The sequence below is a fragment of the Haliotis cracherodii genome, unplaced genomic scaffold (assembly GCF_022045235.1).
Source record: "Haliotis cracherodii isolate W230 unplaced genomic scaffold, xgHalCrac1.p SCAF_11, whole genome shotgun sequence".
Taxonomy (NCBI): Eukaryota; Metazoa; Mollusca; class Gastropoda; order Lepetellida; family Haliotidae; genus Haliotis; species Haliotis cracherodii.
In genome coordinates this window covers 36,303,874-36,375,962 of record NW_027266266.1, presented here as the reverse complement: position 1 = coordinate 36,375,962, position 72,089 = coordinate 36,303,874, and the positions used below count along the sequence as shown (strand labels likewise).

Here is a 72,089-nt window from a genome sequence, read left to right as displayed (position 1 = left end):
CGTCCACTGAATAAACCAGCATAAACGCATCACAGTTATTTATGGAGCCTTTCAGCATGGGAAAGGCTCTGTAAATGCCCGAGGCATCAACTATGTCTAAGTGGAGTAGTGCGTTATGGGTTTTGAAGACCTCTCTTTGAATGTCGTAGATGGACACATCATCCTTAAAACCTTTCTGTCGGAACTGAGAGATGATGGCAGTTTTACCAACGTGTCTTGTGCCAAGTACTGCCACTCTATAGCTCATGGGGGACCTGGTAGGGCTGCGCCTGGTGGTAAGACGTCGGAATGCGGATCTCAGAGAAGCCATTCTGTGTCTTTGACAGTCTGTGGAAAGTTCGAGCTCTACTCCCACTATTATACCCTTTACGAGTGAGTCATAGAACTGACAGATGCTGTAATTAGAAATAATGTGTTGAGAACGATGACGTAGGCATTTTCACAAATAAACTTGTTATGGCAACTGTTGCCAGGACGAGACCTGGCTCGTTGCACAAAGCTGTCTCAGATGAACATTTTTCCTCACAGGGCATTGACATATTTAGTGGGATATTCTGTAATATCTTAATATTCTCGTATGCAAATTGCATCTGAAATGTGATGTTCTTATCAAACTTTGGCGTGACAATCAAAGCCAATAAATTTGAATAAAATCATCCCATATTAACTGTCTGGGGTGATATCAAAGAATAACTGTTTAAAGAGGGCTTTAGCATACCTCCCTAATTCTTCATCGGAACTGCAATTGAATCCCTATTGGAAAACCCTTTCTTCACTCTTTTCAATATATTCCAAGCTTGATAAAACACACATTTAAAAGTTAGATCTCCCATACATATCACACTGAGAGCCAAAATAACTAAACGTTTTGGAAAATACAGTATCTAAGAGTCTAGAGTAATGGTCAAGTTTAGCAGGGCTTTAACATGTTAAATACCCACTAAAGGACAAACTGACCAATTACATGCAGGTTTTTAACTGTTTTATAGAGCTAATCCTAAAAACAGAGACAGCGACCAAAGCTTACTTAAATGGTTTTGTCTTTCCTTTAGAGATTCTTTGTCTAGTATTTAGCGTGTGTTTGCTCTCCATCATACGCTCACATGCACAACTCTGTAGGTGAGAGTCTTAAAAGTTTAGACTATGCAACCAGTGACGCCTATCAGTACTTGTGAAACACCAAGTGCTCCAAGATGACCCAAAAATGGCATCCATTAGCCGTGCAAGGATCCCATGCTCATTGGTTCCTCCCGGTTACGATTTTGTTCTAATTCTATGACCGTGTTCGAGGGTTTCACGAAAGTGATAAACGTCTGAGACCTGCATCCCTTCGGGCGTTCATTCCACATTAAGCTCACTGAATTACTTTTTCAAAGTGGCATGAAACCCAAATCACTCACTTCAGTATAATGGTGCGTATAATATTTGTGTGAATGATCATTCAAAAACAACTGGCGATGCATCGTACGTGTCTCGACTAATTTATAATACTAACACTTACATAATTTAGAGGAACTTTGAGGTCACCTTGTGTTTACATCGTTCGCTTCGTTCGCCGAGGAACCGGATTTGAAATCGCTGCCTCGATGTGACTGGGATATTGCGTCCTACTTATGGAAGAGTCGTACACTTTTAATTCACAAGAGTTTGTATTCAGAGTGTCCAGCGGGTATTCTTTTGTCCGAAACATCCCACAGAATACCGCAAGAATATGAAATGGACGTTGGCTTTGAGAATCACTGACTATAACTAAATAAAATACACCTTAGTTTTGTGTTCTAGTTGTCTAAATACCAGTTAACCTTTTCTCACAACCTTGTTGCTAAACTCGCTCCCTAGTAAAACCATTATTATGATATCATTCAGCTTACGGAAAAGGGTTGAATGGGCTTCAGATAAAATAGCAGTACTTCACGAAGATATTTGAAAAAATGGAATATTAGTGAGCTGTGGAGTGCAGGTGCAAGGAGTGGCAATACGAGTATAAATGAAAATTCTTTTTGAGAGGAATTCCTTAATCACAAACTATTATATCGGATCAATGTAAGATGATTATGAGCTATCGGGCTCTTGGGAAGGCCCTTCAAAAACAGATTAGTTTCGAACTGGCAACATTCTTCTTACGTTTAGTATCTTTTGTTACTAAATTACACATATTATGTAATATTACCCTTCAGATTACTGTAGGTACAAAGATAAGTTAAAAACTTATATTTTTGTCAATTTGGAAAAGGCGAAATATAAGTATAACAATCGATACTGCGATAGATTTTATTACTTTCTACGTCACATCTATTAAATCCTTCTATCTCTCTCTATTTCAATATATATATTGCTGAAAAAAATAAATCAACTAAAATACTGATGCCTAAAATATGACATTGTCCACAGATATTCCCATAGCGTCAATACCATCAATACATCAAAAGACCGTCTAAGCTACACGTGGGAGGATATGTCGCCAGTCGTGTTTTAGGCGTGGTATGTGGACAGGTGCTGTGCCAGCTGAGGAGGCTGCATAGGCTGTGTTGTTAGCACCAGAAGCAGTCGACGATGTGTTTGTCGTCACCTGGCGGATATATACTCGGCGGGGGTCTGACGGTCTATGTCTTCAAAACATGAAGCATTGATGAAATTATTTTTCTCATATTAAGCCAAGTTGATAGTTTAGAATATTCGTCTAGGGGCAATGATGTATATTTTGATAAGACCCATTTGAAGTAAAGAAAGCCACACTGTGAAGCATGCCAAATCACTGATGATATGTTATTCTTATGAGACCTATTTGAAGTAAAGGGAGCTACCCTTTGAAGCGTGCCAAATTACAGATGATGTGTATTTCTCATTAGACCTATTTTAAGTAAGGGAAGTTACACTGTGAAGCGTGCCCAATCACAGATGATGTATATTCTCATTAGATCTATTTTAAGTAAGGGAAGTTGCACCGTGAATCGTATCAAATCACAGATGGTGTATGTTCTCGTTAGACCTATTTGAAATAAAGGGAGCTACCCTTTGAAGCGTGCCAAATAACAGATGATGTGTATTTCTCATTAGACCTATTTGAAGTAAGGGAAGTTACACCGTGAAGCGTATCAAATCACAGATCATGTATATTCTTATTAGACCTATTTGAAATAAAGGGATATCTTTGTGAAGCGTGCCAAATCACTGATCATGTGTAATTCTCAATAGACTAATTTGAAGTAAAGGACGTTACACCGTGAAGCGTATCAAATCACAGATGTTGTATATTCTCATTAGATCTATTTGAAATAAAGGGAACTACCCTTTGAAGCGTGCCAAATTACAGATGATGTGTATTTCTCATTAGACCTATTTGAAGTAAGGGAAGTTACACCGTGAAGCGTATCAAATCACAGATCATGTATATTCTTATTAGACCTATTTGAAATAAAGGGATATCCCTGTGAAGCGTGCCAAATCACAGATCATGTGTACTTCTCAATAGACCTATTTGAAGTATAGGACGTTACACTGTGAAGCGTGCCAAATTACAGATAATGTGTATTTCTCATTAGCCCTATTTGAAGTAAGGGAAGTTACACTGTGAAGCGTATCAAATCACAGATAGTGTGTTATTCTGTTTAGACCTATTTGAAACCATGCTGTGAAGCGTGCCAAAACGTGACATAACATGTGCACGAGTCGTACTGATAGATACATACTTCATGAACATTTGTGTCGAAACTGTTACTGTTAAAATAAGGGAGGGTGGGGAATGTGCGCACCCATGCTCCTTTCATTTGCAGACGCGTATGCCGTAGGTACCTCACACCTACCCTATCACTCCATATGCTTGCTGTGCAGATGATATGTAGAAGGCGTACCACCAGGTATCGAGCTAGCATGCACTCTGTATGTGAGCATAGCGTCTCCCCGTCTTCCCAAGTGATGTACAGAGAGCGTCAGAAGACATACCTTCAGGTATGGAGCTGGCATACACCCTGTATGTGAAACTTGCGTCTCACTGTCTGAACCTGTCTTTACAACTGATCTACATAGTATCTGCAGAAGTCTGGAAGTCAACATATTTGCCTCCGGCACAGCTGAGGTGTTCTTTGACCTGAACAGTTACACAAGAGAGTGACATTGGTGGTTCCATTTTGCAGAAATCAAAGTTTGACTTAACGCGGGCATGTAACAATTCACATCGTCTAGGTTATTCAAAGCATTTAGTTCTTTAAAAGTAAGACATAGTTGATACTGGTATTGATATTATGTATGTATGTATGTGCGTGTGCTAGTGCGTGTGCTAGTGCGTGTGCCTGTACATGTGTGTGTTGCTTACCGCTGCAGCAATATGATGGCAGACTGTATATATTCGAATATAAACCAGGCGATTTATAGTATAAGCCGCGATTTGTTGCAAGAGTACAATGACATATTAACTCAAGTTTAAAAAGAAGGGCCATTTAACCATTTCACACAAATGAACTGACCCGTGAAGATCCAGGGGTAGAAAAGATCTTCAGCAACCCATTCTTGCCGTAAAAGGCGACTATGCTTGTCGTAAAAGGCGACTAACGGGATCGGGTGGTCAGGCTCGCTGACGTGTTTGGTGCATGTCATCTTATCTCAATTGCGTGGATCGATGGTCATGGTATCAATAACTGGATTGTCTGGTCCAGACTCGATTATTTACAGACCGCCGTCACACAGCCTGAACATTGCTGAGTGCGGTGCAAAACAACAAACCAACAACACAAATGAACTTAATAGAGTACACACGTAACTTGTTTGGTTTAGAAGCACTATTCATATTGTGTGTGTATGTCACTGGGTTTCAAGTTAAGTTGTATTATTTGCTCAAACTGGGACGTACGAAACTACGAATTCAATGAAAATGAATCTGACTCAGTCTTACCCTTACAATGGTTACTCCAAAGACCTGCAATTACTGGAGATCATATCCTCAGTTTGTTATGGCTACAACAGTGTATATCCGACCACAACATGCGATTACTAAATCCACAACAATTATAACGTGTATTTTAAAATTGCCAGATTTGTATACAAGGCCACCTTCTTTTCAAACAATGTTCTCAGCCGACCATTGCTTATCAAAACAAGAATATCTGAATTACTTGGATCACATATAGGTGAACAAGTGAAATAATTTTACATCTTTCATCATACTTTCAGTTACGTTAAGAGATTTTGAAAGAGAAACATATAATTGATGTATAAAATGAAAGTATCAAACACCTAGGGCCACCAAATTTGGCCAGGAACATTTATCAACACGAGCATGCAAACTTTAAAAAAATGGTTTGCCATTCTCCTTGGAAATGTAACTAGACAATTACACACAAGTAATGAACATTTCAACTGTAGGAAGATATGTTTCATACTTCATTTGTTTTACAAAGTATGTGATTTAAGCCTCATATAACTTCCTTCAAGTGTACTTATTTTTGATTAGATGATCAAACATTATCATTGTTTTCAGATCCTATTCCCAAATAGCTCCTCAGTAATTTCAATGTCAGAAGAAATCAGTTTGAATTTTACATGCGTAAACATTCAGTTGTCCAGGTAAAGTTGAATTCAGGTGGACTAGTTTAATGACTTCCATTCATAAAATGTTTGTGTTAAGACGTTAGTATTAACATTATCAACGTAACAATAGTTTTGTCTTTATGTCAGAAGTTTGGCAGAAAACATCTACATTGTCCAAACCTCACTAAATTTTGAAAATGTTTCCTTTTATGAAATGTACGTTACATGCGGTAACGTAAGTTTCCTTATCTTTGTTCAGCAAAATGTAACAGTGTTTCAACTTGACATATAAATGCAGTCATTTCTCATTTTGTTTGAGACACGTCCACTGGTTGTTACTCAAGATCACACGCAAATATAAAATAAACAAGAAACGCGCTATCTGCTATATCTGCGATACAGGTCGAAACACGATGTTGTCTATGGAGCACTGAAGGAAGCACATGGTAGCCTTAAAACAAAGCTACTTTCACGAACATGGGTCGTTTCGTATAAGTTGGTAACGAACATTTCAGTAACGTACTCTACAAAACTATTGATAAGGTTTGACATTCATCTTTTTAAACAAGACCGACTGTAGTTTGTATAGATCCTGTCAGTGACTGTGGATGATGTACTTATGTTGTTTTCATGTTTAAGCCTGTGATTGTGTTTCTTTTACGGTAACGTACATTTCACTTTGAAAATTAGTATCCCATTTGTCCTAGTGATCATGACTATGAACCGTGTATTAATGAAGCTTAATTTTGAAGGTTATCTTGGTACATTTGTCATATTACATGACAACATTTGCTTCAAATGATATATATCCCCACTGGTTATAATTCAGGTTAGGGACATTGCGTTAACTTGTGGGACACATTAACACACATTTTGAAACAGTCAGATCACAACTGAATTTGCGTCACAGTATAGCTGTTTAGGTGGTGTAACATTGGAAATTAGCAATGTTGCATTATTATGGCCAAGTGTTCCACTAAATCTTTTGGTGTTGAACTCTTTAATGGGACAGTAACGTACATTTCGTTTTCTCAAATATATGCTAAAACTACACACACTATATCCTACTTGGGAAGGTTTTCTGTTTTGCCGAAGACTCCACTGACACTCCCCTAACACGGCTATATAAGATCTTGTGTTATTACTAAGTGTTAATTGGGAAAATGTGCCAGGACATGGACTTGACCTCCTTATCGAATTTGAGTGATGATCAACCGAATCATCGAGTTCTAACCGATCTATTAAGTCGCCTGCTGAGTCCACCATAGATTGCTGTGGACGAATTCTATCAGCTGTCACACATGGCTAGTAGGGTACACGGAAACACAAGAAGGTGGTAAACATATTCCTGATTGACAGCATGTCCATGTAAGAATGAACAAGACCAAGGCAAACAGATGCCTGTATTTAACAGGCAAACCTGACACTGTGTCTGTCACGCAATCAAATGCCTGTCTAAATGCAATATACCCCAGTTTTGATCTCATTCGATATATCGCACTGCTTGATGCGACTGAATCTACACAGCCAGTCTTAGTGATGTGTGTTCCTTGTACCAAGTTCCTGTAAATCGTATGTGTTTGTTTCAATGGTTGTTGTTTAACGCCGTACTCAGCAATATTCCGGCTATATGACGGCGGTCTGTAAATAATTGAGTCTGGACGATGACATGCATCAACCAAGTCAGCGATCCCGTTTGTCCTCTCTCTTACGGTAATCATGGGTTGCTGAGGACCTATTCAAACCCGGATCTTTACGGGTCACCGAATTATTATATTCATTATATTCGTACACCTCTGTAAGTATTCCACATTTTCGGGGCCATTCGACAACGCTTTCCAACCAATGAAATTGCAGAATACACTAATACTTGTTGAATTCCCCTCGGGCTTACTCTTGTAACACCACTACCGAATTGCGCTAACTGTGGGCACGGGTTGCCCAGTCGTCTTGGGCACTGCAATTCGCTGTGCGTCCCTTGGTCTCACCAGACACCTATGATCGTGGGTTCGAATCCATGTTCACTCCAATTATGATTCTAGGTTTGTCAGCACCATTCCCATGCGCTAAGGTTTCCCCAAAGTGTTCGGCTCGGAGTCTTTAAGTGGGGTATTCATGTTAAACTGCGGCATGGTATCTATGTTGGCTAGCACTATAAAATCGGCATTAGTCCGGCCTAGTACAGGTAGACACACACACTCACACACGTGAGTCGCTACATAAGTGCAATAATCTTGAACGCGGCGTTAAAACCCATTGCACCTCATCCTTATATTTGCTGTAACATTAAAATGCATGGTTAACAATACAACAACCTAGCATCCAAGGATTAACATATACCTACAGGCAAACGCATATACACACAGATTATATAAGCAAGAACATATCTTTTAGAGGTATTACTGTAAATAAATGTCTATGTTGTCACTCTGGTTCGTATTATTGTCGAAAGCACTGCTTTTCATATCTCTGGCACCATAATTATACACCGTGATACATTTCAAATATTGCCGATTATGGCGTACAAACATGTGCTCACTCCATTTGGGCAATTTCTCTGTTGTTTGATCCCGAGCGAGAGTATGAGCCTCGAGGCATGCTTTGTCTATCATGGCGTAGGGTCGTCCGTCCTCGCACTTAATGAACCCTTTGTGACCCTCAGTCTTTCCATAATGATGGCAAGCATGAGTCAGTAGCCAGAATGCTGCACATGCTTTAAACCTCATATAATTTCGGAGTCTTTATGGCATGACTATGGAATGAAAGTGATTGGGTACAAAGCTGTTTTTGCATACAAGGAACGTCGTGGGTTTGGGTGTGGGTGTGGGCGTGGGCGAGGGCGAGGGCGAGGGCGAGGGCGTGGGCGTGGGCGTGGGCATGGGCGTGGGCGTGGGCGTGGGCATGGGCACGATGTGAGAGTGCTCGTGGGCGTGGGCGTGGGCGTGGGCGTAGAAGTGGATTTGATTGTGGAGGGTTTGTTTTGTTTGTTTGTTTGTTGTTTAACTTTCTACTAAGCACTATTTCGGTTCTATGACGTCAGTCTGTAAATAATCGAGTCCGGACCAGACAATCCAGTACTTGACATCATGAGTATCGATCCACGCAATTGGGATACAATGACATGCATCAACCAAGTCAGGAAGCCTGACCACCCGATCCCGTTAGTCGCCTCTTACGACAAGCATAGTCGCCTTTTACGGCAAGCATGGGTTCCCGAAGACGTATTCTACCCCGGATAGATGTAGAGGTAGTTCCTTTTATTCAGCTCATTCATGTTAGTTTCATACTATTTATTGATTATTGTTTTATGAGTTAACAGTAGATTCAATTTAACGCAATGTGCTGGAACCATCAATAATATGTCGAGTTATCTGTAGTTCGATACAAGCCGATAAAAGACCAAAGTGAGTGCGTTAAGATTTTACATCGCATCAGCAATTTTGGATCCACATAGCAATGCATAAGGCCATAGGGTCGACAAGAAATTATGGGGGCAGTTAAGGACGAGGTAGCATAAGGCCATAGGGTCGACAAGAAATGTGTCGGTACTGTTAAGGACGAGGTAGCATAAGGCCATAGGGTCGACAAGAAATGTGTCGGGCTGTTAAGGACGAGGTAGCATAAGGCCATAGGGTCGACAAGAAATGTGTCGGGCTGTTAAGGACGAGGTAGCATAAGCCATAGGGTCGACAAGAAATGTGTCGGGCTGTTAAGGACGAGGTAGCATAAGGCCATAGGGTCGACAAGAAATGTGTCGGGCTGTTAAGGACGAGGTAGCATAAGCCATAGGGTCGACAAGAAATGTGTCGGGCTGTTAAGGACGAGGTAGCATAAGGCCATAGGGTCGACAAGAAATGTGTCGGGCTGTTAAGGACGAGGTAGCATAAAGCCCATTTTGGCTCAGAGGATTTTCATAACTTACGAAATGAACGAAATCATTGTGTATTAATACGATTGAGCACAAGTGAAATTTGGAACATTTTAAGGCTTTTGTGTTTTGTACTTATAACAATACCGAATGAATAGGTGAGACTAAAATATGTCCAAAAGGTTAATTTTAGACGGTTTTTGAAGTGTTGACATGCATCAACATGTCATAGCAAAAGAATCTAAATTTTACTTTTCCGCCATTTGGACATGCCCGATAACGCTTTTTAGGTCTCCCTGAAATAGTGATTACACAAATGACCCAGTGGTCTTCCCTGCAGAGTTCACCCCTTAGCCGGCGCCCCAGGGTTTGCAGGTGTTCAGGTTCATCTCGATTACGACCTTTGGTGGTCAGTTTGGATCAGCTGAAGCCCAGATGTAACTAACATTGTTTTAGGAGAGGTAAATCCCAACTAACTCACTACTAACTCACGCAGTAACTGCGTCCTGCGCCACGACTGCATCTGCTTCACTATTCATCAGATCGACGTGACATTTTATTCGTGACAAACTCGTGTTATTCCGGGACCAACCGCTTGAAGGTTACGGAAAGTGGCGAGTGGTGACGAATGCGTGACATTTAATTCATCTACGTGATTGTTTCTGATCTTGAAATATGCATCAACTCAACTAATTGAAAAAAAGGATGACATGTTTCGTTGATTGCGAGACATAAACCTAAACACTGAATATTCATGTGTTGACAGAAAATACCTATTAAATCAAATGTATTTTGCTTTGATTTGTTTTTTGTAAAAAAAAGAAACAAAATATTAACATGGATTAAAATAATCAGTTTGCTTGTGTGTATTCTAGATCCGTCACTACGGTCATAATAGTGGCCCATTATTCAAAGGCGCCTCAGCTGGGTCCCATTGGTGTACCAGAATCCTATGGCCTTGGGTTCGATTCCGGTTAGCCCTAATTATATTTCTATGTTTGTGAGCACCAAAGACATGCCCTGAAGTCATCGGAATGGTAAACGTCTAAGATCTGCATCACCTCGGGACTTCCTCCAATGTCAAGGTGACACACCTGAACATTACTCCAACATGAAGCTGTAACACCTGGACGTGACTCCCACATGAACCTGGCACACCTGGACATTACCCCCACATCAAGGTGACACACCTGGACATTACCCCCACATCAAGCTGACACACCAGGGCATTACCCCCACATCAAGCTGACACACCTGGGCATTACCCCCACATCAAGGTGAAACACCTGGACATTACCCCCACATCAAGCTGACACACCTGGGCATTACCCCCACATCAAGCTGACACACCTGGGCATTACCCCCACATCAAGGTGACACACCTGGACATTACTCCCACATCAAGGTGACACACCTGGACATTACTCCAACATCAAGGTGGCACACCTGGACATTACTCCCACATCAAGCTGACACACCTGGACATTACCCCCACATCAAGGTGACACACCTGGACATTTCCCCCACATCAAGCTGACACAACTGGACATAACTCCCAACATCAAGCTGACACACCTGGGCATAACCCCTACATCAAGCTGACACACCTGGACATTACCCCCACATCAAGGTGACACACCTGGACATTACTCCCACATCAAGGTGACACACCTGGACATTACTCCAACATCAAGGTGGCACACCTGGACATTACTCCCACATCAAGCTGACACACCTGGACATTACCCCCACATCAAGGTGACACACCTGGACATTACCCCCACATCAAGCTGACACTACTGGACATAACTCCCAACATCAAGCTGACACACCTGGGCATAACCCCTACATCAAGCTGACACACCTGGACATTACCCCCACATCAAGCTGACACACCTGGACATTACCCTCACATCAAGCTGACACACCTGGACATTACCCCCAAATCAAGCTGACACACCTCGACATTACTCCCACATCAAGGTGACACGCCTGGACATTACTCCCACATCAAGGTGACACACCTGGACATTACCCCCACATCAGGCTGGCACACCTGGACATTACCCCCACATCAAGCTGACACACCTGGACATAACTCCCACATCAAGCTGACACACCTGGACGTTACTCCCACATCAAGGTGGCACACCTGGACATTACTCCCACATCAAGGTGACACACCTGGACATTACCCCCACATCAAGCGGACACACCTGGACATTACCCCCACTTCAAGGTGACATGCCTTAATGTAACTCAAATACTGTTCAAAGCAGCATGTCAAGCGCACTCACTCATTGTGACATTTCTAATGTATGATCCATGAGCACATAATACTACTATTCCTAAAATCAAAGTCAAATGTTTAATTTAACAAACTTTCCCCATAACATTTATACCATTCAAACTGTTCCTGCATGACACAACAACGCAGGCACACCACGTCACTTATTTGCTCATCCACAAGGATACATAACAGCTGTAACATTTAAGGTTACATGTGGGAGCAAAATACCTATGCATTTACGTCAGTCATGCAAATACAAGACTAGACCTTCTGTTTACTTATACAATAACGATTTTAATATGCCAAGGCGTATTCGGTCAGTGAAGCGTTAAGGAGCACTACAACGACATCCGTCAGCAGCGATGCATAACTCGACCTGGGCCCAGCTCTACATGTACAGCCGTGTGATAATGAAGACATTTGAAAATACAGGTATCCCTTATGTCGCCTTCCTCCTCTGTCTCATCAATCCATGTTTGTCAACTGACGCCAACAAATATTTGACAATCCAAGGGAGAGGCCGGCTTGTGGAGGCCTTGCTTGAAGGAAACGGGGACTACGCCGACTGTGCTGTCTTCGGGGACAGGTAGGATATGTAATATATGTCCTAGCTCCTCCATAGCCCTCGTACAGTTGGTTGAACATGTACATGTATTATTCAACATATAGTAACTATTGTAATTCCTGCCTGTTTCTTTTGTACATTATAACACCAGGTGTTTTAAATATTAATAATTTCCTCGTCACATGGAATATATTTGTCCTGGCTTAGTACGTGTACGGCTTCATGAACACATATAACATACGTATTCGAATTATCGTCTTCACGTCAAAATTTATTGAACTGAAATGCAAATAGTTTGATACTTAAAATCGATATTTTGTATTCATGAATTCATTGATAAAATAGCTTTGAGGTTATGCGTTCACAGCCTTGGCCCATAGCTGTTCTGTTTAACTTCTCTTTGAAATATTGTCAGTCCTTCTGTCATAAACACGTATCTTATGTACACTTTAACAGTGACTTTATATCATATTCACGTGTGTAGAAACTATTAATGCTTTGTTAATTGTACAATGTCAAATGTAAGAAGAGATATCAGAAATCACAATGACTCTGTGACCCTGACGTTAATATCCAATAAAGACCTGAAAACAAATGCGTGCTCCAATACCTAGACATACACATCTACTGTAATATGTATATTTATTTCTGAAATCCATGTACATTGTACAGACACATCTACTGTAATGTGTATATATATTTCTGAAATCCATGTACATTGTACAGACACATCTACTGTAATATGTATATATATTTCTGAAATCCGTGTACCTCTTAAAACGCTGATGGCGGTCTGCTATGAAGCTCTGTTCTGGAATATTGACAAAGTTGATGTGTGTGTGTACATCTATATTTAGCAGTATGCCGAAATTGTTGACATTATTCAAGTTATTGTTTCATCACATTATCACTGTGATATACCACGTATGTATTGGAACACGTCAGACTCATCAGTCAAGTTGGGGATTTCTTCAAACCGACTAAGTGTCACGTTTCTTGATGCGAAAGTTCAATAAATAGACATGGACAAGGCTTCATTGTTTGCCGACAACCTAGTCGTCTGTTCCCACATTCTTAATGGAGAGAGACTGTTATTTTTGACGTGGGGGATGGCGGTCGCTGAAACGGGGCCATGTTGAACATTGTAAGTCGTGGTCAGAGTTCAGAGATTTGGTGTCAATTATGTAGTATGGGTTGATTGTAGTCCTGTGGGACAGAATCTGTCGATGATGTATTGGTCACACAAGTCAGTGGTTTGAGTATGGATCTGTTGCGGCAAAGTACAAGTTCTAAATGTAATCAGTCAGGTTTTTATAATCTCGCGATTCTCGTTTTCTTTCAGACCTTTAATCACACACATTCAGATGTTGGTAGATGTAGAAATACATAAATGAAGACTTGAATCATTCGTAAATACATATTTTGTTATACCTCAAAGCGGAGGGATATCAATTTGTATTTAGATTTGAAAGATGAAATAATGCATGTTGTTTCACATTACATTATAATCGTCTTAATTATCGATATTTGGACATCGTATTTAGGAGATAAAATTATGAATATTCAGAATGTTGGTTTTCTTATGAAACTGGAAAAGGTTTTGCCGCTTTTATTTTCATTGGGTCAGTCATTGTCGTAGTCAAGTTTCTAAACGTCACGGAAATGAAGCGAATAATACAAAGTAACGACTTTCTGTTTTCATATTCGTGTACTTGAACTGCAGTGAAAAATAGGATAAACAACAATTTACACTGACCATGATCATTGATTAATTAAATCAGAGAAAATATACAAGCTGATTTGCTCAGCAACTGTATTCCAGTAATAAAAAAGGAGAGTAGCTAAATCCTGTTTTATCCTTTATATTGCCGTCTATTGATACAGTTCGCAGATGGCTCAGTTGGCTAGCACTATAAATCCGGCATTAGTCCGGACTAGTACAAGCGTACACACACCCAAATCCACCCACACCCACCCACACACATACACATCCACGACACACACACACACACACACACACACACACACACACACACACACACACACACACACACACACACACACACACACACACTTCACACACCCACTCACCACACACACACACCCACACACCCACACACCCACACACACAATCACACACACACACACACACACACACACACACACACACACACACACACACACACACACACACACACACACACACACACACACACACACTTCACACACCCACTCACCACACACACGCCCCCACACACACGCCGCACCCACACTCACCACACTCACCACACACACGCACGCACTAAACACACACGCACCACACACGCACGCACACACACACACACACACACCACACGCACGCACGCACGCACGCACACACGCACGCACGCACGCGCGCGCGCACACGCACACACACACACACACACACACACACACACACACACACACACGCCCGCGCGCACACACACACAAACACGCACGGGCGCGTGCATGCATAAGATGCCGTTGTATAAGTGCAATGATAGTGAACGCAAGGTTAAAGACCTTTTCACAATAACACATTTTTCCCGGATCTACTGTAATTTCGTCTCAATGCGAAATTCAAGATTGTTTTCAAACTGATATCGACAGGAAATACACATTACATTGAACGTTCGTCTTTTCTTAAAAAAACCCATGCTTAATAAAAAGTTTCCATGTGAAACAAGCAAGCTGAATCATCTATCTCCCATCTGTTCCAAATATCAGCTATGAACGTCCAGCCGATGCATCTCAACGTTTGTTTGACCTCAAGGCAGGAATATTTATATTTTCACGAAAACATTGTGTAATTCAGAGTCAAGGTATGTTCCATTTATGATCAAAACGCCTGCAGTGCGCATTTAAAATTTGTTTGTACTCCTGTGTAATGTGTTATCGTTAGGGGGGACCACATTGTCGACACACTCACCTGCGCTTTAACAATACGGTATTGTGCGTCTGTGTTTTTCCTTCCTTGTGTTCTGTTTTCAAGGAAATCTTGGTTTCTCAGGAGCAGTAATGTAATCTCCGGGAGATTAATTGAAACTTCTCCACAACCTTCTCTCCTTGACCTTTATATTATTTTTTTATTAACAATGTAACAAGAATTCAAACCTCCCTGAAATATGAATAACATTAGCGAGAGGATCATTCAAATGGATCCGATGTTTTTCTAACGTTTGCACAATTTTCTGTATTCCATCTTGTGTCTACAAATTAGGACAATGTACCTGTCACAATAAGTAAGTGTGGTTTTACTTCGTTCCTGTCAGAGGGAATCGTGAACGACCCTGTACACAAGAACGACGCCTTATTTGTTTGTAAAAAAAGAATAGGTAGAACCAAGCTGACCTTTCACTTTTCACTATTCCTCCTTAAAAGACGCCAGCTAAGATGTTCATAGAAGACAGAAGTTTTAATATTTTCTGTATAGTGATCCATTTATTTGCAACTCTGTAAAATTGTTTCCAGATCGTGGTAGTAATGTGTCATCTGTCTGATTGTGTATCGCCGAAGTACTCTGTCGTTGTTTATACCATTAACGACTAGTTTATTTGGCCCTGACTCGATTATTTAATTTTCTGTAACTTAGCTCGACTATTGCTACTTTAAGCCCGGAATTACACTCGCCAATAACATAGGACTACCAGAAGTCTATAATTGTTGGTTTTATTGCTACATTCGTCCCGAATCAGCTTCTTGGTTCTTGGTAACCCGGTTCACCGACGTTGTAAACGTCTTAGGGACGGCATCGATCACATAGGGCTAGCCTCCCACGGAACCGCCGTGTTATTACCGGAACACTACCAGTCAAGTGGTGTTAAACAAATTCCGCCCGTGAAGATCTGAGTAGAGAATAGGTCTTCAGCAATCTATGCTTGTCGTAAGAGGCGACTAACGGGATGTGGTCAGGATCGCTGACATGGTTGATGCATGTCATAGTATCCAAATTGTGTAGATCGATGCTCATAATGTCAATCACTGGATTGTCTGGTCCAGACTCGATTATTTACGGATCGGCGTCATATAGCTGGAATATTGCTGAGCGTGGCGTTCAACAACAAACAAACAAACTCACTCACACAATTTACCCACCATACGAACTGCATGTTAAAGAAACTAACGCTCAAAACAAAAATGTCTAGGGTGTAGTCCACCAGGCAGTTACCTGAGCAAGTACGTGTAAAGGTCCTCTTATCACATCGTCACGGACTTACTTAGTAAATATAACAAAGACAGAATATGGATAGCTTTCCATATTATATTTACAACATCGAGAATTTTTATATTTCCATCAATGAAAAGGTAAATATTTTAAGTGACTTAACAAAAACATTTAATTAATTTTAACTTTGTACAGAGACATATGTAAACAGACAACATTTAAAGAGGACAATATGTACAATGTCTTATACATGACTATATATACATTCAATATTTACGGATAAGAAAAGACGAGTCGTGTCACGGAAGTTACAGGTTTCGCTGTCTCAGCTCACTGAGAATTCTAACGGATTCAGCGTTTGTGGACGAGGACAGTGTTCTGGTGTATTTTGCACAAATTCTCCAACTTTCGTATTCCTAAGGAAATCTGCATCATAACGCCATACAGTTGGCGACATCACCTGACCGACACGTATGTGAAGTGGCTTCCTAATAAGGTTTCAGATCTCGGGGAACTAACAGATCTGGTTTTTGGATGGGTCAGGTCATTCAGCACTATAATTGTCATAATTATTAATGACAGTAATTATTTCAATATTTGAATATATGCAATGTATGCTGCTCGGGTAAGTTAGGAGGCGCCCGATTTCCCCATGTGACTTTGGTTAGCCTGTCATGCCACGACAGATTGACAATGGTCATATGGGGGAGTCGGGTGTTTGTTGGCCTTTTCCGTTGTAGTATATATCATTTAAACAGGGAACATGTCCCATAGTATTTTAGCGCTGAATAGTGCTTCTAATATGTTTGACCGTACCACGGCTATCAGTGTCTAATAGGCCCTTGTCGGCCGGGCGACGTGCACTTGTTTATTGTGATATTATGTCTGTTTTAACATGAATACACCGCTGGACACCTGAATGCTTCTTCTTCTGACTTTAACTTAGGGTCAATGTATTGCTTCGTTGTAAGTTTATCGGGAGTTGTCAGACAGCGGAGAAGGGGTTAGGGAAACAACGCCTACAGCCAAAGTAGGAGAGTCCGAATTGGATTGCTTAAGTGAGAGGAGAGCTTGTCAGAAATTAATGCGGACCTGAGCAGTTTGTGTACATATCAGTCACCGTACCGCTTTGTAAGAGAATTGTAGATCCGTAAATTATATTCTCTAGCGGTTTAACCGTGTGCTTTTATCACGTATGTATTTGATATATGTTATCTCATATATCTAAGGCGCCGCATTTGCGTGCCTTAGGCGTGTCAGAAAACTATAATTGTGGGTTTGATTCCAAGATCCGCCCAGATTATGTTTCTTGATTTTGTCATCACCACACTCGTGTTCGTGGGTTTCACTCCCCCCCCCACCATCGCCTACCCACCCACACCCATACACACCGACCCAAACTCCCACCAATTGAACACGATTAAGGGAGTGCTTGATGTATCAGTGCCACACATTGAGGGTCTATTCAAGACATCTAATGTATTCTTATTCTAGGCACGCGGTTGCAAATGTTTTAAAGGACGTCCCAGCAGAAAAGATTGTCGAGGTCAGTAAAAGTGACCTTGACCTATACATTGAGAAATGTCACAACTTTCACCTGACCTTGAACGACAGTCCCCTGAGAAAAAAGAGATTCGCCGCCATTTACCCAGGTAAGACAAAGAATGATAACAGTCATACGAAGGGTTGATTGATAAGTTCTGAGTCTCACAAAGAAGTAGGTTACAGCATTAGCTCGTCACGCCGAAGCCCTGGGTTCGATTCCCGACATGGGTACAATGTGTGAAGCCCATTTCTGGTGTCTCCCGCCGTGATATTGCTGGAATATTGCTAAAAGCGGCGTAAAACCATACTCACTCACTCACTCACTCACAAAGAAGTGATTGCATAACAGTGAATATTTTTCTCGAGGACATTACATGTCATGGTCTTATATCGACAAAATGTGAGTCGTTTGAACGAATTGTTTCAATGTGACAACTCTGTAAAATAAGCAGGGATTTTAGACCTACGGTAAATGGACAAACTGGTGCGAACTGTGATCAAGTGTTTGCAGAAAAAAAAGATTAATACCAACAGCCATCTATAAAGACACGAGTACAACACTAGGGAAGGATGTTCCTTCCTATGCCTCGCTAAAGATGTGGGCAACAGAGTTCCTCAAGGTCAGAGAGAGCCTTGAACAAGATCCCTGTCCTGGAGGGCCTGAGTCGGTCACATCAGAAAAGATACAGAGAATCCACGATGTGACGATGACCAATCGAGCGTTCAGTAGACATTTCCTAGGAGAGAGAGTAAATCAGCTCGTTGACAAAGCTTCTGACATACGATCAGATACGCAGCAGGCATCATTTACTCGTGATAATATAACTTTGTTTGAAGCTGATCTGTAAAGGTTCTTGCAGCGATTTCGGGACTGTGGATGAAACCAAGGTTCGCCACTTCCAGTCCAAACAACGGTGAAAACAGTGGAAACATGTGACATCACCACCACCAAAGAAGGTAGAGACAGTCCCATCATCTTGAAAGGTCAAAGTGAATGAATGAGTATAGCTGTACACCCCTTTTAACAATATTCCAGTAATATCACGACAGGGGACACCAGAAATGGCTACATATATTGTATGAAAGGTGATAGCCTCCGTGATCTGGGATGCTGGGAGTGTGATCATGCTGGTGGACTATCTTCCGAAAGGCCAGACATGCATATTACTCTGCACTGATGAGGCAATCACGGGATGAACATTAAGCCTAAGAGACGTTGGACACCGAGACAAGGTATGCTATTCCACCAGGATAACACGCCAGTTTACACATCAGTCTTTGCCATGGCTACAATCCGAGAGTGTGGCTTGCATGTCCAACACCCAACGTATTCTTTTGACCTGGATCCATCAGACTTCTCATCTGTTCCAAAACATGAAGAATGCTCTTGTCAGAACTCGTTTCGACTCGAACGCTGACGTCATAGTATCTGTGCAGAATGTTTTGGAGTGAGTGAGTTGGGTTTAACGCCGTTTTTAACAGTATTCCAGTTATATCACGGTGTGTCAGCATTATGTGGGAGGATAGCCCGAAGTGATGCAGGTCTCAGACGTTTACCACTTCAGTGAAACCCACGAGCACGGGTATGGTGCTGACAAACCTATCGGGGCGAACCGGGATTCAAACCCACAATCAAAGGTTTCTGGCGTGCCCAAGGGACGCAACTCTGCACAGCGAATCGCGGCGTCTTAGACGACTGGGCCACCCGTGCCCTCAGAATGTTTTTGACAGCCAAGTTCAGTACTAGGATAACATCCCCCCAAAACCGTTGGCAAAGGCGTATCTACGTGGACTGGAATTATGAGGACAAATCTCTCTAATTGAGGCTCAGAACGTATACACTTCCTTACAATATTTGAGTGTAATTAGTTAAGCACATCGTAATAGCGTACTCAGACAGACAACTCTTCTTGTGTAATTCACTACCAAAACAGTATCGGGCAAGTGTCATTTCAGTGGACGGGAACACTGAAGATTCAATACATTAATCATAAATAATAGCAGGTCATATTTGACATTCGTCAAGGCATCGTCCTTTCTTCACAGGTTTGTGTACACGACTTTCATCATGACATTATCATACTATAGTCAGTATTGACGGCCACCGTTTTGATGAAGACTTCAGACATCGTCTTAAGCAATATAGGTTAAATGAGTTAGAGTAAACGAGATTTAATTGTAGCATACTTTTGAATTTCAGGATGATTTTATTTATTAACACAGTGTTAACTGAAGTTTCTGACGATGTCCATCCCCATACACAATGTCTTACGCCAGAGCCTGTGCAGACAATGAACTAACGTACAAAGAATTTGAATAAGCCATTAAATGCAAAACCGGCTTCGTATTACGTTATTATTTTGTCAAAGTAATTAATGTATTTCCGAGTTTCACACTGAACGATGAGATATTATAGGCATATTGTGCAGCATGTCTGATACGACAAAGGTAATCAAATTGGTTTGGCATTTGACAGTCAATTTCTAAATTCTTCAAATGTTCACGTCTCTCTTCGCTAGGAACCAAGTGGTGCGGCGCTGGCAACATCTCCAGTCACTCCGCCGAGCTCGGGGTTCACAACTACACCGACGCCTGCTGCCGTCAGCACGACTACTGCCCAGACTACATACTTCCGTTCACGTCGAAATATGGCCTGTATAACTTCGCCCTGTACACCAGGTACAGTCATCGTGTAAGGAGTGTGTGGCCGAAGTTCTGTTAGCAGGGCGTGGCAGCTGGGTGGTGCACAAGTCCTGTTTTTTTAGTTATATCACGGCGGGTCAGTTTGATGAGGCAGGAAAACCTGAAGTGATGCAGGTCTTAGACGTTTAGCACTTTAGTGAAACCCATGAGTACGGGTATGGTGCTGATAAACCAAGAAACCGGAGGCGAACCGGGATTCAAACCCACGTTCATACACCATACAGGTCTCGGCACGCCTAAGAGAGGCAAATTGCGTTGCCTCAGACGACTGAATACCCTTGACCCCTTTACAAATAAATGTGTGACGCAAAGACTCCCAAACTGAGGTTTTTGGAAATCTTTTTTTTTACAAAATTAACAGGGTAAACTAACTGAAAACTATACTATAGTGACATGCTCATGATATAGTCGGAATCCTACAATCGACTCTGCTTTTGGCAATTTTGTTTTTCTCGTTTCTATTTCCCTAGCGGTGTGAACTATTCTTAAGTCTGAGCGGAAGCAGCTGAAAGCGGAATTTGTCCAAACAGTTGCAAACTGATACTATATCTGAAGAGTGTTGCCGTTTCTGATATACACACGTGTAACATACAACATCTGCTGCTGACGTATCTCATCCCAATATAGTACTGGGTGTTGGCACGTGTGTGTTGGCACGTGTGTGTTGACACGTGTGTCATTTGTGAATTAAGCTAAAGCATTTAAAGCTGGAAACCCCCAACGTTCTAATGAGTGAAAGCTATCGGATTCTGGACGGGGCGGTCGGGTTACTTAGTGGTTAAAGCGCTCGCTCGTCACGCCGAAGACCCGGGTTTCTGGTGTCCCCCGCCGTGATATTGCTGGAATATTGCTAAAAGCGGCGTTAAACCATACTCACCATCTCATTCGTATTTTAGACCTTGTAGTTTGGTTTAACCCCGCTCTGAACATTTATGAATATGAATTACGGTGTGTGGGGGAACACAGATATTAGTCATTGTAAGAGCTAAATGGTGTGTGCGTGTGTGTGTTTCAAACGTCACACCTCATATTCCCAATGCCTGCAAACATGCTTTGCAACGCCAAAGGATATAATTTATATGCGCAAACAGAATTTACGTATGAACAGAACAAAACTGATTCAAGAAATATGAACCCTTAAAAACAATTATGAGAGTAATTTCGATATCGCTGGTAAAGGTACCGTGTGTTTGTCGCTTGAAGGTTTGACTGTGACTGTGACGAGGAGCTGTACCAGTGTCTCAAGGCGTCTCGGGACGATGCTGCTGAAAATGTTGGCAAGATATTCTTTAATCTGCTGAGTATCAAGTGTATGACGTATGGACATCCCCAAAAGTGTATTCAAAGGTAGGGGAACTGATATCCATTTGGTAAATTATTAAAATAATACACGTTTCTCACACAACACCAGACAGCGACGTTTGCCTTCGTGTAACGTTCTTGGAACTGATACTTCTTTTGTTGTTTAACGCCGCTCTCAGCAATATTCCAGCTGTATGACGGCGGTTTGTAAATAATCGTGTCTGGGCCAGACAATCCAGTGATTGACATCATGAGCATCGATCCACTCAATTGGGATAAGATTACATGCATCAACCAAGTCTGCGATCCTGACCACCCGATCCCGTTAGTCGCCACTTACGACAAGCATAGTCACATTTTTCGGCAAGCATGGGTTGCTGAAGACCTATTCTGTCCCGGATCTTCACGGGTCTGGAACTGATACTCTTCAGTTGTGTATGACTGTGAATACAGCATTACCAACGTGTCTGACATGATCTGAAATAACGATATCCGCCTCTGGTCCTTGGACAAGAGGGACTGATACCTGTTCATGTAATGATTAAAGCAATACGCATGTCTATCACATTCTGGATTGCCTTCCTTGACAAAAGGGACTGATACCTGTTCATGTAATGATTAAAGCAATACGCATGTCTATCACATACTGGCTTACCTTCTTTGACAAGAGGAACTGATACGTATACCTATGACAGCTAGCAGACGACTCTAGCGAATCGAGTTACTTCCCTTGACCCAATGCATTCGGATAAACATCGGTTCATTTCAGCTCAACTGTACGCACGTAGCGGGGTACATGAGCGGGAAAAATAATTGCCACTCCTTAACCAATCAGAAGCTAGTAATTTAATGTAAGGTGAGATAATGTCCGTTAATTCGTACAAATTAGTCACGTATATATTGTACATGTTAAGATAATATTACCACGGTTCACCTGCAATGTTTAAATTATCTAGCATCTTTGAAACAGAGCTCCCCAGATTCTTTGATCTATGGAGAAAGTTGAAACGTCTTCAAATATGAATACTGAGTACAGAATAGGTCAGAATTGAATTATACAGTATGGACAGGACTCTGTACCAGGACCCCTGAAAACAATGAAATTAAGATTCAACATTATCTCAAATGATAACAACCCAAACAAATATAAATTAGAACTCAATCTAAATCCAAACAGATATCGTACTAAATAAAGAAGTCTATTTCACTGGCTCGAACTTGGTAATATAGGATACAACAAATGAAAACAGTTGACTGTATACTTAGTCAGTAATGAAAAACCATGTAAATGGTATCTGAGCTACCCCTGTGAAATAAACAAGTTTTCCGACTCGTGTGAAACAAACAACTTTCATTCTGACACTTCTTGGTTAGAGAGAAAATAATAATATAAAGAAAACACCTTACTTTTTAAAATTGTGTGTGCATACGCATCCTTTGAAGTACATAATTATACAATAAGGACATACAAGATATGAAATACATGTAATGAAACGCAAAACGTAGCAGCACATCAGTCTTTAAATGTGATATTTATTCTTAACATTTAAAAATTGGAACTAAGAATTAAATTTTGCAAGCCTCTTACATTACAAAACTATACTTTTAACAGATCACACGATTCCAAAACTGTCTATGTGCATACGTCCATCACGTTGTTTCTAAATATTCAAGACAGTTACAATTCACTGATCAGAGGATAAAGTAACCATGATCGAGTTCTAAGTTCTAAATCCGTCGGTTCCAAATGAAATTTACGGGCATCGAGTACTTAATAAAACTCGCAAATCTGAGAACACATAATGTTTTAGTTATATCTTTATTGTTTACTACTGCATCCTGTAGAGTGTTCACCTCCGTTGTTGTTGATGCAGCTCTCGTGTTCCAGGTGGTGGTTCATCTGTTTGAAGTACGGCGAAGACACTTCAAGGCTCGTCCGAAAGTTCGCCAACAGTCCACAATTTTGATGCTGTCCCTCTGGTCGGCGTTCAAAAATGTTTTTCTATGTTATTTTTTAAAATAAAACGTTGAATAAATATTAAACAGTATTGCGAAAATGTGTTAATTCTGGACTGACGTAATGTCTGATATTTGAATAAATGTGTGAGTGAGTGAGTGAGTGAGTGAGTGAGAGTGAGTGAGTGAGTGAGTGAGTATGGTTTTACGCTGCTTTTAGCCATGTTCCAGAAATATCGGGGCAGTTGACACCAGAAATGGGCTTCACACTTTGTGCCCATATGGGAATCGAACCCGGGTCTTTAGCGTGACGATCACTATCTTGGATCGTGGAATTACAGCATCATGATATGTATGCGTACGTTTGAGCGTCACACACACGGCGATGCAATCAAAGTTAGAATAACGAGGTTTCGGTGTGCCATCTTCGTGTGTTTCATTTAACAGCTAGGTAACACGAGATCTTGGTTATCATGGGAACTCTCTGTGTTACTTGGAAAACAAAGGTATGATACTTACCTACGTGGATATAAGGTGAGGTGAGGTGAGGTGAGGTGAGGTGAGGTGAGGTGAGGTGAGGTGAGGTGAATTGAGGTGAGGTGAACCGTCCTAGCATTCGAGGTTATTTCAGTATAATTAGACACAGTACTCCGAACCAACCCGGCCTTATATAGGGGATACTTACATTTTCTAAAATTGTTAAACATATGAGTTTCTAGTATTTGGGCCCCAACTTATAACTTGCAAATGTATACTATAAACTTGACTATAAATTGGTTGAACATACGTGCATCCATGTCGCTACATGAATGAAATAATCTTCAATGCGAAGTTAAACACCCGTTTTCATTTGAAGCTCTAAATAGTTTTCAGATACAGTGACTAAACAGTTCGTGTCTTTCCAATTTGTTGATTGCGCCCTTACGTAGGATACGTGTCAGAATATGTCTCAAAAGGGTCTTATGTTTGTCTCACGTTTAACTGATATGGACATCATCGTGCTTGACAAATCACCACACCTTCATTCCGTGACTCATGCTCTCAAGTCGCTATGAAACAAATTTGTTACCAGTCTAGATCTGCCTGCTGTGATTAGAACTCAACTACTCTGCGGTTGTTACCACTCAAGATGCACATGCTGTAATTAGAGCCTAATTATTCCGGGGTGGTACCAATCTAGATCTACAGGCTGTAATTAGAGCCCATCTACTCCGGGATGTTACTAGTATAGTTCTACTTGCTGAAATAGAGCCCAACTACTCAGGGGGTGTTACTAGTATAGATCTGCATGCTGAAATAGAGCCCAACTATTCCGGGGGTGTTATTAGTATAGTTCTACATGCTGTAATTAGAACCCAACTACATCGGGATGTTACGAGTATAGATCTACATGCTGTAATTAGAGCCCAACTACTCCGGGGATGTTACTAGTATAATTCTACATGCTGTAATTAAAGCCCAACTATCCCGGGGATGTTACCTGTCTTGATCTACATGTTGTAATTAGAGCCCAACCACCCCGGGGGTGTTACCTGTCTTAATCTACATGTTGTAATTAGAGCCCAAGTACCCCGGGGTTGTTGCCAGTCTTGATCTACATGTTGTAATTAGAGCCCAACTATCCCGGGGATGTTACCTGTCTTGATCTACATGCTGTAATTAGAGCCCAAGTACCCCGGGGTTGTTGCCAGTCTAGATCTGCTTGCAGTAATTAGAGCCAAACTACCACGGGGTGCTACCAGTCTAGATCGACATGCTGTAATTAGAGCCCAACTATTCCGGGGATGTTACCAAACTTGATCTACTTGCTGTAATTAAATCCCAACTACCCCGGGGTTGTTACCAGTTTAGATCTACTTGCTGTAATTACGGCCCAACCCTCTCGGGTGGTGTTACCTGTCTAGATCTACATGCTGTAATTAGAGCTAAACCTCTCCGTTGGTGTTACCAGTGTAGATGTACACGCTGTAATTAGAGCCCAATAGCTACGGGGTGCTACCAGTCTAGATATACATGCTGTAATTAGAACCCAACTATTCCGGGGATGTTACCAGTCTTGATCTACATGTAATTAGAGCTCAACTACCCCGGGGTGTTACTAGTATAGTTCTACATGCTGTAATAAGAGCCCAACTACTCCGGGATGTTACTAGTATAGTTCTACATGCTGTAATTAGAGCCCAGATACTCCAGGATGTTACTGGTATAGTTCTACATGCTGAAATAGAGCCAGACTACTCCGGGAGTGTTACTGGTTTAGTTCTACACGCTGTAATTAGAGCCCAACTACTCCGGGATGTTACTAGTATAGTTCTACATGCTGTAATTAGAGCCCAACTACTCCGGGGTGTTACTGGTATAGTTCTACATGCTGTAATTACAGCCCAACTACTCCGGGATGTTACTAGTATAGTTTTACATGCTGTAATAAGAGCCCAACTACTCCGGGATGTTACTAGTATAGTTCTACATGCTGTAATTAGAGCCCAACTACTCCGGGATGTTACTAGTATAGTTCTACATGCTGTAATTAGAGCCCAACTACTCCGGGATGTTACTAGTATAGTTCTACATGCTGTAATTAGAGCCCAACTACTCCGGGATGTTACTAGTATAGTTCTACATGCTGTAATTAGAGCCCAACTACTCCGGGATGTTGCTAGTATAATTCTACATGCTGTAATTACAGCCCAACTACTCCGGGATGTTACTGGTTTAGCTCTACATGCTGTAATTAGAGCCCAACTACTCCGGGGATGTTACTAGTATAGTTCTACATGCTGTAATTAGAGCCCAACTACTCCGGGATGTTACTAGTATAGTTCTACATGCTGTAATTAGAGCCCAACTACTCCGGGATGTTACTAGTATAGTTCTACATGCTGTAATTAGAGCCCAACTACTCCGGGATGTTGCTAGTATAATTCTACATGCTGAAATAGAGCCAAACTACTCCGGGAGTGTTACTGGTTTAGTTCTACATGCTGTAATTAGAGCCCAAGTACTCCGTTGATGTTACTAGTATAGTTCTACATGCTGTAATAAGAGCCCAACTACTCCGGGATGTTACTAGTATAGATCTACAGGCTGTAATTAGAGCCCAACTACTCCGGGATGTTACTAGTATAGTTCTACATGCTGAAATAGGGCCCAACTACTCAGGGGGTGTTACTAGTATAGTTCTACATGCTGTAATTAGAGCCAATCTACTCCGGGATGTTACTAGTATAGTTCTACATGCTGTAATTAGAGCCCAACTACTCAGGGGGTGTTACTAGTATAATTTTACATGCTGTAATTAGAGCCCAACTACTCCGGGATGCTACTGGTATAGTTCTACATGCTGAAATAGAGCCCAACTACTCCGGGAGTGTTACTGGTTTAGTTCTACATGCTGTAATTAGAGCCCAAATACTCCGGGATGTTACTGGTATAGTTCTACATGCTGAAATAGAGCCCAACTACTCCGGGATGTTACTGGTATAGTTCTACATGCTGTAATTAGAGCCCAACTACTCCGGGGATGTTACTAGTATAATTCTACATGCTGTAATTAAAGCCCAACTATTCCGGGGATTTACCAGACTTGATCTACATGCTGTAATTAGAGCCCAACTATCCCGGGGTTGTTGCCAGTCTAGATCTGCTTGCAGTAATTAGAGACTAACTTCTCCGTTGGTGTTACCTGTCTAGATCGACATGCTGTAATTAGAGCCCAACTATTCCGGGGATGTTACCAGACTTGATCTACTTGCTGTAATTAAAGCCAAACTATCCCGGGGTTGTTACCAGTTTAGATCTACTTGCTGTAATTACGGCCCAACCTTCTCGGGTGGTGTTACCAGTGTAGATGTACACGCTGTAATCAGAGCCCAACTACCACGGGGTGCTGCCAGTCTAGATCGACATGATGTAATTAGAGCCAAACTTCTCCTTTGGTGTTACCAGTGTAGATGTACACGCTGTAATTAGAGCCCAACTACCACGGGGTGCTGCCAGTCTAGATCGACATGCTGTAATTAGAGCCCAATTATTCCGGGGATGTTACCAGTCTTGATCTACGAGTAATTAGAGCCCAACTGCGCAATGGGTGTTACTAGAATAGTTCTACATGCTGTAATTAGAGATCAACTACTTCTGGGGATGTTACCAGTCTTGATCTACATGCTGTAATTAGAGCCCAAGTACTCCGTGGGTGTTACCACTCTAGATCTACTTGCTGTAATTAGAGCCCAACTCTCCCGGGTTGTTACCAGTCATGATCTTCATGCTGTAATTAGAGCCCAGCTACTCAATGGGTGTTACTAGTAGAGTTCTACATGCTGTAATTAGAGCCCAACTTCTCAATGGGTGTTACTAGTATAGATCTACATGCTGTAATTAGAGCCCAACTTCTCAATGGGTGTTACTAGTATAGTTCTACTTGCTGTAATTAGAGCCCAATTGTCCCGGGTTGTTACCAGTCATGATCTTCATGCTGTAATTAGAGCCCAAGTTCTCCGTGGGTGTTACCACTCTAGATCTACTTGCTGTAATTAGAGCCCAGCTGCTCAATGAGTGTTACTAGTATAGTTCTACATGCTGTAATTAGAGCCCAACTTCTCAATGGGTGTTACTAGTATAGTTCTACATGCTGTAATTAGAGCTCAACTATCCCGGTGATGTTACCAGTCTAGTTACACATATAGGTCTTGTAGTTGTAATTTGCCACAAACAGTCCCAGGTATATTACCAGTTCAGGTCTAGACGTTGTAAGAAGTGCCAATCTTACCCGGAGTCTAGTACCAGTCTACGCCTAAAAAGTATGAAATTGCAATGATACATCAACTTCAGATACTTACAATATATTAACATTGATGAAATTACGACAAATAGCAAAAGGAAAGTAAAACTCATTCACAAAAGTAAAATCGCATCCCTAAGATATCTTATATATGGCTGCGACGTTACCTTTGACTTTACGTGTACAATAGCTCCCGACACACCATCAAGGCGTGGAGCGACTGATAGCGACAGATAGCGTGCCTAGGGGCGTGTCTGCACATGTCGGAGTGACAGACCGTCAGGTGACCGAACGTGACATAGAAACATTTGCAGCCAAGCCAGACTCGGAGATTGAACCCGTAAACTGCATGAAGGTTGGAACAAATATTGAAACCTCTCTACCGAATGAGCCACGAATGCCTTGATATTCCACGTGCCCGTTTAAACTTTTTATATGCCAAAAGTTGTTGGGGTATCGCTGTACTTGTACGACACCGGTTCAAGCATGTTAATGTTTTTATTTTGCGAAATTAAGTCTTGGATTTTGTATTCGGGGGCGGTGATTAGATGTCCAGCCAGTGGGCTGCTCGTATAAACAGGATGCAGGTTTTGGATTATATATAATCATGAAGCTTTGATCAGGTGATGGGAGGGAAGCAGTAAAGAATAGTCCTCCCTCCATGAGAGTTCATGCATAACAATATGATTTAACTTAACATTTTGTCTGGACGAACGAGTCTATGCATAGTCCAATCAAAATTGCGCTCCGAAATCGAAATCCAGTTCGTAAATTGTCATGCAGATTTCGGTCGATTGCAGGATTTGCTAAGCATTTGCAGCGCTAATTCGTTGTCAACAGATATTTTTCTAAATCTTTGCATGTTTTTAATCAAGATGCTCACGTGATTTGATGCACTTCACAATGTAGGACTCGTTTTATCACAAGTTATGGATCTTGATTATCGATCAGATTGTCTCGACTGGGCGCCGCCGTTTTGTTTGAAGCAAATGCAAGTGATACGAGAGGTGGAATCTGATTGGTCTATAAGAGAGGCATAGAAGGGACATACTCGTAACAGCCACTGGTGGCGCTACGATCGAGTCCAGGAATTCCAGCCTAGTTCGGCAAGGGTGGAAACTGGACTTTTCTCTTGCCTCGGGAAGATGCTCTTCACCGAGCGTCTTTGATTCATAGGATAAAATGTGAAAATTAATATATATTGTTTGTCCATTGTATAATGACTTACGAAAACAGTAAATCCCATCTGTAACATTGGCGAATGTTACATTGTATATATTTTCACTCATGTGTATGTTTGGGTGGCCTAGTAGACAACAATGACTTGAAATAGTGGCAAGACCTGTGAGCTTATGTTTTTAACGTGTCTTCTTTTGTATGATTATTGTTTATTCATTGACCTTTATCTTAATTGTTAGACCATGCTCCGCTAGCAATACTATAATATACTCAATAATTTAAGTTTTGACAATTACATGTACACATATTATTGTAAGCTTATAGCCTCTCGTGACTCTAAATGGAAATATACCAACATGTTTACGTGACTTGTATTTTAAGCTAAATGCTTTTTATAGCTAAAATGGACAGAATTATCATAAAAATGCCCGCATGTTATCAGAAAACTTCAGGCCACTGTAAGTTGATAGCAGCCCGCATTCTCTAACGACGGGCTGCTATCCGTTATTTGACGTCATTGGCGTCACGTTTCTTGTCTGTGGTGTCATCATATATTATGTTCTATGACCTTGATGTTAGTAAATCAATGACCTCCATTGTGAGGTTTTCATACAACCACTAAACTTATGCTGCTGTTTCTTGTCTTACTCATTTTTGAATTAGCTACAAATTCTATACACTTTAGCTATAATAACGGTAACGGTATTTTTAGTGACATCATTTGCAGAAACCCTCGGTATGTGCCCTCCTTCGTCCGCTAGTTAATGACAGAGATCTAGGGCTTCTGCAAATGATAATGCCCTGAAAACTAAGGTAACCGAATAATATAAAACTGGGAATGGTCTTACAGGGTGCTTCAACTATCCGAACCCTGTAAAAATACATGATAAGCCCAACATTGTTCATTTCGAGAGAAGAACATAACGTTTGTTCATTATTATTCGATTGCGTTGCGAACAAATCATTAAAATAGGATGACGAAGAACAACCAGTGTATCCCAACTGCATCCGATTTGGATATAATTATGTAGAACATTTATATCGCGTTTTACTCATTTGCAAAAGCAAATTATAATGTTTAAAAACATTTGATCTATATCATTATTATGACAATCCATCCTTTGATAAATTTGAAAAACTTATGACATCAAAATGTCAAGCTTACTAATTAGATATAGAAGATCACAGAGCAGGCTTAAGCTGACGAGCATTTTGTCTTTGAAATAGGGTCTCGGGTTGATATTGTCAATGGGTATTCACCCTGCCGCTTTTTAATGGGTCAGTATGCATTTACGTTTGAGTTTCATGCGCATATCACGTTGATCCACAATGGAATAGCGTTGTTTTATTCACACTCGAGCTGTTATGAACCGACCATTTTGTTTGAGTCATTGTATACCATTTTTTTGAAGACATATTTATTTTTCGGTGACAGGGGGAACTAACTAACGCCTTATTTTCAGAACACCCAGCACCTCCTATAATCGATCTTATTCTGCAACTTGGGGACTAATTGTTTTATTTCTGCTTCTTTGAGAACAAATTCCGTGGTTGGATCAATGTTAATCAATGGGGAATAGCGTTGTTATGCAATGGGTTCTAACCTTGTGTTATTCAGTGGTCTTGGGTTCTGCTAGAGTTTTATTCAGTGGTTTGAAGGGGGTGTTTTTCAATGGGTGCTAATATTATGTTATTGTATTGGGCCTAACGTTGTGTTATTCATTTTACCGTAGCTCTCAAAAGACACATTTGATTTGTCTTCTTGTGACTTGTTTAATGTTAAAGATGCAATGTTCAGTCACAGTAGGTCATGGGACCCATGGATGAAATCATTAGTCATCTGAAGTAGAATGAAAATTCTTCACATGTGACGAATGTAGGTTACAATGCGAAGACCCATATATCTGTTAACAGGTTTTCTGTTAATTTGCAATCTGATATCACGTACTGAAAATGTGCTATACACAAGCCTAGGGAGACGTAGATGAAAAAGTTAACAACCCAAGGAAGGCAGAATACGTCATGAGTATAACTGGTGTCGGTTGGATATCTCAATCTGTATTTCACAAATATTGTTCATAAACTAACTCATATTGTCCCATTTTGTAAAACTGAAAATGTTTCCATGACAATAGTGATACCAAACATGTAATATATAGAACTGGAGTGGCACTGATGATCACACGACCCGTGAAGATCCGGGGTAGAATAGGTCTTCATGAACCCATGTAAAAGGCGACTATGCTTGTCATAAGAGGCGATTAACGGGATCTGGTGGTCAGGCTCGCTGACTTGGGTGATGCATGTCAAAGCATCATAATTGCGTGGAACGATGCTCAAGATGTCAATCACTGGATTGTCTGGTCCAGACTATTTACAGACTTCCGTCATACAGCTGGAATATTGCTGGAATATTGCTGATAAACAGTTAACAAACAGTTAAACAAACAAAACAAACAAACAATATCATACGTCACAAAAAAGGATGGACCGGAGAGTGAGATTAGACCACGATAAAGGAAGCTTTTTTTATCAAACAAGACATAGCTGTTATTACTGAATGAGTTAGTATAGTTTTATGCTGCTTGAGCAACATTCCAGCAATATCACGGCGAGGGACTCCAGAAATAGGCTTCACACATATTACCCATATGGGGAATCGAACCCGGGTCTTCGGCGTGACGAGCAAACGCTTAAACCACTAGGCTACCCCACTACCCTATAAATGAATGAGTGAGTCAGTGAGTTGGGTTTAACGCCGCCTTGAAAAATGTCCCACACATTGACAGAAATAGTACAGTTTACTACGATGACTGGTCAAATCAAAAAGTTCTAAGCCTGACTAACTTTAAACTATATGCTATTACAAAGTGAACTGGTCAATGTAGTATATAGTTTAGGTTGTTCATTGCAAGTGTCTTTGGTCTGTTGAGGCCGTTTGTATATTAGTGACAGCCAGTTGAACGTGATAGGGTTCCAAGAACGAGTACCGAGCAGTCATCAGGTTTTTGACTTTAGAGAAAAGTAGTGCCCAAGAAATTCATGACCGCATGTCACAAGTGTATAGGGATAAGTGCCCTAGCTATTCCACTGTTAACGTTGGGCAGCTACGTGTAAGGCTTAGGGAACACGCCTTGATGATGACCCTAGGTATGGACGTCCCTCAACTTCCATCGATGAAGATTTAATCAAGGAGATAGACAAACTGATACTGTCAGATAGACGTTATTGCATTGCTGAACTTGATGAAGACACAAGTCTAAGGACCCGTGAAGCTTCCGGGGTAGAATAGGTCTTCACCAACCCACACTTGCCGTTAAAGGCGACTATGCTTGTCGTAAAAGGCTCGCTGACTTGGTTGAAGTATGTCATCGATCCCAATTGAGTGGATCGATGCTCATGACGTCAATCACTTCATTGTCTGGTCCATGATTTTTTTACAGACCGCCGTCATATAGCTGGAAAATTGCTGACGCGGCGTTAAAAAACAAACAAACAAAGAAACACAGGTCTAAGCCATGGATCCATTGAAGCTATCATTCATGAACAGTTACAGATGAATAAGAGATCTGCTCGTTGGGTGCTAAAGTTTCTAAATTCTGATCTTAAGGTAAAAAGGACTGACATTGCCAGAGAAAATTTACAGCTAATTTAAGAGGTTTTCGTCAAATTCCAAAAGAGATTTAGTAACGGGTGATGAAACATTGATCTGTCACTATGATCCAGCGTCAAAACATCAATCCATGGAATGACACCATTCCACTACTCCGTCACGAAAGAAATTCAAGTCTTCAATATCAGTGAAGAAAGTTATGGCCACTGTATTCTGTGATGCAAGGTGTGTGATCCTTGTTGATTACTTAGAAAGTCAAAAGACGATAACCGATGCACGTGTCAGTCGGCCCTGCGAGATGCTCGTGGAATGTGCACGTGCGTCTCGCTCTTTGGCGACTCCATCCCCCTTGTTGGCACTTGAGCACACTTGTCAATCACCTGAATATTACTTGCCATGTTGATGGGCATATTATGAGCTAACATAGCCCTGATCAAGATCAGTGTAGTGTTTTCTGTCTGTTCGTTTCTTTTACGGGGTGCTACCTAATGAAACGTAAGTACATTGCATAGAATAACATTGATTTTGTTTGTTGTTTAACGCCACGCCACGCTCGGCGGTCTGTAAATAATCGAGTCTGGACCAGATAGTCGAGTGATTGCCATCATGAGCATCGATCCACGCAATTGGGATACGATGACATGCATCAAGCCAGTACCACCCGATCCCGTTAGTCGCCTCTAACGACAACCATAGACTGACATAGTCGCCTTTTAAGCGTGCATGGATTGCTGAAGACCTATGCTACCCTAGATTTTCACGGGCCAGAATAACATTGAACGCACTGCATAACACTGTTACTATTAGTAAGGAAATATTTAGTTTGATGTGGACCTCGCTGTTTCGAATTCCACTTGCGACACATGTTTTTCGTGAAAGCATTCTATCATCATGGGGAAAAGAAAGTTCCGTCACTGCCGAGTGGTGTTTTATTGACAGTTCAGTCAATGAATGTCCGGTCAAAGACAAAGGCGCCACGGTCTATGTGCATTTACACAGTAATAGAAAAAGTAAGTGACAGGTAAAAAAATTAGACACGTTTTGTTTTACCCTGGCAATCTCAACTATCCACCCTTCGTCATTGGGTACATGCTATAAAGTTCATAATGTTGTGAGTCATGCAAAAAATAGCATTAACAACGTTACAAAGCCAATATCTACATAACACTTATAACTCCTGGTCTCAAAATGGCGAGTCTTAGCGCCGTATCGGAAATATGATACCCTTCTCGCCACCGCTGATGCGTGCAATCTACCAGGCACAATAGTAAATTCGATGTTTCCTAACCTTCTGGCCGCTGTTACAAATTTAGTGTATACGCAGAATTCACTAAAGTACTCACGGAAATGAAAATTAACTGCATCTATTTAAGAGCTGAGATCGAAAAAAACAGGTTTTTTTCATTTCCGTGAGTACTTTAGCCTTTTCTTCTCAGTGATACCGGAAGAGCCATCAATCCTTCATTGGTCATACTTATGACGTATTCTGTCTCCCCTGGGTACGTAATTAACGCGTGTATCTACTTTTCTGTACAGCACATGTTTAGTTTAACAGCTTGTGACAACACGTTCACATTAACTGAAATCCTGTTAACGGGTATGTGTCATCGCACATCTTTCACCTGCATTGTAACTTGTGACGTAGCTTCCATCTACCTTACATGACTAATTCACTTCCTCTGCATGGTATGGTGCTGACAAGTCTAAAAACATAATCATGGTGTCACTGTGGATAACTGTTTCTCATGTAACGGTCCAGTGCCGCTACGTTCCCCGACTATATTTCCGGCACCGCTCGGTAATCTCCGGCGGTCGCTATCTTACAGTCATATCATTTGCTGTTAGAAAATTTGTGGCCCAACTATTTTTCTCTCTAGTAATCTAATGACACACTCAAACCATGGAAACAGGATGTATGTTGTCTCTGATATGTTCGCTACTATATTCTTGTATTGAAAATGTTTTTGTACGAATGGCAAACATTAGGGGGATTTATATCTACATTTAGATATTTCTCATGTATCTGTGGTCATTTTGCCTCGTCAATAATTGTACATAGTCTGTTGTGACTTGTTTATGATACAATTGGATAGCTTATGTTCAGCGTTTTATTTTGATACTTACTATTAACTAACTATCTGGGAACTTTAGTATTTCCTTCTTCAGTCAAAGTGACAGAAACTTTAGTCGATTAAGACTAGTTGTTATTCAGATGTAATCGTCTACAGGTCACCGACCAGCTATCGCCCTTTTTTATGTTATTTCTGACATATTCCATGTAACTAAGACAAAATTGTTATGGATGAGCAACTTCTTTATTATGCGCAAATGCGCTTATTTCTGTCCATGAAATAAGATTAAGTTGATTTCTGTCATAAAGCTACAATAGGGAATTCAAAACGATTCTAATCGCAGATTGGTTTCCGATTGGCGATCGATTTCGTCTACACAAGGGTGTTGACTCTTTGCAACCTGGAGGCGACCTATCAGTGATTGATCAGTCATGAGGCGGTGATCCACCGGCGCTTCATCGGTGACTGGTTGTCGATCGGTTGCAAAGTGGTTTCTAAGCGCGGGTTTGCACCATGTCACCGTCTGGAACAAGACCTGTCTGTGCATTACAGCATCATTTTGTCACAAGTACTCCGAGAGTTCACATCAATTATTTCCATTCATCACTGTGGTCTGTAAAGGCAGGAACACAAAAGAACGAGAAATTGTAGAAGATACCCCCCCCCCCCCCCCCCATAGTCTCCATGGCAGCAACTGCAGCATTTTGATTTATTCTTTGCAGGCGGAGCAACTGCAACTGTTCTGCTGTTAACATCTGGACAGCTTGCAAAGAAATGATTTGATTCAGAAAACGCACCCTTTTTTATACGCATTATGTTTTGATCGGTGATCGATCGACAACTAGTCACTGACCAGTCCCCGTTCAGTTGCAACAAGTCACCGAAGAGTCGCTGACTAGTCACCGAAGAGTCGCTGACTAGTCACCGATCGGTCTCAACCGGTTGCAAACATTTCGCCGTATCTGCGGTGGACAGTTGCCGATCAGTCACTGACAAGTTGCAAAACCTTTCTCTTACTGATCGGCGATCATACGCTAATTCCAAATATGGACAGAAGTAGTTGCACCGGTCTCAGCGATCGCCAGTCGGTCGCTAAGGAAATCAGTCGCCAAGAGGTTGCCTCGCGGTCGCATTGTCTACCTTCCTTTTTATAGCATTAATACAGCTGGCTAAAATTGGTTGTATATTTGGGCTGATAGAATTAATTTATGATCTGTGTAAGCACATAGTGGATGTATTGGTAATTGTAAACCATCAGTACAATTAGTAGTTATTTAATCAACCTGTGATGTTTTTACCACGTTTTCTCTATCATTTTATTCTTATTTCATGACCACCCTGATCACTGGAGCACAGCTCCGTGACACAGGGCGAACCGGGATTCGAGCCTATACTGTCATAGGTTCTTGTCGTGATGGCTTGGACAGGGAGAAACACGGATTCATTATTATCATATAGTTGTACATCGAGTTTAAACATGTTACCAACATCATAAGCCTCCAGTGACGTCATACCATTTTGATTTGAGGTTTTTACATCTCAGAAAAAAAAGTCTAGTGACGACGTTATATTATTTTTACGGGGCCTTGTTTTCGCAGAGTAACCACTTTGCAGGAACTTTCTACAGAAGGTTGGTGGCACGGGTAGCCCATTTCCCTGATCAGAGTTGCGTCCCTTGGACACGCCAGAAACCTATGGTCGTGTGATTCGCCCCTATTATGTTTCTAGGTTTGTCAGCACGATACCCGTGCTCGTGGGTTTCACCAAAGTGGTAAACGTCTGATAATTGCATCACTTCGGGCTTTCCTCCCACATTAAACTGATACCCTTTGATATAACTGGAATACTGTCAAAAGCGGCTTTAAAATCAACACACTCACTACAGAAAGTACCTTTGTCCCTTAGATATATTTTGCACGTGAACACAATCTATTTAATACACATGACAATGAGGTGAAACCAAACAACAAATGATGCGTATTATTTAGCCAGAAAGAACCCACAAACAGCAACCGCCTGCAGAGGCGCTGATAAAGCACAACGCTTTTTAAGAATTTCCCTTTTCAAGTTCATTTACGCCAGCAAGGGATATTTTACGTCCGTTTCCTGAAGTTCACGGAGAGTGTGTTGGAAACATGAAATTGTTAATAAATGTTGTTTTAGATTTCTTTTTCTAAAATGACAGATAAAAATCTAAACACCAGTGGCCGGAGATGAAAAGGGGTTCAATCTTGCACGTGGCGGACTTCAGTTGTCAGCTGCGCGTGTTCGTTCTCATGTCATCGAATTCTTTTTATATATTATTTCACTACAATGTATCCCGATTTTTGTCGATTGTTTTCTGGTATTTCTTGTATTTAGACGGTTTATAAGTTGGATAAATATAAAACCTCAGTGCCAGAGAATATCCAGTCTCGATTATCTGACGAAACAGATTCCATATGGCGTAAAAGTAAAAAAATAGCGGTAAGGTTTGTAGAAAATAGTGACTTGGAAATATTTTGTTTGTTTTATTTTCAATTTCAGAGTAGGGGATTCTGGAAACAAATAGAAAAGGGTTTTTCCTCATATTGTGCTATGTGGCGTGTTTAGTTGAAGAATTTACAGAAGAAAGATGTCTTCACTTGCTTATTGTATTTTTCATTCATTATTCTATATTTAGATATTTTAGCTGAAATGTATCCGAAAGATTGTGAAATGACGGGGCCGGGGATCGAACACCGGACCTACCGCTCTCCGGGCGGACGCGCAACCACAAGTCCACTTAGTTTGAGATTATGGCTACATGGGCTTTTAAAACCTTTTTAATATATAGAGAGAAATAAAACACATAGGTAAACTTCTTCAAGTATGAACATGAATGGCAAGACATGATAATCCCTCACAAAAATAATGCGATGAAAACAGAAAAAAAACCCAGATATGATCTCATAAGAAGAGAATAGAACCTGTATTAAAGATGTAACGATGCAAAAATGGCCTGTAAGAATGTTTATCTCCCTTGGAGGACTTAACGTGAACTCCTTACGCTAAGTCATAGGACTCGCTAGCACTGTTGACAATTGAAAAAGCTTTGTTTAGAGTTACAATTACAGTTCAGAGAGCGGAAATGGCAAGACACAATGTAGATTGGTTTTAAAACTTTTAATTATATGAACGACTTGAAGACAATTATGAGTGGCAGAAAGAAACACCGTTCACCAGTGAAATGCGCCGTGTTTCAGGCAATGCAAAGTGTAGACATAGACTCTTTAAGCGAATGTAGCGAATCCGACATTCGACCGGTGCTCGTCAGTCTTGTTCGTATGGCGTTGTGCTCCCCTTTGGAAACAAGCGACAGTTGGACGAAAGCAAGGAAGGATGTCTTGAAAATACTGTCAGGTCTTGACGTTGTGAACAGCATCGTCGCTCTGTTATCCATCGATTTTCATGCATTAGAACAAGACGTGAAAAAGGAACAACAATTGAGGTTATAGGCATTTTACGTATTTTACTGTTTTACGACTTCACTGTCTCACCCCCTCACACGTCAGCTGTAATTTACCCCACTATTAACTGTCTTGCGCAATCCCAATCCTCTGCGGCTCACACAGCATATTGGGGTTAATCCATATTTCTGTTTTCAAGCTTCAAACTTCATACATGTCCTTAAAAGGATTACAACCATTAGGTAACTTTAGACGTTTGTTCCCAAACCTTTTAAATTTAAGTCCACTAGTTTGAACTTGGCTCTTGGCATCATTTTGAGTAGACTATTCTGTTATGGCATTTATTGGGTGACTGAACTTGAATAAACAGAAGTTTTACTAAAATCGAGCTTGGGACTTGTGGCTATAAAGTCGCAGACTGTAAACAAGCAATAATAATAATGGATGGATGGATGTTAACAGTATTGACCAGTGCATAAGTATTAAATTTATTTGCACAGGTATGACAATCCCAAATACTTGATGACTACATACAGTGTAAAAATTTACAATCCAACAAAACCAGTGTATTGTCAACCTAATTGACATAATGGATAGTCGTTGCCATGACCCAGTCATTAGTTTTGTTCTATATATCCTGATGTACCCAATTTTTGAACCGCCAATATGGGATTGCTGATATTAAATAAATAGGTTACATTTGAAAATAGGGTACTCGACAATACAGTACTACAAGAGGAAAACTGTTGATTATATGCTGATTATTTAATTTATTTTATTAATGCAATGTAAGACTTATATCTGAAAATTACCCGTTAAATTACTTCCTCTGATGATTCAAATCAGAGCCAGGGCATTGTGTTTAACTACGACCCCCCTCCCCCTAAAATAGTTGTGTATCAGATAACCCAACCCATCATTTGACTTGCAACCCAAAAGATTTTATTGCATGTGTAAAATGTTGCGTGGAAACTTGTTTTTGACATTCAGAATGAAGTAGGAAATTTCCGTTGGTGACTCTACCGACCTCAACAAAGTCAGAGGTTATTAAAATTCCACACAAGGCCTCAAATATGTTTTCCATTAAGAAATCTTGTCCCCCATGGCACATGCTCGTTCATCACAATTTATTTCTCTGCATTCTGACAGCTGCTTAAACTATTATTTATTAAGACTCTTGAAACCAATATTCTCAAGTGTCATTTTGAACTATTCTCTTGTTTTCAATTTTATTAGTCATTTGAGTGCATAATGTATATCATTTAAGTCTATTCAAATTGAGTCAAACTCATTATTTCTTCATCCAGTGTGTTGAAATTGCTTTCAGTGGTATTAAACAGTGTTAACTTTAACATCAATCACCTTGGCTGAAACAGATTGTTCTTGAATTCTGTTGCTGTTAACATTTGATAATTCAGTCATATCATAATGTGAAGTTTAATTTGAGAGGATTGCTGAAAATAAAGTTTATCCATTTAATAATGAAACTCAAAATCACAATTGTTTTTTGTTGCTCCCAGAATGTAGCAGTTGGGCATTTGACTTCAACCTTTATTATTTGTAACATCAACTGGCAGCTGCAGTTGTTGAAGGTTTTTGTTTTTATCCTCTAGTTACTATGACATGATATCATAGGTTACCTACAACAGTTAAACACTCGTTTGTAAACACTTATTTGACAGGGAAGTATATAATTAAATTTAAAAAAATAAATAAATAAACAAAAATATTATCCAATCAATCAACCCTTTTTTTCTCAAGTCAGTGTTACCCGAAACATGGCTATTATGTTTTGGGGCCTCACGAGAAATGAGCCGACATGGATCAAATCTTCCAAGTTTGATCATCCTTAATATAATGATGATGATGATGATGATGTTTCTGTTTACTCGTAATTCATGTTATTTCACATACATGTACATATTCTTTGTGTATTTAAGTTCTATGCAGCCTTATTTGTTCAGATTTTTTTTTAAGACTAGTCCAGAGGACTAGTGTGGACCTCATTTCAGGTAGCCCTAAAGTTGGTAGCTACCTGTAGTCCTGCTAAGATGAAACAGATATGTTCACTATGTTTATATTTTCTGTCAGTTGTTTTCTGCCCCACTATGTAGCAAAATGGAAGCCTTGAGAACTGTTTCAGAAGCAGGCATAACCATGATCACTAGTCTGGTAGTTTGAGACATTGATAATGAATTTTTTTTCACATAACTTGACCTGTGAAGATCCGTGTTAGAATAGTTCTTCAGCAAATCATGCTTGTTGTAAGAGGCGACTACTGGAATCGGGTGGTCAGGTTCGCTGACTTGGTTGATGCATGTCATCATATCCCAATTGCGTGGATCAATGCTCATGATGTCAATCACTGGATTGTTGGTCCTGTTTTGATTATGTACTGACGGCCGTCATATAGCTGGGCTATTGCGAAGTGCCATGTTAAACAACAAGCAAACAATTCAATAGCTACGGACTAGTTGGATATGAACAATGGTGTCAATGGTTCACAATCATGGTCCTAAAATGCTACTAGTCCGTGAGGACTTCTAGCACAATTATGTAGTTTTTGGATAGCCGACTAGTGTGTATTTCAAAGCTAAGTGTTCAAATCTTTGTTCCTTTCAGAGCTAAACTGGGAGGGAACCAAGGTGACAGTGTTCTTGTGTCACAGCTGCATCATGGGCTGGCGCTGGAGTTTGAACGGAGTGATGCACCTCGACGAATCCGACTGTTACTGAGTGAACTTCTTTACATCATGTCGGAGGTAAACAAAATTTAGCTGTTTAAAAACTGATATTGTTTATCAATTCACAAAAAGTGGGATATGTGTCAGGAGTGGTCTATCTGTATCCAAAATGTTAATCATTAATGTCAACAAGCTCAAACTTATTATTTTGGAACATTTTCTGTCCAAGTTTATGTTTATATGTGGATTATTCTTAGCTGAGCACACACGGACAAACAAAAGAAGATGACTAGATTGTAATTTTAGACCAGTAGCTTAAGTCGTAGATTGATAGAAATGTATCAAAATCTTTGAGCAAGTTTATCGCATTTAGATAGTGGATGTTTACTAACCAAAAGACAGAACGGAAATCCAGGCTTGACATTTGACACCAGCCAATATGTGTGGTGGGAAGAATCTTCTAGCCATGTTTGAAGATCACCAGCCCTGTGCACATAGTCTGACAATTGTGACATATGGCATGATATTAAGCACAGGGTTTTACTGGATCTTAAATCCTTCATCCTAGAATTATTGAAATTATTGAAAACAGATACCCCCCAAAAATGCAGAATGATCCACTTTGACAGAGAATATTAGTGATTTCATGAAAAATATTTTTAATCTTTATATTTTCATCTAAGAATGATGCTGCTATTTAGTTTGGTACAACTTACGATGTATTTCTGTATGTAATCATTTAAAAATTACAATATACACAGTTGAATGCTTTGTGACCTAGCTCTAGCACTAGCACCTGGGAAAGTCCATGTTCCTTTGCAACCAACAGACTCTGAGCATGAGCAGTCTTAAGTCACTTATGGTAGAGTACTGTTTTCAAGTGCTCACATTTCCCTGTTACCCCCATTTTTCAACCTGGGACCCCTACAATGAAAGGCTTTGAATCTCCTTGACCATCAAGATTACAGAATTACAGAACATATTTCAGAAAATACAAAAAGAAGTATGGTAACTAGACAACCTTATTTGTTTTGAAAGTTTCAAAGAATACATTTGTATCGGTCATTTTCAGATAGGTGAATCGTCCCTGTTTTTTTTAGGCCAATAGAAATATAAAAGTGAAAACTGTAAAATTCATTGGCATGTTAAAATGATGTATAGAGGGCTGGCATTGGTGTGGAGTCGTGTAAACTTTGGGGTTTTAGAGATGTTTCAGTGTAGATTCTTATTTTACACATCATTTGCTTGATAACAGTGTTAGAGTCTACACCGAAATGTTGCAATAATTGTTGTAAAGAGGTTGATCATCAATACAGTCTTGTCATCAATGGTCATTAAATGTACTTATGTATAAGAATATAGATGAAGGCACAGCAGAAGTGACAGCATTACATTCAAAAAGACAAAAGCTTAACTCAGCTTCTCAGACTGATCGTTAAGAGTTGCATGCTCCCTGTCTACAGATAAAAGAACAGTCAAAGGGAGGTAACTACCAGAAGCAGAGTGAGTTGTTTGAGAGTGAGGTATACCTGGAGGAGGTGTGCGATGTCCTCTGTATAGCTCAAGCTGGTGAGTACAGCGTGCCTGCAATATACAGACAGTCTCTTGTCTAGTTGTAAATATTCCAAATATAAAACAATTAGGGTACTGCATTTGTTTGAAACAATGCTTGCATATTGGCTAAGGCAATCCATAACACAAGAAATTAAGTTAGTTTTCACCTTATATTATTCACCTTTCTTGCTAAAAGCATGCCAAGAATGATGACTCCACTAGGATGCACTTAAACAAAACATCTGCATTGCAGTATGCAGCAAAATAAAAAAAAATATTTTGACTTTTTTCTGCCTCACACAATTTGTTTCTATCCAATAGTAAAAGTTAGTGAAAGTCCAACTTAAAAATACATATTTTATCTTATCCTGACTCATGTGTATGTACAGGTTACTCACAACCAAATGTTTTCCCAAAGACTTCTATAGTAACGTTATATTTTTTTTAAAAGTAACTAAGCATTCAACAGCAATACCTGTACGTGTGTGCACAATTTGGCCTTAGAGCAGAAATAAAAAAATAAAAAATGACTAGCTTAGCCAGCTCCTTTTCCGAGTACAGGAAGCTAAACACACCACCCCCAGTTTTGCACCAAATGTCACCTACTTGACAATAGCTGCGGTCACATTCAGCATAAGTCATCATGTTGAAAAAGACAGTACTAAATATAGAAAAACATGGTCAGTTTTAATAACTGGATGGATGTACATTTGAAAGACATAAAAATCTTACAGAATATCCTCCAATCACAGCCTGCAGATATCTCTCGATCTGCACTGAAGGCTCCCTACGAAAACCACACTGTTCAAACTGGTTCTGATTTGGTGTAGTAGAACCTAAAAGTATAAATGATATTTTTACTCTGAAAAGTACATTATTATATGCTCTGCATGAGATAATCCATTTATTACTGCCTTGCAAGCTATTCCTATTATAGATGTGGCATTTCTTTGTGAATGGTATGAACAATAATACCTGGTCATATTTCTAGAAGTGCAGTCAATAGCTGAAATACTGCTGATGCGCGATAAGCAGCATCACCCTGTCATTCACTATTCTGTATCCTCCATGTATGAGGTGGCCTCCATGGTCTTGTGGACAGAGTGTCTGCCTGCTGAGAGGAAGGTCAGTGGTTGAATCTCCTGGCCAATACCAACAAACATCAAAAGGTGGTACTCCTAGTTTTCCTCCCTGGAGATTGGCATTAAGGAGATGAAACTGGTCGGCTTGGAGTCAGTATAATATGCTATATAAGCGCAATAATGTTGAACACGACATTAAAACCCCATTTCCTCGCACCTCAGCTTAAAGTATGAGCTGTAATAATGTATGAGCTGTAATGTTTGTAGAGTTGCCGAACCTCCTGCCAATGACAGAGCTAGCGGAGGCTCTGCTGTGTGTCAAGAATGGAGCCTGGTTGCTGTGTCAGCTGGTGTCCAATTCTCCACAGTGCTTTATGACAGGTACTAGGACTTACAGTCTCAAATAAGATTTTTATCCCAATACAATACATCTTCCTCCATAAAAGGGTGCATCCATCTTCCCGAAGCAAGGGACTGTATAAGACCAGTTTCCACCCTTGCCGAACTAGACTGGAATTTCTGGCTCGATTGTAGCGCATGCAATGTCTATTTCGAGTTAAGTCCATTCTATGCCTCTCCTAATGACCAATCAGATTCCACCTCTCATATCACTTGCATTTGCTTCAAACAAAGTTGCGGTGCCCAGTCAAGACGATCTGATCGATGATCAAGGTCTGTATTGTAATTAAACAGGTCTTATTAATTCTTCATGCAGGGAGGTATTGTATTGGAGTGAAAGATCTGGTTTGTTAACTCTAAACACCCGAACAGCCACAGGCTACCTTATATCGAGGGAGTAGCAATAGGCAGAGTTGTGTCAGTCAGTATTGCCAGGATATGCTTGTCTTGGGCTTCAATACCAGATTCACTCCATGCTTGTTGGTTCCAGTAAAACGGAAAACGACTACAATCTGCATCACTTTGGCACTTTCTGCTACATTAAACAGACACAACAATTTTGGTCTGATCTTACGGTCAATCTACAGAAACTAGGTACAATTTGCTAGTAAGTTATCAAACTTTAGATGATAACCACGCACTCTTGCCCATGAAGTTTGGAACAATTGATTGTATATTTCTGTTATATGTCTGATTTGTAAGGTGTTTATAACACAGAAGGAAACAAACATTGTTCCCAAGTTTTTTGAGTTAGGTCTTGCACCAGAGAGTCTGTGAAGATCCTGGGTAGAATAGAAGCGACTAACGGGATCGGGTGATGAGGCTCACTGCTTGATGCATGTCATCGATCCCAATGCGTGAATCGATGCTCATGATATCAATCACTGGATTGTTTGGTCCAGACTCGAATATTTACAGACAGCCGTCATATGACTGGAGTATTGCTGAGTGCAGCGTTAAACAACCAACCAACCAACCAACCAGAGAGTCATGCTGTCTGGCACAGTGTTCCAGATGCAATGTAACAGTGCAATGCAATGTGTTTCAGTGTGTAGCAGCCTGGTGTCGCGGGGGGAGCGTGTGGATGAGGAGACACTGGGAGGCAGACAGAGGCTGGAGATGCTGAGGATGTTGTGCACCATCAACCCCAAGGAGGCTCTCAATGTCAGGAGGATGTGTGTAAGTGCTGATGGACCAGCCAGTGTTGTATTGGGGGCACACAGGACTTTCAAAGGAGCTGTAATCCTCTGTGCAGAGATGCTGCCTTCTGGCAACCCATAATCATGGGTTGGAATCCCAGTTTGACCTGATAATGTTTCTAGATTTGTCAGCAGCAGATCTGTTCTCATGGGTTTTGCCTAAGTAAACGTCTGAGACCTGCATCACCTCAGACTTTCCTCCCACATCAAGCTTATGCACAGTGACATGACTGAAAAACTGTTCAAAGGGGCACTGAGAGCCCAGTAAAATGAAATAGGGTGGTATTCATGGACTTGTTGAGGGGAAACTCACAAGACATTTCTTGAGTAAAACCCTAATGCAGTGTCTTGTTTTCTAGATCCAACACTGTACGATGCCTGGCTTAGCAATAGCTTTAACATTGCAAGTAGCGGAAGTGTCTCACTCAGAGGAGGAACTTGTCTCCTTCGTCAGCTGTTTGTTGCTGGGCAATGACCAAGCAGTGAGACTCTGGTTCTCCCAGTTCATTAAGGCTGGCCAGAAGGTGAGTGGAAGCTCAGTTGTGATTGGCTGTGTGGTATCTGTGACATAACGCTTTGTTTTGATCAACTCTAGTTGGCTTTCTTATGATTGGAGACGAGTCAGTGGGAATGATACCCAGAGGATGAGCATAATTATGGATGTTGTTCAACTTATTGCATTTGGCCTAAGGTGACTCAGGAGTTAGATAAAGAAAGAGGCATGAGCTATTTTTGAAGACAGTTTCTCATACCACAAAGGTATAGCCATTTAAGGGAGCTGTGGTCAATTAAACAAGGCCTGTATCTGTATCTTCAACATGCCTATGATTAGGCTTAAGAAAATAAAAGAATTGGTTCTCAGGCAATGGTTTTTGAAAATATACTGTGGGCGGGCGGTTTCTTTTTTGGGGGGGGGGTTGTTCAACTTGTATGTTACCAATAAACAACTTTGTACAATCAACCTGGGAAAGGGCCTCCCTACATAAATGTATTCCTTGAGGAGTAAATACTGGAATACAGTATTTGACCATTGTCGGACTTGGAATATTTTTATTTTTTTATTATGAAATGGAAATAAAAACAGAACATGCGGTGAACTTTACTATGATGCGGGCGGTGCCTGAGAACCAAGACTATTATTTTTTTAGCCTTACATGTATAGCAGTGAAGTTACAAATACCTATCCATGAAGTCTTGATGTTCTACTGGTTGATGAATGCGATGAGGATCATCAGCATTATTAATACAGGTATTGGTAAGCATAATGGAAAATATAGGACTTGTCCTGTGTTGGCAATGATTTCGTAAGAGGCGAATAACGGGATCGGGTGATCAGGCTCACTGACTTAGTTGATGCATGTCATCGTATCCTAATTGCGTAGATCGATGCTCATGATGGCAATCAATGGATCGTCTGGTCCAGACTCGATTATTTACAGATGGCCGTCATATAGCTGGAACATTGTTGAGTGTGGCGTTAAACAACAAACAAACAAAATGTTTTCTTGCTTAGTTTAAGGAAATTTAAATGTTCACAATGCTTCCTGACAGGGAAATACAAGCTCGTTTCAGGTAAGACATGAGAAATATATATTACGGTCCACATTCAATAGGCTGTTTTGATTCCAGACTCACTGTGCAAGTAGAACACAGGTCGGGATCAGTTGTCATTGTTAATTGAGATGCAGTTCAATGAAATCTTTTTGACTCAGCACCTGGCCTGCACAAGTTGTTGGTTAAATACGTTCACGGTGGCACAGTTGTCAGCACAGTTTTAGCTAACCTTACTGACAGTCAGGTGATGGCCTGTTTGTCTGGCATTCATCATGTGTTGTCCATTTTCCATCATAAACAGCTTCTTATACCACAGCACCAATGAACCTGAAATTTGATGACTCCACAATCTGTTCAAGAGGTTGCAATGTGAAACCTATTTATGGCTTTTACTTGTCCATTTTGGTTCAAAATATAAAGAAATTTGGCTTGTGTTAATTTACAAGATGGGGGAGGGGGGACTTATAACACATATGTTCTGATTTTTGCAGTTTTTAAAGTTTTGACCTTGTTTTCTCCTTTGTGTTATGACCATGCTCTTTTCCCCAAATACATATTTGACCCTGTAAACTCCTGAAATGGCCTGACTGAGGGAGATGAACTTTAGCATGTATGTTTTTCTGATGATGTCTTCCTATTTTGTTTAAATCATAACAGGCATAAGGATTTCAGTGTTTGTTCTCAGTCTTCATTATTTACTAAGGAAATATTTATGAAGTGTCTGTCTTTGTTACTAAACGATTGCCATTGATATCTTGGTGAGCTACATGTCAGGTATTTGCCAATCAGTTCATACATGATTTCTCCGAAATTAATGTACCCCCTAAACAAAATTGAATGTAATCTTGGAGAAAAGTAATATAATGGATTACAGCAGAAGTCCAGATACACAATGGACACTTTTATAGCCAGATAGTGTAATAACAGGACTTACTTGCGTACTTCAGTACAGATTTCTTCCGGTGTTGTGTGATCTCGTTAACATTTTTGCATTGTGAAATAGAATCGAAGCTCATTGTATGTGTGTATTATGCTCTTACTGGTAGTCCAATGGTAGTCAACTACTGTATTCCAGTATTTTACTCATCAAGGATTACATTTATGTAGGGAGGCCCCTTCCCAGGTTGATTGTACATACCTAACTGTTTATTTGGTGACATACAAGTTTAAACAAACCAACAAAATTAAACATCTGCCCACTCTATATTTTAAAAAGCCATTGCCTGAGAACCAGTTTTTAAATTTTTTTTAAGCCGAATACTAAGTTTTATAACAGTTTGTGAAATGGTAGGTATTGGTATAGAATTAATTTTCTCTTGTATCTTTTTGTGTGAATTCTTTTGGTCCACCAGTGAACTATTACAGACCATTACAGGCTATTATTTCGGAATGACTGAAAATTGCTTTGCGTCTGTCAAACATCACCTGCCCATCTTATGGTTTTGTTTGACAGCGGAAGCGTGAACCATCAGGCTGTATGCTGTACACGCTGCGACAACAGCTACTGGACCAGGTGACCTCCATCGTTCCGGCCACACGGGGAGACAAGATGGCAGAGAGCAGTGTGATCCAGGCCAGCATGCTGATACGGCTGTACTGTGCTCTGAGAGGGATGGCCACACTCAAGTAGGTGGAGAGCTAACTGCCTGTCGTAGGGGTATGATGAAAGGTCATATGGTCAAGTATAATTTATCACTTTCTGTGCTATCAGCAGCTTCAGACTAGATACTTTTAGGTCACATGTTCTGTTGACTAGATGATTTGATGAGGTCACTTGTTGTTTTGACTAGATACTCTGACGAGGAAATGGTGGCTCTACTGGACCTTGTAACAGCTCGACCTCCTCCCTCAAAAGCTGGTGCTCACTTCATATCCCTGGGACTGTGCACCCTCATAGCTTGTCCGTATCTCCTGGGGTGAGTACTTTATATCCCTGGGACTGTGTCCTCTCATAGCTTGTCCGTATCTCCTGAGGTGAGTACTTCATATCCCTGGGACTGTGCACCCTCATAGCTTGTCCGTATCTCCTGGGGTGAGTACTTTATATCCCTGGGACTGTGCACCCTCATAGCTTGTCCATATCTCCTGGGGTGAGTACTTCATATCCCTGGGACTGTGTCCCCTCATAGCTGGTCCGTATCTCCTGGGGTGAGTACTTTATATCCCTGGGACTGTGTCCCCTCATAGCTTGTCCGTATCTCCTGGGGTGAGTACTTTATATACCTGGGACTGTGTCCCCTCATAGCTTGTCCATATCTCCTGGGGTGAGTACTTTATATCCCTGGGACTGTGCACCCTCATAGCTTGTCTGTATCTCCTGGGGTGAGTACTTCATATCCCTGGGACTGTGTCCCCTCATAGCTTGTCCGTATCTCCTGGGGTGAGTACTTCATATCCCTGGGACTGTGTCCCCTCATAGCTTGTCCGTATCTCCTGGGGTGAGTACTTCATATCCCTGGGACTGTGTCCCCTCATAGCTTGTCCGTATCTCCTGGGGTGAGTACTTCATATCCCTGGGACTGTGTCCTCTCATAGCTTGTCCGTATCTCCTGAGGTGAGTACTTCATATCCCTGGGACTGTGCACCCTCATAGCTGGTCCATATCTCCTGGGGTGAGAACTTTATATCCCTGGGGCTGAGCACCCTCATAGCTTGTCCGTATCTCCTGGGGTGAGTACTTTATATCCCTGGGACTGTGTCCCCTCATAGCTTGTCCGTATCTCCTGGGGTGAGTACTTTATATCCCTGGGACTGTGCACCCTCACAGGTTGTCCGTATCTCCTGGGTTGAGTACTTCATATCCCTGGGACTGTGTCCCCTCATAGCTTGTCCGTATCTCCTGGGGTGAGTACTTTACATCCCTGGGACTGTGTCCCCTCATAGCTGGTCCATATCTCCTGGGGTGAGTACTTCATATCCCTGGGACTGTGTCCCCTCATAGCTTGTCCGTATCTCCTGGGGTTAGTACTTCATATCCCTGGGACTGTGTCCCCTCATAGCTTGTCCGTATCTCCTGGGGTGAGTACTTTATATCCCTGGGACTGTGCACCCTCATAGCTTGTCCGTATCTCCTGGGGTGAGTACTTTATATCCCTGGGACTGTGTCCCCTCATAGCTTGTCCGTATCTCCTGGGGTGAGTACTTTATATCCCTGGGACTGTGCACCCTCACAGGTTGTCCGTATCTCCTGGGTTGAGTACTTCATATCCCTGGGACTGTGTCCCCTCATAGCTTGTCCGTATCTCCCGGGGTGAGTACTTTACATCCCTGGGACTGTGTCCCCTCATAGCTGGTCCATATCTCCTGGGGTGAGTACTTCATATCCCTGGGACTGTGTCCCCTCATAGCTTGTCCGTATCTCCTGGGGTTAGTACTTCATATCCCTGGGACTGTGCACCCCCATAGCTTGTCCGTATCTCCTGGGGTGACTACTTTATATCCCTGGGACTGTGCACCCTCATAGCTTGTCCGTATCTCCTGGGGTGAGTACTTCATATCCCTGGGACTGTGTCCCCTCATAGCTGGTCCGTATCTCCTGGGGTGAGTACTTTATATCCCTGGGACTGTGTCCCCTCATAGCTGGTCCGTATCTCCTGGGGTGAGTACTTTATATCCCTGGGACTGTGCACCCTCATAGCTTGTCCGTATCTCCTGGGGTGAGTACTTTATATCCCTGGGACTGTGTCCCCTCATAGCTTGTCCGTATCTCCTGGGGTGAGTACTTTATATCCCTGGGACTGTGCACCCTCATAGCTTGTCTGTATCTCCTGGGGTGAGTACTTCATATCCCTGGGACTGTGTCCCCTCATAGCTTGTCCGTATCTCCTGGGGTGAGTACTTCATATGCCTGGGACTGTGTCCCCTCATAGCTTGTCCGTATCTCCTGGGGTGAGTACTTCATATCCCTGGGACTGTGTCCTCTCATAGCTTGTCCGTATCTCCTGAGGTGAGTACTTCATATCCCTGGGACTGTGCACCCTCATAGCTTGTCCATATCTCCTGGGGTGAGTACTTTATATCCCTGGGGCTGTGCACCCTCATAGCTTGTCCGTATCTCCGGGGGTGAGTACTTTATATCCCTGGGACTGTGTCCCCTCATAGCTTGTCCGTATCTCCTGGGGTGAGTACTTTATATCCCTGGGACTGTGCACCCTCACAGGTTGTCCGTATCTCCTGGGTTGAGTACTTCATATCCCTGGGACTGTGTCCCCTCATAGCTTGTCCGTATCTCCTGGGGTGAGTACTTTATATCCCTGGGACTGTGTCCCCTCATAGCTGGTCCGTATCTCCTGGGGTGAGTACTTCATATCCCTGGGACTGTGTCCCCTCATAGCTTGTCCGTATCTCCTGGGGTTAGTACTTCATATCCCTGGGACTGTGCACCCTCATAGCTTGTCCGTATCTCCTGGGGTGAGTACTTCATATCCCTGGGACTGTGTCCCCTCATAGCTTGTCTGTATCTCCTGGGGTGAGTACTTCATATCCCTTGCAAGCATGAGTTAGATTTCACAAATAGTATTGGAGAAAATAAAAAAATGAAAATATGGACTCTGATGAAACTCTTGATTGACACACTTGCACAACGACATCTTTGTGCTGTGGCAGATCCTTGGACCAGGAGCAGCAGGTCATCGACTGGATCAAGTGGCTCATGACAAATGAGAGCATTTTCGAGAAGTGAGTCGATTCCTTTCACATGATTGCCTTGTGGAGTGGATGCTTTATGCCTAGAGATTGCCCAGTAGGATGAGTTGATCCTTTATGCATATCTTGTATGCCTTGTAGAGTGGATGCTTTGTGCATGGTATGTTGTTACACCTTGTCTTGAATCATTAGTCAATAATGACAATGATGAAACATGGTATCTTTGCTAATTGACCAGTCACAACTGATTTCCCAGCCTAACTGGCAATACCATGACAACATTAAAGACATGTACATGACATCACTATCAAGAAGAACAGATATACATTCCATAAGTAAGGATACATTCTATTCCGTGTGAGATGAAATAAAATGTTTACAAAGGGACATAACTCTTGTAGCCTTCTTGCATACCATTAATAATAATATAGTAACCTCAGAAAGATTATCATTGATTGGTTGATAAAGTATGTTTTTACACCACTTTTAGCAATATTTCAGAAATATCACACTGGGGACATCAGAAATGGGCTTCACACATTCATAAGATTATCATGTTTGCCTTGGATTGTAATGCTGATCATAAGATGTCCTTTGTAACATCATGATTAGAATAAGGTCCCCTTGTTTTCATCCTAACTCTGACCACTGGTGTGATTCTTCCTGCAGGGAAGCTGCAAGTGGGACATCATTTGGTGAGATGCTGTTCCTGATAGCCCTGCACTTCCACAACAACCAGATACATGCCATAGCTGACCTGGTGTGCAAGACTCTCGGCATGAAGGTAGTTAACCCATGTACATTGCTGTCAAGGTTTCAACGTTCTTCCTTTGGTAAACCGACTCTCAGACCTCAACCTGATCAGTGTTTTGTCAGTTTCTCCAGCCATTTATTCAAACCAAGAGCCTTCATGTCATGCAGGGGGGCACAGGTGGCCCAGTCGTCTAAGGCGCCGCAATTCGCTGTGCAGAGTTGCTTCCCTCGGATATGCCTGAAAGATATGATTGTGGGTTACTCAATTATTTTTCTAGGTTTGTCAGCACCATACCCGTGCTCATGGGTTTCACCAAACTGGTAAACGTCTAAGACCTGCACCACTTCAGGGTTTCCTCCCACATTAAGCTGACACGCCATGATATAACTGGAATACTGTTAAAAGCGGCATTAAACCTAACTCACTCACTCACTCATGTCATGCAGATGTCTTAGTAATGCTGTGTTGTTTCAGCAACATGTGTTATTAATTACAACATAGGAAACATCCCTTACATTAAACACCTTCACAGAGGAAATAGTGCACAAGAACCCAATTATGCCATATACAGATCATCTGGCATAGTACCTATGCCCAAGACATTAATTTGTTTGATTTGATACCAACAATTTACAGAGTTGTGGCCCTTGCTCCATGATTTTCGAGTTAGAACATACCGTATGAAATGGGGACAAGTTTTCTCAGAAACTTCTGAAGTTTACATGAATGAAAGTTTGCATGCTTATTTGAGAGAGACTTGTCAAGATTGAGTTCAAAAACTGGTCCCTTAATGTAATTTTTACACAGTAATGACCATTGATCCATGTTATTTTAGTAAGTGCATAGTGTCTGCAATAGGGACAAGTTTTCTCAGAAACTACTGAAGTTTACATGAATGAAAGTTTGATTCCTTATCTGAGAGAGACTTGTCAAGATTGAGTTCAAAAACTGGTCCCTTAATGTATTTTTTACACAGTAATGACCATTGATCCATGTTATTTTAGTAAGTGCATAGTGTCTGCAATAGGGACAAGTTTTCTCAGAAACTACTGAGTTATGTTTTCCAGAGGAGGGACCTTTCATGTGTATTAATTTCACATAAGACGGTGCAAGTGCCTATCTCTACTCTTTTTTTATGGTTCGTATTCACTACTACATGAACAAAGAAAACCTTATAATTATTATTGTTATTATTATCATCATCAGAGTGCAGTGAAGGCCAATGCTCTGTCCAGGATGCGGCAGATCTTCACACAGGAGCTATTCACAGAGCAGGTAGGTACTCCATCCCACTCCTTTAATCTCATCCTCTATCAACATGATCAAGCATGTTTTATAATTGTCTTCATCAGTTCTTTCTTGTCATAAGCATAACTGTTTGTGTTGGGTCATGCTTTATCTACTGTGGTTTGCCTGATCATTTTCTAGACCGCCTCAGTGGTCTAGTGGAAGAGTGTCTGCCCGGAGAGCGGAAGGTCCAGGGTTCCCCGACCGCGTCATACCAAAAGACGTTAAAAGATGGTACTTGTTGTTACCCTGTCTGGCACTTGGCATTAAGGGGCTAAAACAAGGACTGGTCGGCTCGGAGTCAGTATACTGTGTCTAGCTCACTAAGATACCACTCAGACATGAAACATACTTGATGAAGAGTGATGTGGCTAATTAACAGCATTCCCACACATGGAAACCCGAAAAGAAGGAATTTTAATTGAGAAACATTGGGTGTTATGTTATGTAGTGTGAGCTGTAATTATGATAGGAATCATGACATGTCTCCATGGGCACACTTCTACTGAAGTCCATGATGTATGATGTTTGTTCCAGGTGATAGCGTCACATGCTGTCAAGATCCCCGTCACTCCCAACCTGAACGCCACCATGTCGGGTTACCTCCCCTTACACAGCATCTGTCAACTACTCAAGAGTCGTGTTTTCTCCAAACACAAAGTTGCAATCAAGGTATCGTACCATGGAAATACTGACTGCTGATTTCTTTAGATTTAGTACCTCAAAACAAATATAGCTTGAATATTGCTGAGTGTGGTGTTAAACAACAAACAAACAGACCTATGACAATGCTGAGCACGGTATCGAAACTTAGGACCATGATCAAGGTCCACTGAAGTTAGGGAGAGGATAGGAATTGTTTACATAAATTGTTAAACTTTGTACTCAAGGTGTTTTAAAATGTCCAGTCTTGTATGTTTATTCTTGAAATTATTTTTCACTTATGTTATTGATTTTATGGCTTCTACTAGGCTTGTATTGGAAAATAGTTAAAACAGATTTTTAAGCTATATTTTTTTCTATTTGTTTGATTCTGTTTAGCATTTAATTGCTTAATAACAGGTGATGTTTCCTGTAGCCAGGGAGAAACGTTTTACTGTGCCCCATGTATAAGAGGCAACTAAACTGAGAATCTGGAAGATGTGTGACCTGGTTGATTGTGTGTCATTTACATGACAGCGGTGTGTTCTGCATTCAGCAATATTCCAGTTGTACAAAAACAACCTGTAAATAATTCAGTCAGTCAGGAGACAATGCAGTTGTTGATATTTTGAGGAGCCATTTACGACTTTAAGGCATGTTGACATGCCATCACCGAGCCTGACCACCTGAACGTTTCAGTCGCCTCGCAAGACCAGCATAACCACTTGTTAACATGTCCTGGACTCAATTATTTACAGGTTTCTATTACAGAACTTGAATGTTGTTGACTGCAAACAATATTCAATCACCAACTGTAGCAGGTCCCACATTGTCATTAAAATTCATTGTTGATTTTCAGGATTGGATCTACAAACAAATATTACACAGTTCTCTCCCCTTACACCCTCTCCTGCCTCAACTCATAGAGACGTATGTGAACTCAATCATTGTGAAAGGTGCTAAAACTGAACACACCAATGAGCCGCTCACAGAGCAGGAAATACTGGCTGTGTACAGAGACTCAGTGACACATAAACAATCGGCTAAACAGAGGCAGCAGTCGCCGTCGGACATACGCCAGGACAATCTGTCTCCACAGCTGCTGGTCTTGTATTATGTGCTGCTCTATGAGGATACACTCATGAACCACATGAAGACAATAGGTGAGTCAGGAATTTACTGATGAAGACTATAGGTGAGTCAGGACTTTACTGATGAAGACTATAGGTGAGTCAGGACTTTACTGATGAAGACTGTAGGTGAGTCAGGACTTTACTGATGAAGACTATAGGTGAGTCAGGACTTTACTGATGAAGACTATAGGTGAGTCAGGACTTTACTGATGAAGACTATAGGTGAGTCAGGACTTTACTGATGAAGACTATAGGTGAGTCAGGACTTAACTGATGAAGACTGTAGGTGAGTCAGGACTTTACTGATGAAGACTATAGGTGAGTCAGGACTTAACTGATGAAGACTGTAGGTGAGTCAGGACTTTACTGATGAAGCCTGTAGGTGAGTCAGGACTTTACTGATGAAGAATGTAGGTGAGTCAGGACTTTACTGATGAAGACTGTAGGTGAGTCAGGACTTTACTGATGAAGACTGTAGGTGAGTCAGGACTAAACTGATGAAGACTGTAGGTGAGTCAGGACTTAACTGATGAAGACTATAGGTGAGTCAGGACTAAACTGATGAAGACTGTAGGTGAGTCAGGACAATCCTTTTTAATTTATGAAAACTGTGGGTGACAACAGAGCAGATGACCTGGACATGCAAAGTAACCTTCCAGCTTTGTTAGTTTGTTTAGAGCTAATGTAGTTACAGATCATATCTTTCATTCTTCCACCACAGTGTCACTAAAGAGTCCGATCAAATCTTACTCTGATACCATCATGTCGAAGATCCCTATCAAATATCTCATGCAGCTTTGTTTAGTTTGTTTGGAGCTAATGTAGTTACAGATCATATCTTTCATTCTTCCACCACAGTGTTACTAAAGAGTCCGATCAAATCTTACTCTGATACCATCATGTCGAAGATCCCTATCAACTATCTCATCCAAGCAGCTCTCAAGGAACAACAGATGTATGCTGGCCTGTTTGCCCCTCTCACAAGGTAGGCCGGACAGAATCATTGTGACTGTACCATCCATTGCAGTGAACGACTCCTGATTTAATCAATTGGACCATTAGAAGTACATGTATATTGATTTACCGGTATCCATAGTTTGAGACAAATCTTTGTGAAATATCCTTCATGAAAGTATTTGTTTATTCTGAAGCCCATGGCGTAGTACCGCATTCCCTGTTGGGATTTCAGGGTGAAATGTGCCCATAGTACCTCTACAAATGGCTAGTCAGGTGCTTGACCTGGCTGATTGTGTCAGTGCCAAGACTCTCAAATTACTTATAGGCTGCAGTGATGTTGCTTGAATAGTGCTGAATCACTCACACTGTTGTACATTTATGAAAACAAAACACCTGCACATCTTATAACTTCATTAAATGCCGGAAAGCTATGTATGTGTATGGCTGTTTTTTTAGGCTGTTGGTGACTCAGTACCCACACCTGTGTCTGGTGGAGGACTGGCTGGAAGAGAGTCTCACAACGCAGCAGCAGCAGCAGATGAACAAATCCAAGGTGGTCCACTCCTTCTCTCCATCAACATATCAAGAAGGTAGGTTGTCTCTAGCATGTCACACAAGTACTGTTTCATATGTTGGTGGTTTGGCTCCAGCATGTCACACAAGTACTGTTTCATTTGTTGGTGGTTTGGCTCCAGCATGTCACACAAGCTCTGTTTCATATGTTGGTGGTTTGGCTCCAGCATGTCACACAAGTACTGTTTCATTTGTTGGTGGTTTGGCTCCAGCATGTCACACAAGTAATGTTTCATTTGTTGGTGGTTTGGCTCCAGCATGTCACACAAGTACTGTTTCATTTGTTGGTGGTTTGGCTCCAGCATGTACACAAGTACTATTTCATTTGTTGGTGGTTTGGCTCCAGCATGTCACACAAGTACTGTTTCATTTGTTGGTGGTTTGGCTCCAGCATGTCACACAAGTACTGTTTCATTTGTTGGTGGTTTGGCTCCAGCATGTCACACAAGTACTGTTTCATTTGTTGGTAGTTTGGCTCCAGCATGTCACACAAGTACTATTTCATTTCTAAGTAGTTTGGCTCCAGCATGTCAGACAAGTACTGTTTCATTTGTTGGTGGTTTGGCTCCGGCATGTCACACAAGTACTGTTTCATTTCTTAGTAGTTTGGCTCCAGCATGTCACACAAGTACTGTTTCATTTGTTGGTAGTTTGGCTCCAGCATCTCACACAAGTACTGTTTCATTTGTTGGTAGTTTGGCTCCAGCATGTCACACAAGTAATGTTTCATTTGTTGGTAGATTGGCTCCAGCATGTCACACAAGTACTGTTCCATTTGTTGGTGGTTTGGCTCCAGCATGTCACACAAGTACTGTTTCATTTGTTGGTAGTTTGGCTCCAGCATGTCACACAAGCACTGTTTCATTTGTTGGTAGTTTGGCTCCAGCATGTCACACAAGTACTGTTTCATTTGTTGGTAGTTTGGCTCCAGCATGTCACACAAGCACTGTTTCATTTGTTGGTGGTTTGGCTCCAGCATGTCACACAAGTACTATTTCATTTGTTGGTGGTTTGGCTCCAGCATGTCACACAAGTACTGTTTCATTTGTTGGTAGTTTGGCTCCAGCATGTCACACAAGTACTGTTTCATTTGTTGGTAGTTTGGCTCCAGCATGTCACACAAGTACTGTTTCATTTGTTGGTGGTTTGGCTCCAGCATGTCACACAAGTACTGTTTCATTTGTTGGTAGTTTGGCTCCAGCATGTCAGACAAGTACTGTTTCATTTGTTGGTAGTTTGGCTCCAGCATGTCAGACAAGTACTGTTTCATTTGTTGGTGGTTTGGCTCCAGCATGTCACACAAGTACTGTTTCATTTGTTGGTGGTTTGGCTCCAGCATGTCACACAAGCACTGTTTCATTTCTAAGTAGTTTGGCTCCAGCATGTCAGACAAGTAATGTTTCATTTGTTGGTGGTTTGGCTCCAGCATGTCACACAAGTACCGTTTCATTTGTTGGTGGTTTGGCTCCAGCATGTCACACAAGCACTGTTTCATTTCTTAGTAGTTTGGCTCCAGCATGTCACACAAGCACTGTTTCATTTGTTGGTGGTTTGGCTCCAGCATGTCACACAAGCACTGTTTCATTTGTTTCTAGTTTGGTAGTTGATTATGATTGTCTGTACAGAACTTTTGAACAAAATAATCTCTACAAAAATTATTTGTTGCAATGTATATATATGTTTTATTATGCAATATTGATGATGTTAAATTCTTCATTCCAGCATTATCGGAGCTGCAGTCATCTCCCACAAAAGTGATAGCTCACCTAGAGCACCTGTTGTCTCTTCCCTCCCTGGAGTTGATGCCTTACAATGATGTGTTCATCTCCAGCCTCCCCACCTTGCTGCAGGAGGGTACCCCACGACGTGTCCTTGACCTTGCCAAGAAAAACTGGTTCAAGGCTCATGCTGTATCCCCGAGAAGGTTAATATTTTCACTCACTGACTCACTCACTTATTCATCCACTTGATCTGTTGTAGTTACTAACAGATGTCACCAAGTTTCATGCAAACAGCAAGTCTATTGATGGACTGAAACCATGTGTATCTGGTACATGTTAATCACCATGGGAAGATAGGATGGATCAGTGATGCTGTAATTATGTGCAGAGTTACCTCCCTTGTCTGCCAGAATCCACTGACTTATCCCATCTGTGATCTATGTTTTGTCTGCTCCTTGCCTGTGCTTATCCCAACTGTGATTCATGGTTTGTCTGCTCCATGCCCCTGCTTATCCCTACTTTGAAACCGTGGTTTGTCTGCTCCATGCCCCTACTTATCCCTACTTTGACCTGTCGTTTGTCTGCACCATACCTGTGCTTATCCCAACTGTGATTCATGATTTGTCTGCACCATGGCTGTGCTTATCCCTATGTTGACCTGTGGTTTGTCTGCACCATACCTGTTTATCCCAACTGTGATTCATGGTTTGTCTGCACTATGGCTGTGCTTACCCCTATGTTGACCCGTGGTTTGTCTGCACCATACCTGTGCTCATCCCAACTGTGATTCATGCTTTGTATGCACCATGCCTCTGCTTATCCCAGCTATGCTCTGTTGTTTATCAGCACCATGCCTTTGCTTCTCCCAACTATGCCCTGTTGTTTGTCTGCACCATGCCTATGCTTCTCCTAACTATGCCCTGTTGTTTGTCTGCACCATGCCTGTGCTTATCCTAACTATGCCCTGGTGTTTGCCAGCACGATGCCTGTGCTTCTGCCAACTATGCCCTGTTGTTTGTCTGCACCATGCCTGTGCTTATCCTAACTATGCCCTGTTGTTTGTCAGCACGATGCCTGTGCTAATCCCAGCTATGCCCTGTTGTTTGCCAGCACGATGCCTGTGCTAATCCCAGCTATGCCTTGTTGTTTGTCAGCACGATACCTGTGCTAATCCCAGCTATGCCTGGTTGTTTGCCAGCACGATGCCTGTGCTAATCCCAGCTATGCCCTGTTGTTTGTCAGCATGATGCCTGTGCTAATCCCAGCTATGCCCTGTTGTTTGTCTGCACCATGCCTGTGCTTATCCTAACTATGCCCTGTTGTTTGTCAGCACGATGCCTGTGCTTTTCCTAACTATTCCCTGTTTGTCAGCACGATGCCTGTGTTTATCCTAACTATGCCTTGTTGTTTGTCTGCACCATGCCTGTGCTTATCCTAACTATACCCTGTTGTTTGTCTGCATGATGCCTGTGCTTATCCTAACTATGCCCTGTTGTTTGTCTGCACCATGCCTGTGCTTATCCTAACTATGCCCTGTTGTTTGTCAGCATGATGCCTGTTTTTCTCCCAGCTATGCCCTGTTGTTTGTCTGCACCATGCCTGTGCTTATCCTAACTATGCCCTGTTGTTTGTCTGCACCATGCCTGTGCTTATCCTAACTATGCCCTGTTGTTTGTCTGCACCATGCCTGTGCTTATCCTAACTATGCCCTGTTGTTTGTCAGCATGATGCCTGTTTTTCTCCCAACAACTATGCCTTGTTGTTTGTCTGCACCATGCCTGTGCTAATCCCAGCTATGCCTTGTTGTTTGTCTGCACCATGCCTGTGCTAATCCCAACTATGCCTTGTTGTTTGTCTGCACCATGCCTGTGCTAATCCCAACTATGCCTTGTTGTTTGTCTGCACCATGCCTGTGCTAATCCCAGCTATGCCCTGTTGTTTGTCTGCACGATGCCTGTGCTAATCCCAACTATGCCTTGTTGTTTGTCTGCATGATGCCTGTGCTTATCCTAACTATGCCCTGTTGTTTGTCTGCACCATGCCTGTGCTTATCCTAACTATGCCCTGTTGTTTGTCAGCATGATGCCTGTTTTTTTCCCAACAACTATGCCTTGTTGTTTGTCTGCACCATGCCTGTGCTAATCCCAGCTATGCCTTGTTGTTTGTCTGCACCATGCCTGTGCTAATCCCAACTATGCCTTGTTGTTTGTCTGCACCATGCCTGTGCTAATCCCAACTATGCCTTGTTGTTTGTCTGCACCATGCCTGTGCTAATCCCAGCTATGCCCTGTTGTTTGTCTGCACGATGCCTGTACTAATCCCAACTATGCCTTGTTGTTTGTCTGCATGATGCCTGTGCTTATCCTAACTATGCCCTGTTGTTTGTCTGCACCATGCCTGTGCTTATCCTAACTATGCCCTGTTGTTTGTCTGCACCATGCCTGTGCTTATCCTAACTATGCCCTGTTGTTTGTCTGCACCATGCCTGTGCTTATCCTAACTATGCCCTGTTGTTTGTCAGCATGATGCCTGTTTTTCTCCCAACAACTATGCCTTGTTGTTTGTCTGCACCATGCCTGTGCTAATCCCAACTATGCCTTGTTGTTTGTCTGCACGATGCCTGTACTAATCCCAACTATGCCTTGTTGTTTGTCAGCACGAAGCCTGTGCTTATCCTAACTATTCCCTGTTTGCCAGCACGATGCCTGTGCTAATCCCAGCTATGCCCTGTTGTTTGCCAGCATGATGCCTGTGCTAATACCAGCTATGCCTTGTTGTTTGTCTGCACCATGCCTGTGCTTATCCTAACTATGCCTTGTTGTTTGTCAGCACGATGCCTGTGCTTATCCTAACTATTCCCTGTTTGCCAGCACGATGCCTGTGCTTATCCTAACTATGCCCTGTTGTTTGTCTGCACCATGCCTGTGCTTATCCTAACTATGCCCTGTTGTTTGTCTGCACCTTGCCTGTGCTTATCCTAACTATGCCATGCTGTTTGTCTGCACCATGCCTGTGCTTATCCTAACTATGCCCTTTTGTTTGTCAGCATGATGCCTGTTTTTCTCCCAGCTGTGCCCTGTTGTTTGTCTGCACCATGCCTGTGCTTACCTTAACTATGCCCTGTTGTTTGTCTGCACCATGCCTGTGCTTATCCTAACTATGCCCTGTTGTTTGTCTGCACCATGCCTGTGCTTATCCTAACTATGCCCTGTTGTTTGTCTGCACCTTGCCTGTGCTTATCCTAACTATGCCATGCTGTTTGTCTGCACCATGCCTGTGCTTATCCTAACTATGCCCTTTTGTTTGTCAGCATGATGCCTGTTTTTCTCCCAGCTGTGCCCTGTTGTTTGTCTGCACCATGCCTGTGCTTATCCTAACTATGCCCTGTTGTTTGTCTGCACCATGCCTGTTTTTCTCCCAGCTGTGCCCTGTTGTTTGTCTGCACCATGCCTGTGCTTATCTTAACTATGCCCTGTTGTTTGTCTGCACCATGCCTGTGCTTATCCTAACTATGCCCTGTTGTTTGTCTGCACCATGCCTGTGCTTATCCTAACTATGCCCTGTTGTTTGTCTGCACCATGCCTGTGCTTATCCTAACTATGCCCTGTTGTTTGTCTGCACCATGCCTGTGCTTATCCTAACTATGCCCTGTTGTTTGTCAGCATGATGCCTGTTTTTCTCCCAACAACTATGCCCTGTTGTTTGTCTGCACCATGCCTGTGCTAATCCCAACTATGCCTTGTTGTTTGTCTGCACCATGCCTGTGCTAATCCCAACTATGCCTTGTTGTTTGTCTACACCATGCCTGTGCTAATCCCAACTATGCCTGTTGTTTGTCTGCACGATGCCTGTACTAATCCCAACTATGCCTTGTTGTTTGTCTGCACCATGCCTGTGGGTATTGGTTTCACCAATGACAAACAGCTATGGTCTGTATTAATTTAGTTTTTCCTTCCACATTAAATAGCCACACTGTCACAGGACTGAGATAGCAGATAGAGATAAACACAGCTCACTATCTCATTAAACAGGTTTTAGAAAAGATTGAAATACAAACTGTCTTCTCTCTCTTTCTTTCTTTTACTCTCATATCATGTTCCATACCTTATGCTTCGTCACCCCTCATTCTAGGTATGAAAAACTCACTTAATAGATGGTATTTGTGCAGTATGTAGTATTCAGATTGGTCGGAGTACATTACCTCAGTTAATCAAGTTGTTGTTCCTGTTGGTGTTTCCAGCATCCGCTTGATGACCGTGAACGCTCTGCGGGCCAAGACACACGGGGTGTTCCAGGTGATGCCCCACACAGAGCAGGACATTGTGGTGGACCCCCTCATAGTGCTCCGATGTGACTGTCGAGTCTTCAGGTAAACAAGCGAATGAGTCAGTTGGACCCCATCATATTACCCCGATGTGACTGTCGAGTCTTCAGGTAAACAAGCGAGTGTGTCAGTTGGATCCCATCACAGTGCTCCGATGTGACTGTCGAGTCTTCAGGTAAACAAGCGAATGAGTCAGTTGGACCCCATCATATTACCCCGATGTGACTGTCGAGTCTTCAGGTAAACAAGCGAGTGGGTCAGTTGTACCCCCTCATATTGCCCCGATGTGACTGTCGAGTCTTCAGGTAAACAAGCAAGTGAGTCAGTTGTACCCCCTGATATTGCTCCGATGTGACTGTCGAGTCTTCATGTAACACTGGAAGTTCTTACAACGTGCATGTGGGACTGTGGACCTGCTCAGATGGGTAACTTGGGAACTATTATGACCTTCACATGGTTCTGGGGAACTGTTATGACCTTCACGGGGTACTGGGGAACTTTTATGATCTTCACAGGGTATTGGGGAACTGTTATGACCTTTACCGGGTACTAAGGAACTTTTATGACCTTCATCGGGTACTGGGAAACTTGTATGACCTTCATTGGCCACTAGGGAACTATTATTCTCTTCATGGGGTACTGGGGACTGTACACCCCTGTACACCTCCTCTCACTCACTCTCTGTTTCCTAGAAACACCTCTACCCAGGGATACTGCTGTGTATCCTGTCCTCGTAACCTCCTCTCACTCAATATCTGTTCATCAGGAATCCCTTCATCCTTGAGATCATTCTGTGTATCTCCTTGCAAGTCCACCCTTTCTCACTCACTTTCTGTATTCCAGAAACCCCTCAATCCTGGAAATAGTGCTGCGTATCCTGTCTGCATACACCCAGGCATGTCAGGTGTATTTGACAAACCACATCCAGACACACCCAATCCTGGACAACAACCTGCATGCAGAACACGAGAGACAGGACCTGAAGATAGCTCTGTCTGCAGCCCAGGAGAGCGCCATCATACAGATCCTGCTGGAGTGCTGTCACGTTGACAAGGAAGAGGTGACAGTCAGATAGTCCCTGTTGTATTCAGTGGCCAAAAAATCTAAATTCCGAGATCAATGTTTGTAAATTCTGGAACCAAATTTTGATAATTCTGCACACAATTTTGTAAACAATTGAGCTTAGTTTTCATGAATTTCGTAGTTCTGCACCTGTTTGACTTGTGGCAGGCATTTTAATAAGAATTGTCCACGGCTGGAAAAGCTTTTTGAAGTGAGTCTGGAGATAGCTTGTGTAAATATACAGACGTGCATGTACGGTAAGCCTTAATACAAACATCAACTTCACTTCAAAATAAGATAAATATCGGTTTACATTTTTAAAACCGTCTTTTGATTCACTTCTGCAGTGTATTTGACAAATTCTATGGCAAATCAATGGAAAATTCTGTGGAGGTTCTGCACAAAATGTGATTTTCTGCAAGGTACATTTCTGCACCGAGTGGATGTTTGTGCAAAATATTCCTTGATCGCGGACTACAGCTGGGACTGATCAGGGGACAAACATTAAAATATTTCGCATTATAATTTCTGGTGAGGGACAACAGATACATATAATGGTTGGTCCGACTCAAGTGTGTTTCCTTAAGGACCAGTAAAATTAAATACATGCTGGTCCGGTGATCTAGCATTATTTTGGGGATGAACAAAGTAATCTTAAATAAGTTTGTATGACTTTTGAAATCGGCGATAAATCGACTCAAGCTCCAAGCAAAACTAGCAACCTAAACAACCCTGTGTGGTACAGTGGTTACCGTCTTGACTGGTTTCTCATTCTAATTCATACTCATACTGTATGAACATGATAAAGTATCTGTGATTTAAGACCTATTTTGGCCAGCACCATTGTGTCTGTAGAGACCCAACAGGACCAGTAGATATTTCCATGATCCATATTGGTCAGTGTCAAACACTGTATTTGGCTATCCAGTCATTCCCAGTGGAAATCTATTCTTGCATCTTTAGCACTGAAAACACAAACTTGCAACACTCCATGAATTTATTTATTATGATAATTGCTCAGCTGCAGAACTACCTATGACATTTACAACTGCTTTTTTTTCTCTCCGTCAGACCCCCACAGGACAACTGTCCGATCTGCGCGAGGTCCAGTGTCTGATATTCTCCCATCTCCACCAAGTCTTCATCGCCGACCCCAACCTGGCCAAGCTGGTCCACTTCCAGGTACATCTGCCATCAGCCGACATACTGGTCCAGTATACTTAGGTGTCACTGTGTGGAACTTTAAGCTTGAAATCTGTTCAGATGTACAAACTACACTTCATCCATGGACAATGTGTTGTTCTTTTCAAAACTGTACAAACCTGGAGTGCCCCATGCAGTCCACATACATCCACAATTAAACATGGAAGTCCAGGTGTCCTTGACATGACCCAAATGTTAAACATTAAAGATGTAGAGGGTCTTTATATGCAAGTCCTTCAGCAGCACGCCTTACTGACCCAAGGCCTGCCCTCCATCTCGCACACTGAGTAAGATGTCATTGGAAGGAATTTCGGGGATGTATGCACACTCAGTGGTGGGAGACAAGTTTCTACAAATACCTTTAATACTCATGGAAGCAGAAAAACAAGGGGTTACTTGCCTATCAGTGGGAACCTGGTCTTTCATGACTTTTGTGCCAAGGAATCATAGATAAACCTTATGTACAAACTTTCTTACTGTCTACTTACAACTCATGTTTAGGTTGACCTGCTTTTCAACAAGGAAGCAGAAAAAGCAATGTGCATATTCCAATGTGTGTTTTCAGGGCTATGCCAGTGAGCTGATCCCACTGCTGGTGGCCGGAGTTCCCTCCATGCACATCTGTCTTGACTTCATCCCAGAGCTGCTTGGTCAGCCACAGACAGAAAAACAGGTCAGTCACATGTCTGCATGTTCACAAAAACAGGTCAATCATACGTTAGCATGTTCAGAAAAAAGGGTCAGTCATATGTCTGCATGTTCAAGAATGTGTATTCCCTGACTTCCATGTACAGTTGGGTTGCCTAGTGCTTGGAGGAAGTCAGTCAAGCTACAGATGCTTTGATGCATCACAGGTCAGTTTTGTTGTTCCGTGCTGAAAGTGGCATGAGACCACACCCACTCATCTCATGTACATGTGGCTTCCTTGGAGCTGAGAAAAGAATTGTGTGTCAGACAAGGAGGGCATTGTGACATTGTGTTTTGTCACCATGTAAAGGTAGGCCATCAGTTTGGAGGGATGCTTGTTTGTATACTTACAAGCTGTCTTTTCAATGTAGAGCTAGGTTACTCAGCTAGGTTACCCATTTTGAGAGTGCCAAATTAAGCACTCCCCTGTGTGAATGATGATCAGCCTCTGTGAGGAGGTTGATTGTACCCCCTGACCCCATTGTTGTAGCATACTAAACCATTTACGATGCAGAAATGTTATAGGTAGGTGACAGGTATACAAAGTGTAAAAGTATTGCAACTCTATTCGTGATTTGTGCTTTCAACAACATTACCCGAATACCCAAAACAAATTGCCGGGTCGCAAAATTCTTTCTCCTTTTCCAAAAAGCTGTATCCCTGCTTGTTGCTGTTCATCTGACCCTGCACAGATGTGGGGGGCGGTCGGGTAGCCGTGTGGATAAAGCATTCGCTTGTCACACCAAAGACCCGGGTTCGATTCCCGACATGGGTACAATGTGTGAAGCCCATTTCTGGTGTCCTCCGCTGTGATATTGCTGGAATATTGCTAAAAGCAGCGTAAAACCATACTCGCTCACTCACTCACTGCTCAGATGCTGCTGAAACTATCCAGCACTGGTTTGTCTGGCCCAGACTTGCATCATTTACAAGTTACCATGTTATAAATGGAATTCTGTGGACTACCATGTAAAACAAACCAAGTATTTCTTTCCGTCCCGTCCTGACCGTGTCATCCCATCCTGACCGTGTCATCCCGTCCTGACCGTGTCATCCAGTCCTGACTGTGTCATCCCGTCCTGACCGTGTCATCCCGTCCTGACCGTGTCATCCCGTCCTGACCGTGTCATCCAGTCCTGACAGTGTCATTCCGTCCTGACCGTGTCATCCCGTCCTGACGTGTCATCCCGTCCTGACGTGTCATCCCGTCCTGACCGTGTCATCCCGTCCTGACCGTGTCATCCCGTCCTGACCGTGTCATCCAGTCCTGACCGTGTCATCCAGTCCTGACCGTGTCATCCCGTCCTGACCGTGTCATCCAGTCCTGACCGTGTCATCCCATCCTGACCGTGTCATCCCGTCCTGACCGTGTCATCCCGTCCTGACCGTGTCATCCCGTCCTGACCGTGTCATCCAGTCCTGACCGTGTCATCCAGTCCTGACCGTGTCATCCAGTCCTGACCGTGTCATCCCGTCCTGACCGTGTCATCCCGTCCTGACCGTGTCATCCAGTCCTGACCGTGTCATCCCGTCCTGACCGTGTCATCCCGTCCTGACCGTGTCATCCCGTCCTGACCGTGTCATCCAGTCCTGACCGTGTCATCCAGTCCTGACCGTGTCATCCAGTCCTGACCGTGTCATCCCGTCCTGACCGTGTCATCCAGTCCTGACCGTGTCATCCAGTCCTGACCATGTCATCCCGTCCTGACCGTGTCATCCAGTCCTGACCGTGTCATCCAGTCCTGACCGTGTCATCCAGTCCTGACCGTGTCATCCAGTCCTGACCGTGTCATCCCGTCCTGACCGTGTCATCCAGTCCTGACCGTGTCATCCCGTCCTGACCGTGTCATCCCGTCCTGACCGTGTCATCCAGTCCTGACCGTGTCATCCAGTCCTGACCGTGTCATCCAGTCCTGACCGTGTCATCCAGTCCTGATCGTGTCATCCCGTCCTGACCGTGTCCTCCAGTCCTGACCGTGTCGTCCCGTCCTGACCGTGTCATCCCGTCCTGACCGTGTCATCCAGTCCTGACCGTGTCATCCCATCCTGACCGTGTCATCCCGTCCTGACCGTGTCATCCCTCTGTGTACAGGTGTTCTCCATCAAGCTGTTGAGTCATCTGTGCTGCCAGTACTCGCTGCCCAAGTCACTCAGTGTGGCCAAACTAGGTATCAACGTCATGTTCACCATGCTCACAGGTAAAGCTGCAACATTTAGTTCGTTTTTGTGTGTAGACTTGGGGGCATTGGTCGTCTAAGGTGCCGCAATTAGCTATACACAGTTGTGTCCCTTAGGCACGCTAGGAGCCTATGATCGTGGGTTTGAATCCCGGTTCTCCCCTCTTGTGTTTCCAGCACCATACCTGTGCTTGTGGTTGCTCTTAGGTCTGCATCTCTATGGGCTTTCCTCCCACATTAGCTGACATGCCGTGATCTGACTGAAATACTGTTAAAAGCGGCGTCAGACTCAACTCCTTCACTCAGTTGTGTTTAGACTTATGTAGTTTCTAGGCTCCACACAACATAGGGGTATCCTGTTTGTAGATCAAGGTGCATTTGATTTCCATGAACAGCTGCATGGGGTATTCATGGATATTCTCCATTTATTACAAGATGATTATGAGTACCTTGAAGCTGTAAGGGGAGTCATTTTCTCTTTTTATTGGTGATGATACTTTTCATCATGTCAGAATGGATGTAATTTCATGAATGACATGTGGTTAATCTATGTTTGTAGAATTGGCAAAAGCTTCAATTTATCTTGCATTTCTTGTAATTTAACAGCATTAACAGCATTTTCTGCACTAGTTCTGAACAAAATTTGTGATTTGTGATTTCCTGCATGATGGGCACATTTCTGCTCACAGTAGGCATTCCTGACAAAAACATTGCGAACGAAGGAGTACTGGTAACTTAACTCTACATTTTCTGTTCTCTTCAGTCCTAGAGAGTGAGATGAGAGTTCTGTTCTTCCAAGAGACTGTGCCCTGTCTGTTTAACATCTGCAAGGCATTCCCTCCTCTGTGTGATGATGTCACTTCACTTCTCACCCAGATCGGCCGAGTCTGTTTCTCCCAACTCACAACCACGAACTCAGTGGTGGTGTCGGGTAAGTGCTTGATGATGTCACATCTCAACCAGATCGGCCAAGTCTATTTCTCCCAACTCACAACCACGAACTCAGTGGTGGTTTCGGGTAAGTGCTTGATGTCACATCTCACCCAGATCAGCCAAGTCTGTTTGTCCCAACTCACAACCACGAACTCAGTGGTGGTGTCGGGTAAGTGCTTGATGATGTCACATCTCACCCAGATCGGCCAAGTCTGTTTCTCTCAACTCACAACCACGAACTCAGTGGTGGTGTCAGGTAAGTACTTGATGATGTCACATCTCACCCAGATCGGCCAAGTCTGTTTCTCTCAACTCACAACCACGAACTCAGTGGTGGTGTCAGGTAAGTGCTTGATGATGTCACATCTCACCCAGATCGGCCAAGTCTGATTCTCTCAACTCACAACCACGAACTCAGTGGTGGTGTCAGGTAAGTACTTGATGATGTCACATCTCACCCAGATCGGCCAAGTCTGATTCTCTCAACTCACAACCACGAACTCAGTGGTGGTGTCAGGTACGAGTGCTTGATGATGTCACTTCTCACCCAGTTCAAAGTTGTCGTGCATTTGATATATACTTTTCAGAACCGGAAGTCATATTTTTAAACCAAAGTGCAAATAACTGTTTTATTGAGGTAGCTAGAGATATGGGACTTTCTGTTTCAAAGTTGCATTGCATTGGCCATGTGCTCTCCCAATCTGGAAGTGATGTTATTCAACTGGAAGCAATTTTGTTATTAAGGTATCTAGATGCATAGACATTTCTGTTAATGCACTGGACATGTGTAAGGTCATATCTCAAGAATGATTGTTAATAACTGGTCATTCATTATAGGGAGGGGACCGATAGATTTCATGAATTTTGAATATAAAATTATAAATTTTAAGTTTATTTAGGGACTAGTCAATCATTATTTAGGGGGGAAGTTCATGAAAGAATGTTACATGTATTTTGGGGTATGAATAAATGTTACATAAAATGGGGGTCTGCAAAATATGATAGTCCTAAGACTGGCCACACTATTACTGAACCATTTACCAAGAACTGAAAATGTTGACAGTGCTACATCATCTCATACAGCATTCTTATTTTTTGTAATTTTTCAGATTTCTCCTTGCTTCCAGGAGAGGATGGTCACCTGGACATGCCAGAACCCACATGTAAGCGACAGCGGGTGGGTGTGGTCTCCTCCTACAGCCAACTGTACAACACTGTACAACAGACATTCCAGCAACTGGCCAGTCAAGCTGTTGTCACCAACAGCATCTTCTGATAACTCAATAAACTTGTATATAAATCAGCAGTCTTGTTTATGGTGCAAGTTTCAAAATATTCAGCTGCAGGTATTGTGTATTGCTTCATAATAATGTTCATAATGCTTTGCGATATCCATTGTGGACTGGATCGTATAGCATTGGAAAATGATACTTTTTGACGAAAGTTGAGAAAGTTTCTCAAAGAGCAAAACGAACATAAAGGGAACTTTTGAGAAAAATAATTGATTTCATCACCATGCCAACCCCCTCCAAGGTGTATTGGACAGAATGCCTGCATGGAGAGCAGATGGTTCGATCCCCTGTCGCTTCATGCCAAGAGATGTTAAAAGATGGTACCGGTACTCGTTATTACCCTGCCTAGCAACTGCCATTATAAACGATGTCTGTGTCAGGTATCCATGATAAAACTCTGACATGGTATCTAAATGGGATAGCACTTTAAAAACAGGCATTAGTCCCAATTAGTATAAGTGTACGCACACATGCGCAATCTACTGAGATATATTAAGATATTAACACTTTTAGCAACTTGTGTCATGTGGCTGTCTTTGTTTGAAAACACCTGTCAGTTATGGCCAGTTAGCGTCAAGTGAATGTCAGAAACGCCTCATATTCTTGGTATTTCACTTCCTCTACTTCCACTCGTTGCAGAAACCTTCTAGTTGTGAGTATTAAGGGAAAATGTGAATATTGCAACACAGTTGATTGTTTCTTTTTGAATATTTTAGAAGTTCACAAGGCCCAAAGAGATGAAACTCTCTGACAATTGTAATACCATAATGTGACTTTGTTCAGGGCTTGGCATAGAGAAATCAGTTTTGTTTCATTGAGAATATATTCTTAATTTGTTGAATCTTCTCATGGGCAAAAAGGTCCAGAGAGCTGTTATTTTGGTAGAATATGTAACAGTTTGATCATGACAATGAAAATCAGATTTATTTATGAGATTAGGTTCGTAGTGTCTTGAAATTAAAAATATCATGTTTTTAAAAAAAAAGTGAACAGGGATGAAGCTGAAATTGTGTGTAGTTGGTAGGGGATGTTGCATTTTTCTAACATGCACTCAACATTTGAAGGTTTTTCCATGAGAAACATATGCAGATGTGCTACAATGCCATGGCAATATGCATTTCATTGATCCTAGTTGCGTGGATCAATGCTCATGTTGTCGGTCACTGGGTTGTCTGGTCCAGACTTGATTACTTACATAGCTGGAATATTGTTGAGA

The 72,089-nt window shown here is 41.9% G+C and overlaps 3 protein-coding genes across 3 annotated transcripts in view; 2 read left to right on the top strand and 1 right to left on the bottom strand.

The window, feature by feature from the left end:
• Positions 1-247, bottom strand: part of LOC139455723 (ras-related protein Rap-2c-like) — a 606-nt gene extending 359 nt beyond the window's left edge. Inside the window, exon 1 of the mRNA XM_071237271.1 lies at positions 1-247. This exon is cut by the window's left edge and continues 359 nt beyond it. Coding sequence (XP_071093372.1) covers positions 1-247 — 247 coding nt within the window.
• Positions 248-11,978: 11,731 nt separating this feature from the next.
• Positions 11,979-24,020, top strand: LOC139455722 (phospholipase A2 imperatoxin-1-like). Its single transcript, XM_071237270.1, has 5 exons — positions 11,979-12,267; positions 17,927-18,084; positions 20,497-20,656; positions 21,884-22,027; positions 23,871-24,020. Exons 1-5 carry the CDS (start codon positions 12,044-12,046, stop codon positions 23,947-23,949), a joined length of 765 nt encoding a protein of 254 aa, XP_071093371.1. The 5' UTR covers positions 11,979-12,043; the 3' UTR covers positions 23,950-24,020.
• A 14,660-nt stretch (positions 24,021-38,680) lies between these two features.
• LOC139455720 (integrator complex subunit 2-like) lies at positions 38,681-70,868 on the top strand. Its single transcript, XM_071237269.1, has 23 exons — positions 38,681-39,054; positions 41,636-41,774; positions 43,160-43,265; positions 44,600-44,713; positions 45,780-45,910; positions 46,290-46,454; positions 48,938-49,110; positions 49,275-49,400; positions 52,090-52,161; positions 52,798-52,912; positions 54,089-54,157; positions 54,707-54,841; positions 55,671-55,974; positions 56,803-56,929; positions 57,358-57,491; positions 59,197-59,398; positions 63,436-63,564; positions 64,363-64,579; positions 65,653-65,763; positions 66,350-66,457; positions 68,564-68,669; positions 69,412-69,579; positions 70,691-70,868. The coding sequence occupies exons 1-23, from the start codon at positions 38,738-38,740 to the stop codon at positions 70,855-70,857; spliced, it is 3,435 nt and encodes a 1,144-aa protein (XP_071093370.1). The 5' UTR covers positions 38,681-38,737; the 3' UTR covers positions 70,858-70,868.
• Positions 70,869-72,089: the final 1,221 nt, after the last annotated feature.

Excerpts from the sequence above, each read along its gene's own strand:
- LOC139455722 (XM_071237270.1), top strand. The coding sequence starts at position 12,044 with ATGCATAACTCGACCTGGGCCCAGCTCTACATGTACAGCCGTGTGATA. Across the intron at positions 20,657-21,883 it reads AACTTCGCCCTGTACACCAG|GTTTGACTGTGACTGTGACG; the intron begins GTACAGTCATCG and ends TGTCGCTTGAAG. Across the intron at positions 22,028-23,870 it reads CCCCAAAAGTGTATTCAAAG|GTGGTGGTTCATCTGTTTGA; the intron begins GTAGGGGAACTG and ends CTCGTGTTCCAG.
- LOC139455720 (XM_071237269.1), top strand. The coding sequence starts at position 38,738 with ATGAACGACTTGAAGACAATTATGAGTGGCAGAAAGAAACACCGTTCA. Across the intron at positions 49,111-49,274 it reads AGAGGGATGGCCACACTCAA|ATACTCTGACGAGGAAATGG; the intron begins GTAGGTGGAGAG and ends TGTTTTGACTAG. Across the intron at positions 68,670-69,411 it reads CATGTTCACCATGCTCACAG|TCCTAGAGAGTGAGATGAGA; the intron begins GTAAAGCTGCAA and ends TGTTCTCTTCAG.